This window comes from Pteropus vampyrus, unplaced genomic scaffold (genome assembly GCF_000151845.1).
Source record: "Pteropus vampyrus isolate Shadow unplaced genomic scaffold, Pvam_2.0 Scaffold167, whole genome shotgun sequence".
NCBI classification, from domain to species: Eukaryota; Metazoa; Chordata; class Mammalia; order Chiroptera; family Pteropodidae; genus Pteropus; species Pteropus vampyrus.
The window spans coordinates 4,594,398-4,666,486 of record NW_011888948.1 but is presented as its reverse complement, the minus strand read 5'-3'; the positions used below and the strand labels follow the sequence as shown (position 1 = coordinate 4,666,486).

General features: G+C 39.2%; 1 protein-coding gene and 1 pseudogene across 2 annotated transcripts; both read right to left on the bottom strand.

Annotated features, from left to right (window-relative positions):
• Positions 1 to 13,958: 13,958 nt before the first annotated feature.
• RUBCNL (RUN and cysteine rich domain containing beclin 1 interacting protein like) lies at positions 13,959 to 50,779 on the bottom strand. 2 transcript variants are annotated; one of them, XM_011370365.2, is made up of 14 exons: positions 50,640 to 50,779; positions 39,204 to 39,817; positions 36,352 to 36,428; positions 35,668 to 35,872; positions 31,701 to 31,799; positions 31,185 to 31,245; positions 30,490 to 30,622; positions 27,846 to 27,991; positions 26,787 to 26,851; positions 20,928 to 21,166; positions 19,948 to 20,009; positions 16,663 to 16,816; positions 15,916 to 16,006; positions 13,978 to 14,141 (listed from the first exon to the last, which is right to left on the bottom strand). In XM_011370365.2, the coding sequence occupies exons 2-14, from the start codon at positions 39,721 to 39,723 to the stop codon at positions 14,029 to 14,031; spliced, it is 1,965 nt and encodes a 654-aa protein (XP_011368667.1). In that variant the 5' UTR covers positions 39,724 to 39,817; positions 50,640 to 50,779; the 3' UTR covers positions 13,978 to 14,028. The 2 variants fall into 2 exon arrangements, with proteins under 2 accessions (XP_011368668.1, XP_011368667.1); XM_011370366.2 differs by lacking the exon at positions 16,663 to 16,816 and having other exon boundaries at positions 13,959 to 14,141.
• Positions 50,780 to 65,483: 14,704 nt separating this feature from the next.
• Positions 65,484 to 65,601, bottom strand: LOC111745874 (annotated as a pseudogene).
• Positions 65,602 to 72,089: the final 6,488 nt, after the last annotated feature.

Genomic DNA, 72,089 nt, shown 5'->3' with positions numbered 1-72,089 from the left:
AGGGCTACCATAAGGAAAACAGGAAGTTAAAAAGCTATTTAATGATAGAAAACTTCCCTCAGCTGGTGAAGGAAATAGACATACAACCCCAGGAAGCTCAGAGAGTCTCAAGAAAGGAATTCAAAGAGACCCACACAAAGACACATCATAATTAAAATGTCAAAAATTAAATATAAAGAGAGAATCTTAAAAGTAGCAAGAGAAAAGCAGTTAGACTGGCATAAGACTGGCAGCTGATTTCTCAAAAGAAACTTTGGAGAACAGAAGGGCTTGGCAAAAAGTATTCGACGCGATGAAAACCCAGGATCTACAATCAAGAATACTTTATCCAGCAAAGCTATCATTTAGAGTCAAAGGACAGATAAAGAGCTTCCCAGACAAATATAAGCTAAGGGAATTTATCATCACCAAGCCAGTATTACAGGAAATGTTGGAGGGACTTCTTTAAGAAGAAAAAATATGTGTCATAAACAGGAATAAAGACTGGTAATAACTACATATCTATCAACAAGTATCTTAAATGGAAAAGAATTAAATGCTCCAACCAAAAGATAGTGTGGCCGAATGGATAAGAAAACAAGATTCCTACATATGCTGCCTACAAGAGACTCATTTCAGATTAAAAGACACACACAGACTAAAAGGAAGGGGGTGGAAAAAGTTCCTTGATGGACCTAGAGGGTATTGCGCTGAAGTAAGTCAGTTAGAGAAAGAGAAATACCACATGATTTCACGTGCATGTGGAATATAAAGAACAAAATAAACAATAACAACAACAAAAACAAACTCATAGTTATAGAGAATATTTTGAGGCTACTAGACAGGAGGAGGTTGTGAGGGATGGTAAAGGGATTAAGAAATATATATGGATAGATACAAAATAGTCATGGAGATATAAAGTGTAGCATAAGGAAAATAGTAAATAATGTTGTAAAAATATGTAAGGGGCAAGAGAGGTACTAGATTTACAGGGGTGACCACTTTGTGAGTTATATAGATCTCTAATCACTATGCTGTACAACTGAAACTAATACATTATTGAATGCCAACTAAAATTGAAAAAAAAAAAAAACCTCATTGAATTGTACAACGTAAATACAAGCAACTGATTGTCTATTATATTTCAATAAACTTGGGGGGGGGAAACAGAAAAAAATTCATTCATTCAATATGTATTGAGTAGCTTGTATGTGCCAGCTTATGCTAAAACAAGATGAAACACACATGATCTCAGCTCTCAGTTTATTGGGAGGAAGCAGTTGTTACAAGTAAACAAATAAACTAATTATAACTTGTGTTAAATTCTACAGTGAAAAAAAAATTGGTGCTGAGTTGGAGATAATTAGGAAGAAGTCCCACTGAGATAGAGGAGCTCAGGGGAACTGCTCTGAGGAGTTGACCTGAGTTCTGGGGTAGGGAAGCAGCCCAGCATTTGAAGGTGGGAGGCATGGGAAAAGAACAGAGGACAGTATACTGAAATGCAGAGTTTTCATATCTTCTGGAAATGAAGAGAATACCGATGTTGATAGATCACAGTCATCCAATGGAAGAGAGAGGCTGGGGTAGGGCATTCAAGATCTTGGCAGCTGGAGTGAGGAGTTAGGGTTCTGAAGGCATTTTGCAAGTACCCTTAAATGCTTTTCTGAGCACTAATGGAAATATATGGGGAAAAAAAATTAATTTTCTTTTTTCCATAGCAGCAGTTCTTGAGTATGATGATCACAGGACCCCCTTACACTCTTGAAAATTATTGAAGACCTGAACATGCTTCTTATTAGGTAGACTATATCTACATTTACCATTTTAGAAATTAAAACTGAGAAATTTTTAAAACACAGTATACAAACTATACTATATTCTATTAGCTGATAGAGAAATGATGTCATTATATGTCATGTGGCCTCTGGAATAATCAGCACTTTATGAGAGCAAAAGAATAAAAAGGAAAACAATGTCTTAGTGTTATTGTGAAAATAGGTTTGACATCACAGACTCTAGAAAGGGTCTCAGAGATGCCCTGGACCACACTTTAAGAATTATTATTCTATAGCAAAACTATTCCCCTAGCTTTCTATACCTCCCCCTACACTCTATTTGTCTTACTCTATTTGGGCTGCTATAACAAAAATATATACCATAAACTAGGTGGCTTGTAAACAACATAAATTTATTTCTCACAGTTCTGGAGGTTGGAAGTTCAATATTAAGGCACCAGCAGACACAATGTCTGGTGAGAACCTACTTCCTGTGCTGTGGTGACGGGCAGACAAGAACTTGTGGCCCCCATCATGTCTGCAGTACCATGTTGAATGTGAATATAAGGTCTAAAGATGAATATTTCTTATTCAACAAATGCAAGTCAACTACTTCTGGTGTTCAAGGGCTAAAACAACAATCTGATCCAAAGCTGAGGAAACACAGTGCTTTTTTGACTCTGATGTGACTGTTTCCTAAGGGGCTTTTAAGAGTAACTTTTTACTAGCAAGTTTTAATCTCTTGAACAGCTCTCAGAGCACCAAATGATGCTCCCAATGAGGTGAGACTCCACAACATTCCTTTTTGTAAGAGTCTGTGGCTCTTAGCCTCAGCATGGCTTCACTACCACAATTTGATCTCTGTCTCCTACACCATTGCCGAAGTTAACTTTCTAAAGATGCAAACATAGTAGTCTCCTGTTGAAAATCTTTCATAGATAGTGAAACATAGAGGTGAGGTATAGAACGATAGTCAAGAGTGTAAGTAAGCTTAACTGTGTGGACCCTGAGAAAGAAGATACCTACTAAGAAGAGCTCCTGGTGGCTAATTGAGCTCAAATTTAAAAAACAGAGCCTGGCAGCCATTTCTACATAGTGGCATCTCACACAAATAGCAGGAAAAAGTCTGCACTGAACTGACTGCCTGTACTCTATTACTGCCATCTGAGCCAGCCCTTATAAAGAAGCTCCTGGAATTGTATTTCAATCAATAGCACTAAGGCTTTCCCTGTCTATTTAGAGCTGTGCAGCTATATCCTCATCAGCATTTTTACTGACCAATCAGAGCAGCTCCATTTTAACCAATCGGACAGTGACTTTTGGATCAAACTGTGAGGGCTCAAAGTCCTCATTTGTATGAGGATGGACCAATCAGGGACCAAGTGTGGTGACTTCTGCCTATATAAGTCAATAACCCTCTGGCTCAGGGAGTATACTTTGTCTTTCTACTGAAGACTATATTTCCTTGGCTGGAGCTAAACCACCAAAGATGAAACGACAAGGGTCACACCAGAACAGAATGAGCAAGGCAGAGCAGAGCCATCTAGCTGGAGAGGGGCCTCACCCCAGGGCCTCCTCACAGCCATGCTGCTCCATAATTGAGCTGTAACACTATTAAGCTGTTCCATAGCTGGCCTGTATCACTACTGAGCTGTTTGCTTGCACTGAATAGTTTCCTTCTTTACCGTAAATTAGTACCTGAATTAGCACCAATGACCCATCAGTTGACAACCATAACAAAAAAAGTGTAAGCTTGAGCTTTTCATAGAGATGGCAGCCTGAATACACAGGTTTACGTTTGTATGTCCCTGAGCACTTCTAATGCAACAGTAAAACAACTGCTCAAAAACAAGTTAAGGGATTATTTTAAAGATAAAAACTCACAAAGACAGAAGGATAAGGGCAGTGATGTTAGTAACAAAACTTCGAGAGCTGCAAAAAGTTGGTGTATGTGCTGTAACTGCCATGATTTTGGCCCAACCTCCCTTTTCTGCTTTATTTTCTCCTTGGCAAGGAGCTGGAGTGGGGCGGGAGGGCAGGGAGGGGGTGCTGCAGGTTTCCAAGGAGCCCACTTGGATGAGCTGGCCTGAGGGGCTAAGAGGCAGGGGTAGGGACATCCAGGATAAGCCCTATTATGTTTGACCACCTGGCACTAAAGCAGAAACACCATGTCACATGGTCAGCAGCTTCAGAATGAGGAGGAAATGTAGTGGTTAACAAAGAAAGTTAACCTAATTAGAATCAAGTTTGGTCAGGAAAAGGCAATAAATTCTACATGTGTTTGTGCTTGTGTTTATGTGTATATGGAGTGTTCCCTAGGATAAACATTGGGGGAAATTCTCCAGGATCCTAGGACTATTCCACCAAGAAAGAAGAGCATCTGGTAGTTTGCGGTATGAAGTCTTGCCCACTCCCTATCCAGTGGCCTGAGGAAGAGCTACTTACTGGAGCAATGTTATAGAGTCATGCTTCAGAACTAAGGAGAGACTGAGAAGCTGAAATCGGAAGCTAATTCTGATGTGGAAACTGTCAACTTTTGAGGTTTCAAGCTCCTCTAGAGCAAGAACTAGGTCTGATTCACACCTGTGCCCAAAGCCTTGCACAAGGCAGATGCTCGGTAATTGACTTTTAAATTGACTTCAACTCAGGAGTCACCACTGAGTTTCTGGGTGTTTATTGGTTACCAAAGAAGCAAAGACTCAGAACGCAGGCGACAGAGACCTTAAAATTAAGGTCAGTCTTCTTGTACCATGAGAGCTCCATGCATAGCCACACTTAATTAGCTCCCCGAGTTGATCATGGCCACCAAGAACAGCCTCCTGTGTGTAATGACTGGCCAAAGGGTGGCCTGTGTCCTGAAAACTTGCCAGAGCATAATCAAGATGTCATGTTAGATTTCAGGCCACAGTGAATGACCGCAGCATAGGACTGGTGTCCACCAAGTTTTCTACAGGGTTCAAGGTTGCCAGAAAAATATGAATTGTACAGGTCATACTTATATTTAAAACTTATTTTCTGTTTATCTGAAATTCAAATTTAACTGGGCGGGGGGGGGTGGTATCCTGTATTTTTATTTGCTAAATTTGGCAACTCTTAATAGATCTGTGTCCCTACCCACAGTAATTCTCTCACCCTAAGATAGGGCTCAGGAAGCCCAAATGAAACATAGCCAATCCAGGCTCTGACAATGAAAAAAGACTGGTTGGGAAGTGACTCTAAAGAAAGCAAATGGCAATTTACATGTGCCTTGAGAGTGGAAATCACAGGTGTTAGGTTTTTATGGGTATTAATATCAAAAGAGAGTAATTATTCTGAGTTAATCTACGTTGTACTTTACATTATAGCACTTTCACTCATATGATCTTATGTATCACAGCAACCCTGCAAGATGGGTGCTATACCTCATTTTCCAGATTTAAAAAAAAAAAAAAAGACTCAGAAAAGTTAAAGGTCTTGTTCAATGTCACATAACTTGAAAGTGTCTGAGCCTTCAAATGTAGATTTCCTGACTGTTAATTCTCTGCTCAGTGTTCTTATCATTCCCACAGGCAAAAACAATCATGCTTACATCCCAAAGACAAGTTTTCTGAAGTAAAGGAACCCCTTAAAAAGCTGATATTATACAATAAAGGACTGTTAGAGTCAGATGACCAGGAGGGAAGGAGAATGAGTCAGATGTTTGAATTAAACCAGGCTTGAGTCAAGAATAGAGAAGTGATTATTTAGAAAGGAAAAGGGGGATGGACTGGGATAGACAGAGTGGCTCGAAGGCCACATGATAAATGCCAACTTTATATACAAAGTAATAGACAGGGTACTAAGCACTTTTAATAATTTACATCACTTAATCTGTACAATAGCCCTCTGAGATAGATCATCACCATTTCACAAATAAAGAACTTGAGTTTCAAGAAATTCGAGAAATCTACCACACATCACAGAATCAGAAGTAAAAGGATCCAAGTACTTTTCTGACTCTAAACTCTGGGTCATTATAATTCTGTATCCCAAGAAAAAGGGGGCGGTGATTTGAGGGTGCAGTGAGGGAATTATGGAAAGGTCAAGAGGAATTTCTCAGAGGTGCTTGATAGGGGAAAGAGTGGAATTATTCAGGAGGTCGTAGAGGTCACATCCAACGGGGAACTGACTTGGGGTCATGATTTCAAACTTAATGTTAAATGCAGCAGAGAACCTTAGGAGGTTTTAAACCAGGGAGATACAGGATCCACTTTATGTCTTTTATGAAGATGACTCTGGCTACCATGTGGAGAATAAACTGTTGAGTGGCAAATATGGGAGCAGGCAATGGCTAGGAGGCAATTAATTAGGTTGAACCATATGAAATTGTCATATCGTCAGCTCAAGATGATATAAAGCAGTCCTAGAGAGAAATGGTGGCTTGGACCTTTGCAATAGCAGTGGTAGTGGTGAGAAGTCGTCCAAAACATTTTGGAAGTAAAGCTGACAGAATTTATTGATAAATCTGGGGAGTGACAGAAAAGGGAAAACAAGAATGACTCCTTGTTTGGCTTATGTGGAGAAATATGATGTGGTTACCAAGCAGGTTACTTGGTTGCATCACGATGGAGCTGAGGAAAAGGTCATAAATTTGGGAGCCATTTAAAACTATTTCATTGGGAGAAAGTAAGTTTGGAAATGAAGAAAAAAAGACTGTTCTTCAAAAATGTTCCTGTGAAAATGACCATAGAAGTGGAAATGGAGATGAATGGGAAGTCAAAGAATTTTTTCCTTCTGTTCATGCATTTATTTTTTAATGCAAAGGATAATAGGTAATACTGTACTACTTAGAAATAGAAGAATAGCTTTTGCCAACTGTGTGACAAACCTTTCCCCTGCTTGCTCATCCACTTGACAACAGGCATCAGGACCTCTTGTATGAGTCAGGGAAGGATAGGTTAGGTTATGTTGCTAAAACAGACAAAACGAAATCTCAGTAACTTAATGAAATAAAGATTTACTTTTAGTTGTGCAAAGTCCAACGCAAGTGCTACACTTCTGAGTAGTTCTTCAAACAATCACTCAAGAATCTGGGATTTTTCCATCATGTGGCTCTTCTATCACATAATCCTTCACTTCTGGACAAGCAGATTGAAATGAGAGTGTAGAAGGTCAGGCAGAATGCTTTAAGGTCAAACTGGAAGTTATATGCATCATTTCCACATTTATTTCATTGGCCACACTTCACCCAGATGCAAGACTAGGACATGGAGTTTAAATGTGTGCCCATGAAGGAGAGCCAGATATTACTGGACCTGCTACAAGCTGTAAACACACAATTCTTGGTTTTCTTACAGGCCCATGATTAATGGAAGCCACTGTCCACCAGCTCGGTGCAATAAAGTTTGTCCACTAGTTACTAATAAGCCATTTTCTACTGGCTATTGATAGAAAAGCTGTCCCCAGAGCCTTTCGCTTGCAGTGATAAGGCAATGTGCTCTTGTTTGACTCTTGTGGAGTCCCTAATGAGCAGAGTACAGGAGAAAGAGTTCAGATCTGGTTAACTGGAGTCAAGCCCTTGCCCAAAGACATCCTTATATGTCTAGCAACAGTACTTGCCTAAATAGCCTATTGAATGGCTTTATTAATTTCTACTTAATGTTGGAATTTATTTAAAGTGAATGGGATTGAGGATGAGAACAATATGATGGAGGTTGGGAGGTGACAGAAGGGATACTTCTCAAATGAGCAATTAGCTTTTCTACCTCTGCCTGGCTGGTGGCAGAAGAGCTCTATGCGCGAAGGGCTGGTTTGCAGGCCTCTGTCTCTGGAAGCCAGGACTGGTGATCTAATGCATCCAGGCAGCTTCTTCATCTTGCTGCAATAACATAAACCTGTCAAGGAGTTTGGGACTTCAGTCCCTGCCACCAGTTGTCAGCTGGTTTAACATTAGCCAGACAGAAGCCTCTAAGTCATGAGCATTCTGAGTTCATCTCCAGAGAAGGATGAAGTAGAGAACTGCATCGTCTCATTTGTCATGCTTCCTTAAAACAATCATTTAAGTGTCTCTACCTTTAAATAAATAATTCCCCAACTGGCTTGAAAAGAGGAATCATAGCTCCTTTTCTCACACTAAAAACTGAAATAGGGCTCCTACAAGTGATATCACGGTAGGCAGAAAGCAAATACAACTGGAAAACCCTGGTATAAAACTGAGAAAACAAGTTCTTTTGCTTCCTCACACATGTAAGGGTAGCCCTCCTAGCCCAGAGGACTGAACTGAGAATCTAGGAGATTGATCATAGAGTTAAGGCAAATTCTGTACTTTTTTCGGTACTTTTTCAGGCCTCTGCCTGGGCCTCCAGGCATTTCCTGTCCTAGGGTGGCCCCCTCATCCTCTTCCCTCCGTGTCCCTTCTCTTAGGCTCCTGCTTTTCCCACATCTCTTGCCTGGGGTCAGTGTGCCTTTAGATCCTATAACTCGTACTCTCCTGTGGCCTTCCTGTCTATGTCCCTCCCCACAGGCGATGGGACTAAAGCCAAGGAGACATACCCATCCTAAGCCCCCATCCTTCCTTTTACTTTCTTTTTTTTCCCCACCTCTACTTTTAGACAGTGCTCTGGATATTCCAGAATTTCCTGCTTGATGGCTCCAGACCACTTATAGGGGCTGCTCAGTACCTTTCCTTGGTTCAATCTTTTTCTTCTTTTTCTTTTTCTATGATAACATTGTATTTAAATTTAAATTTATTTTAATTTAGTTTAGTTTCAGGTATACAGTACTATGCTTAGACATTTATATAACTTATGAAGCTATCTCAATCTTTTAAAGGTGAACTGTGCTGCCCCACTAAGACCAAGGGAAAGCCAAGGGCAGCTGCTTGTGGGATGGAGCCAGAAATGACAAGAGAAAGAAGGCAGGCCTTAGCCCTTCACCAACTATCCCTGAGCCATCACATTACAGAGCAGAGTACCAAGGGCTCCGAGAATTTGAAATTCAAACCTGCCTAGCTGGGTCCTGATGAGGGTATATTCATCACAATAAAAGGATAAAATATATTTTGTTTAAGTTTTAAATACTGAGTTATATAATATGTGGGCCTGCATTTGTTTTCTTGTCTAGGCTCCATAAATGTTAGTAGTAGGCTTTTCCCCCTCCTGCCTCCCTTTCAACCTTGCTCATTTTTCAACATATTGTACATGTTCAAGTGCACCTCCCCTCCTTAAACTCTAATATTTGCTTCTACCCCATTATTCCAAATGGAAGGAGCTCTCAGAACTCCTTGCAGCCATTGATTCTTTTTCTGTTCTCAAAATTCTCCCAAAGCCCATGACACTGGACCCTCCATGTCTCTTTCCCTTGCTTCTCCAGCTTCTGAAGATGAACCAAAGCCTTCTTCTCCCCCATGATCCCACCCATGCCTATCACAACTCAGGAGCTCTGGCATCCATTTTTCCCAGACCCTATTCTTAGCTGACTGCCAAGCTTTCCCACAGAGTGCCCACTGCTGGCTCAAACCTCTCTCAGGTGTGTCCCCTCTTGGTTAACAATGCTACCCTCTTCCTTCACTACAGCCCTTGTCTTCTGGGATACTCCCTGCCAGCCCCCCATCCCCAGGCTTGATGTCCAGCCACTGTGTCTCCTCAGTGTCCTTCCCACAGGCTGGCATTTGGGTGAAATGAATGAGGCTGGACTGGGCTTGTGGAGGGTAGGATTTTTTCACATTAATTTTTAAAAATGGTTTGAAAATGTAATTTCTCTTGGATACCAAGTTTTGGGAGTTCTCTTGGATTTTATGCCTGAGATGAGTGCCTCCATCACTTCACCCTAGTTACTCCCTGCTTTTTCAAGCATCCCTTCCTTTCTGTTTCCCCTGCGACAACCCGCAGGCACCAGCCTCCATTCCCTGCTCTGATCTATTCTGCAGCTGGACCCAGCATTTTCTTCCTTGAGTTTAGGCTGAGTTGTGCCCATTTCTTCCTTAAAATTCTTCAAAGCCTTCCTGCCTCCCATAGAGTACAAACCCCACTGTGCTCACTGGGCTCTATGTTCTGGGCTTTGCTAACCTTTCTGGCTTCATTCCCAGACAAATCCCTCAGTTATATGTTGGTCTACTCGGTATTCCCTAGAGAGGCCTATTTCCTACCTCATTGCCCCTATGCTGCTCTTCCTCTCCTGGAGCCTTTTCTCTCCCTTCCTTTTAATATGAAGTCTGGTTGAGGCTTCAAGGATCAGTTTCCACAACCCATCTTAGAGTATCAAAGGAGAATCTGTCACTCCTCAGTGTTTTGACTGCTTCAACCTCGAACTAATGCATTCTGACTTCCATTTTTCATATCTGTCACCTTGCTCCTACCAGCCTCCCTGGAGGTGGCTGTGAACACCTTGATTGCAGAGTTTATGTCTCGTTCCCCACCCCCAGTGCGAGACAACAGCACTGCCAAGTTACTCCTTGGTGCCAGGTAAAGTCTATACTTTGATAAATATTTTGGTTCTCTCTTTTATGGCCTCTATAATGGCTCTTTCTCCACAGCAGTGTGGATCTTTACCTCTGCCTGATGGTTGCCCCAGTGATGCCTCAGTCATGACCTGAAAATGGAATCCTGCTCTTGACTGGCTTCCAATCTCCTAGGACTGTATACTCTAAACACCTACAGCTAAGGGCTACAAAAGTCACTTGCCCATGGTCATTCACGGCAAAGTTATTCCACAGGACATCACAACACCCTCTATTTAACATCCTCTCTCACCCTCTGAGATCCTCTGCATGAAGCTGGGATGGGGAGGGGCCATTAGAACCCGATCCCTGGTACACGCAGATGCCATGAGTTGGGCCAGCAGAGGTCAGCTTGGGGCAGCACCGATCCTGATCCAACCCTGTGCAGACAAGGGAAGGGAAGGGCCTTCATAATGCTCACAATCAAGATTTCACTAGAGATTTGTTTGAAGATATATCTCAATTTCTACTACGTCTGAAAATCAAGATGGATTCATTTGCTTTTTAATGAGGTAACAGCCAACATCCCTCACCCTCTCCGTGATTCAAATCACCACCTTCCAAACCTGTTGCCATCTCCTACCACCTCAGGGTAAGCAGCTCTCTCCAACCCTGAAGAGCTGAGTAGAAGAGGTAGTAGTATTCAATTGCTAATTTCCTTATTGATACAGACACCCATAAATCTATAGGTGGTATAGGTTTTTATATCGTTATTTTTCAAAGTCTATTTTCTATGTCTTGACACCTGAAGGTAAGAAGTCCAATACTTAATAATGCCTCTCATGTGCCAGAAACTGTACCAGTTCTTTTACACATGCTACTTACTTATCATTTAACCTTCCTAAAAACCCCAAATGGTAGGTGTATTTTCTTAGGGCTTCCATAACTAGTCACCAAACTGAGTGCGTTAAAACAACAGGAATTTATTCTCTCACAGTTCTAGATGCTAGAGTTCTGAAATCAAGATGTCAGCTAGGTTGGTTTCTTCTGGAGGCTCTGAGAGAGAATCTGCTGCAGGCTTCTCACTTCTACTGGTTACCAGCAATCCTTGATGTTCCTTGGACTGTAGATGCATCAGCCCAATCTCTGCCTCTTTTACATGGCATTCTCTCTGATTTCTGTGTTTATGTCTCTGTACAAATTTCCCTCTTCTTATAAGAACAGGATCCACCCTAATCCAGTATGATCTCATCTTAAATCTATTTCCAAATAAGGTCACACAAATATGATAACCTGGAGTTAGAACTTCAACATATCTTTTTGGAGGACACAATTCAACCCATAATGGCAGGTATTGTTCTCATCCTCACAGTAAATTGAGATTCAGAGAATAGCTTATAGAAAGATAATAAGTGGCATAACTCAGTTTTTAATTTGTCTAGACCTAATTACCATCACTTACTGGGCCCCTACTAGTACCAAGCCCTCTGATGGGTGCTTCATTTTTATCTTTAATCCTCGTATAAAATGCATATAGTTGCTGTCCCCCATTTTACAAGCAGAGGCTCAGATAATTTAAGTAGCTTGCCCAGAGTCACTCAGGTAGGAAGTGGCAGATCTGAGAATTCAATAACTCTCACCTAAGTCAACACACCAGAAAGTCCTCTGGTTTTACTCCCTACCTGCAGCTGAGGATCACAACTGTAAAGGACATGTTACTAGAATTTTCCAAGTGAACTGTGCAAAGGCAGAAAATTGATCACTGGGATCATAGCACTGCAGCTTGATGTCTTATGGTGGGCGATGATGAGGACCATCAAGGAAGATGTACAGAAAAACTACGCAAGGAGTAAAGCCCGTTAAAGAGCAATATATGTCACAACTACTTCCCTACAGGGTACTCCATATGGGTTGAGGTCACTTCTCTGTTCTGACATGCACCTTACTGAGAAGGAACCTTTACTACCACAAGGGGGGCAGGAAGAACCAAGTCTCAGTCAAACCTGTATAGTGGTTATTTATTGCTCCATTCTTCCTCAAAATAAAAAATCAAAAGCATCATTTCCTGGCAGCTGCTATGCACTCTTTCTCAACATCAAAGATGTCTCACACACATACTGGCCAGTGCTTACAAACACAGAATCTGAACACAGAGACCTTTAAGCAATGCATAAGTCACAGTAAGTTCAAGTCAACGCAAGACAATATGAGAGAGCACTTAGCCCAATGCCGCTAACTTATTTTGGAGCAGCACTTACAAATTAAAGTTGTTTTTGCTCATATTATCTCAAAAAAAAATACCACAAAAGTAGAGGGTAGGAACATGGACTTTGGGGGCAGACAGACTCAAATGTCAATCCCAGCTCTACCAGGCACTTCTTGTGGGAACCTAGGTGAGTTATTTCTTGTCTCTAAGTCTAGATTTCCCATCCTGTAAAATAGAGATATTGACATGAATCTTGTAGAGCTGAATAATGAATATCAACATACCACTCTGATCCTTGATTCCTAACAGGGAATATAAACTATGGTTAAGAATAAAACATTATTTTAATTTGATCTTATTTCTCTTATCCCAGGTGACTAAATTCTGTTTAAAAGAGACATGGCTTAAATAATAAATGGGAGCACAGCTCTGGAAGAGGCATCAGGTTGGAAAAAACATGTGACAGGATGAAAAAACACCAGACTGATAGGAGACACTCTTTTTTTTCATGTGCTCAATATTATCTAACTGAGTAACACACACTCTCACACACACACACACACACACACACACACACACACACGAGACTATATGGGATTAGGAGACTACTTGTACCACTTTATTACCTGCCTGTGCTGTTTAAGAAGTTCATTCAGCACAGGTTTTGTTAGGGCATGTGAATCCTGGGGGATATGACACCCATACTCCAGACTGAATACATGCTAGGAAGGGGCCCTTTCTCAAGCAGGAGAAAGTATGTGACAGGTAGAAGAAAAAAATAGTCTCTTATGTTTGAAGAGAGCATCTAGGGAATATTAGGAAAAAGGAATTCGTAAAGGTTTAATGATTCACTTAATCTTGCTAATTGACGTCTATAATTTTAATGTTATTACTAAAGTCACATTGTTATTAACAATATTTTTCCCACAACTTATTTAAGTCTTCAGATACTTTATGTTCAATTTTATATTTATGAGACAAAATCCTAAAGGGCAGGATTTTTCTACTCACCCAAGCATCTGCTGACTTAGTGTGTGGAAGAGATGACAAATACAGGTTTGATTTGTGCCATCTGAAGGAGTGCCATCTAGAGGCAATTGCTTCAAACGGCATCTCCACACTGCTATGCAACTCAAACTCTCGTTGAAATATATGTAACTGCAGAAGTAATGTGTACTCTCTATACAAACCCTAGAATAACTAAAATCTATAAGACTGATATAATTACAAAATGGCATTTAAGTGGAAAATGAAGCCTGAGCAAAGAGATTTGGGGTTATACTTTTGTTCAATGAAAATATCAATCTGTTTCACAAAACAAGCTTTTTAGGAAGATGAACTGAGCAATTCATTTTGTCAGTTAAAATTCATAAAAAAAATAGACTCCAACATTAGTTAAATACAACTATTCAAATACAAGTATCAAAAAAAAAAACTTAAAAAAACAGTAGCAGCAAAAATATTGAACATTTATAAACAAAATCACCAGTAAAACCACTATGCTTAATAACAAAGAATCTGCATACTTTAAAAATATTAAATATATCAGAGAATATTGTCCATTTTTCTTAACATACAATACTTGATAACTAAAACAATGTTGTCAATAATAGACACGAATAGGTGTTATCATAAGGCCCGTCGAATAGCCTTTTTCACAGCACTCAGGGGCATCATGTTGCTGCAGAGGGCAAACCTTCCAAAAGTCTCCTCCTAGCTGTGATCCTTGCACACCGGGGGCATTCGGAGGCCCGGAAACACTGCTTGTGAAAGCAAGCTCTGCAAGCTGCAAGCAAGGGTGAGAGATATCAGCAAAGGGCTATCTTATTTCCTCACATACAGACACTCATCCCCATCCTGGCGAGAGAGGAGGTCTGAGTCCAGAAACCAAAATTGTCCAAAAAGAAATCAGACAGTTTGAAACTCAGAGGGATTATGTAGTTTTCAGGAGGTCATGAACATGAGGTTCAGAGAGTCTGATGAATGGATGCTTCCGTGCCCCCCAGACTTGCCCAGGCCATTCTCCCAGCTGCTGAGAGTACTGGTAGCCCATGGCTCAGGAAGCTGTGTCCCTTCTCTGGAATTGGCCCTAATTGGAGAGAGCTGCTCCTCAAGGTCATATCCCCTTGCTAGCACCAGTCTGTGTCAGGTGACTGGTCAATGTGGAGTTTAAAGACTCGACTGGCTCCTTGTCCCCAATTTGGGACAATGCTGAAGGCCATTCCTGCTTCAGAACTCCCCATGAGATGTGCTGGGCCTTCACTGAAACTGAGGCAGGATAGTTAGCCTAGGGAAGTTCTCTCTTCCCTCTAGAATGTGGCTCTGGAGTTTTTCCTCAATCCCTTACTAAGCCCTCTCCCTATTTTGATTCCAAGAGTGAGACCCCTGCATGAGAAACAAGTCAAGGCCAGGAGACAAGATAGATAGCCTTGGGCTGCCTCCTCCCCTCCAGGTGGCATGGAAACAGGCCAAGACCTGGAGGCAAGTTGGATATCCTTGGGACAATCCTCCATCTATAATAAAACAAAAGCTCATGATTTAGACAGCTCCGGGCAGACTCTCTGAGCTGCCCTGACTTTTCTAAGTGTGTACTGGCGCTTTAATAAAACTCGCACTTTCGTGCTTGCTGTTTGTCATGACCTTGAATTCCTTCTCGCGGCATAAGACAAGAACTTAGTCACTGGAGCTCCGGGGTCAGGGTCCCTCTTTGGACTCCCACCATGTCGAGCTCTCTGGCATCACAGACTCACCACAGTTCAACTTCTTCCTTTGCCAGATCCTGCTGCCTTCACACCCTCATGGGTGTTGAGCCTGATATCATGGCTCAGAGAACTTTCTGCATGGAAACTCCTGTCTCACAGCTTCTCTGCTGGGGAACCTATCCTATAACACTGCCTAATGAGTTAGGGGAAACAACCCTTGAGTAATCTAAGAAGAGGGCCTGCTCACATCAAGGGCGAAGGCAGAATTCATTACCAGACCTCTCCCATGAAACAATATAGAGAGTCCCCCTGCCTCTGCTTTTTGAAGAGTAGTCTTAGGTCCTCTAGAGAGCACAGGTTTTCCTCAGGTACTAATACAGAAGAACCAGGGTCTGCAAACCTCTGTAAACAGCTAGATAGTAAATGTTTTAGGCCTTGAGGACCATATGGTCTCCATAACAATTACTCAACTCTGCCATTGTAGTGTAAAAGAAGCCAGAGACAATTTCAGCCTTGGAGTGACCACAGTGGATTACAAAACTGGGCTGGCTGTAGCTTGCCCTGGTGTAGAAGAATTGGGGAACAGGAAAGACAGTGACCACCACCTCTCTCCAAATCCTGTACCAGGAGACATCATCCCTTATCCTTGCCCACCCAAATACTCCTCCCTGTGCACCTAAAACTTTATTAGTTCCAATCTCACATGTAAGCACACATCACTGTCATTATAATTTAAAGAAATGTTATTAAGTTGTTATTAAGCTTAAGTTAATGTTGTGCTTTGGTTATTGAACTTATGTTAACTTTACACTTAGGTTATTAAGCAATTAAGTTTACATTATTAATTTATTAAGATACCTGGACATCTTCTACATATTGTGGTTTGAAATGGGAAGATGACGGCTGTACTCCGGCAAAATTCACAAATGAAGCCCTTTCCTTGACACAGCTATTAAGAGAAAGAGTCAAAAAGTTAAAATCCTCATTGGTACTGTTTATTTTGATGGGAAATCTGAGTCACCACTTTTAAAGAATTTTATAAGCATCAATATTTAAATATCTATGATCCCAGGCTCTAGAAGGAACAGAATGTTATATTCTGTTCCAATGAATCAGAACAATAAATGTGCATTTGTTTTGCATGGAGAAATTTCACACCGAGGCAGATTGAGGCACCAGAGGAAAATCATGAGTTTAAACATGTATTCTTAAACGATCTAATTTTGTTTCTGATAGCTGCACTACAATTCTTCAGTCCCTAGAGACAGAGCACCTGTTCCACTGGATCCTGAGTCCACATGGCAGTATTTGGCACATGGCAGCAGATGGGAGTCGAGGAAAGCCCCAAGCAGAGCTGGGCATCCAGACTAAGAAAGAAGTCGCTTGGCTCACGCTTGCATCCCAGCCCTGTTACTTACTAGCAGAAGGACCTTGGCCTGTTACTTAATAGCTATGAACCTCATTTATACTCATCTGGAAATAGTGTTGTCAACACTTCCCTCAGGGTTTGTGAGGATTAAATGATGTAAAACGCAGAACACCCAACACAGGCCCCGATGCATAAGGGACAGCTCAGGGACACATCTGCCCCCTGCGAAACCTCACCTCACAGTGGGCCACGTGAGTGAGAGTAGCTTTCAGAACATCCTTGAGTGAGGGCACCAGCAGCCCTTTCTTCACCCTGAGCAGGTCCTCCAGGGAGAACAGGTGGAGTTCATCAGTCAAGTGTCTGGGCACCTGCTCAAATTCTTTTAATGCACTGCCAGAGAGGAAACAAAGAGGATTAAAGAACCCACCCACACAGAGGCCTAGATAGAATGAAGGAAGGCGGTGGGTAGGCAATTGTTTTCTCCTGGAGCTCACACTTATTTTTTTTAATTCAATTTTTTTCACTAGCTGCAAGAACAAGTTAACCTTACTCATCACTTTATATCTTGCAAGTTCGCTTGGAAACCATGAAATTAAAATTCCATAAATGCTGACTTTAAAAAACTGAATGAGCAATGTGTCTCTTGCAGCTTGCTCATGTACACACAGAGCAAAAGAAAACAATATTATTTCAAATCTTAAAGATGTGTACTGAGATAAAACTCACTACCTTATTGATTCCAGCTAAATTTCATCACTCACAGTTGTCTCAGACTGTTCATGAGCAGGCCTGCAGCTCCCAGATCCATGAGTACAGCACTGAGCTTAAGACTCAGGCATCCAACTGTAGGCTGGTCGTAGGCACTTGGACATCCCAGGGGCATTCAAAACTGAACATAACTCTCTCCAAACCCTCCTGATCTCCTCTTGAGTTCCCTAAATCAGAGAGCAGCATCACTAAGCACTACATTCCCAAGCTAGCCACTGGCTATACTAGATTGACATTCTAGAGATGCCAAACCACATTTAATTCTCTATTCAGCCTGGGGTGCTAGCTCACACTGATTCCTCTTTGCGCGCAGGCTTTTTCTCTAGAAGTCTTGCCTGCTCCCTTCTCCGTCCCATCCCTTATGAACTAAATTCTGCCTCCTCTGCACCTTTGGGGCTCCCTGCACACATATCTAACACACAGTCCACCACTGAGTTGTTGTGTTTTCTTCCTGGACTTAACATGAGTCCTGTTGATTTTTAAACATCTGAAACACTGAATGGATATTCAAGAACTTTTTGTAGATGGTAAGAATTGTAGGCATTGTTACATGTTATAGACAAGAAAATTGGAGGTCTGAGAAGTAATCAACCCATCACACCAATGCCATGAGGGAGAGCTCAAAACCAAATGACTGTAGAAGACATGCTCCTCCCCAAAAATTTCATTCAAAAGTAATATATCATCATTAAATAAAAATCAGACACTGAAAGAGTTTTAAAACAAAAAAAATTTAAACCTATGATCCAATTACAATAAATAATCTTAACTCCTTGAATAATCTCTATGTCCATTAAAAATCTCTATCTTTGTCAAAGAATTGAAGCCTATACCTCCATGGCCATGGCTTCCAGAAATTCCACTTCTTGAAGTTTAGCCTAAAGATATATCTATGGATATGGGCAGAGATTCAGCTAAAACCTAGAATTTAAATTTTTAAAAAAATTTTTCAATTATAGTTGACACTCAATATTATGTTAGCTTCAAGTATGCAGCATAGTAGTTAGACATTTATTTAACTTATGAAGTGATCCTCCCAATAACTCTGATACTCCCCTAACACCATACATAGTTATTATAATATTATTGACTATATTATTCCCTATGCTGTACTTTGCATCTCTGTGACTACTTTGTAACTGCGAATTTGTACTCCTTAATCCCTTCAGCTTTTTCATCCATCCTCCCAACGCCCCTCCCACCTGGCAACCATCAGTTTGTTCTTTGCATCTATGAGTTTGTTTTTGCATTACTTGCTTATTTTTATTTTTTTTTGATTCCACACATAAAGCAAAATCATATGGTATTTGTCTTTCTCTATTTGACTTCTTTTGCAGTATGAAGGTTCCTCGAAATACTGTCATATGACCAGCAATCACACTTATCCAAAGAAATCCAAAGGACTAATTTGAAAAGACATATGCATACATATGTTCACTGCTACACTATTTACAATAGCCAAGATATGGAAGCAACCTATGTCCATCGATAGACAACTGGATAAGATGTAGCACATATATACAATAGAATATTATTTGGCCATAAAAAATGAAATCTTACCATCTGTGACAACATAGATGAACCTAGAGAGTATTACACTAAGTAAAACCTAGTTTTTTAAATAATAAAACACATTAAAAATATATCTAAATATCTATTAAAATCTATTAGGTTTAATATCTATGAAGATATTAAAACATTTTAATATTAAGGTATTTAAAAATCTATCAGTAATAGGACAATTATGGTCTAGAATACTATACAGCCAATAAAAGTTCAACATACTTTTCTATTAAGGGTTTTTAAAAAGCCGTTGGTATACCCATGCTCACAGCAACACTATTCACAACAGCCAAGAGGTGAAAGCAACCCAAGAGGGATGAATGAACAAACAAAATGTGGTATATACATTCAGCCTTAAGAAAGAAGGACGTTAGGGCACATGTTATAACTTGGGCAAAGCTCGAGGACATTATGCTAAGTGAAACAAGCAAATCACAAATGTACTTTAAAGTAGTCAAATTCATAAATGCAGAAAGTAGAATGGTGGTCACCCAGGGCTTGGGGGGAAAGGGACTGGGGAGTTATTGTTTAATGGACATAGTTTCAGTTTTGCAAGATAGAGAGTTCTGTGGATTGGATGGTGAGTGTCGGTTATAAAACAGTGTGAACATACTTAACCGCACTGAACTGTTTATGTAAAAATGGTTAAGATGGAAAATTTTGTTATGTTTATTTTACTACAATTTAAAATAATAATAATAATAAAAAGATAACTTTAAAGAGAGGGTCTGTGTTCTCAAGGAGACCTGAGGCAATTAAAGTTGGCCCTCTGGATCTGTGGGCTGGGTTTTGCATCCAAGGATTCAACCAAACACAGATCAAAAATTTTGAGGAAAAAAAGCCCAGAAAGTTCCAAAAGGCAAAACTTGAATTTGCCATGTGCCATGCACTATGCTGAATCCATGCAAATGAAATGATTGATATGTAAACATACCCTGTTGTAGCCTATATGCAAATATACATTATATGCAAAGCCCCTGTTATTTTATATAAGGGATTTGAGCATTTGGGTATCCACAGGTGTCCTGGAACCAATGTCCCACGTACACCAATGGGCAACTGTACTGTGTTAAGATGCCCTGTGTATTGGAGGAGCCAGACCAGGAGGCACACAGAGGATTAGCAAGTGTGTGGAGGTTATTGGTTTCTCCCAACTCACATGCCCAGACTGTCTCAGCCAATGGTAGTACCTTTTGGCAAACCTGCAGGTCTTCAACAGCTTCTTGATATGAAATAGCTGCTCCTGGATTTCCTAATGTGAGAAACCAAACAGGGCAAAATTTAACTATGATAAAGGACACTGGAAATGTATATGTCAAATTTAAATGATATTTCTAAACTTGAAACGCTACAACTCTATCAAACGAGCCTTTGAAGTCTATATAGCAGGGGTTCATGACTGAGTCCAAAGATCCACAGAAGGTCCAGGATGGATCCAGGTTTTGTGGATCCTGAAGCTTATACGACATTGAGGCTTTAAGAAAAACACACAATTGTGTATAAAAGGAGATCTTGTCATTTGCGATGATATGGATGAAACCGGAGGACATTGTGCTAAATGAAATAAGCCAGACATAGAAAGAAAAAAACTGCATGGTCACACTTATATGTGGTACCAAATACATAGAAGCAGAGTTGAATGCTGGTCCCCAGGGGCAGGGAAGTGAGGAAAATGGGGAGATGTTGGTCAAAGGCGCATAGCTGCAGTTATGTAGGATGAATAAGTCTAAAGATTTAATGTGCAGTGTGATGACTACAATTAGCAGCACTGACTTGAATACTGGAAATTTGTTAGCAGTAGATGCCAGGTGCTCCCACCACACAAACACACTCAAAAGGGTGACCGTGTGAGGAGATGGCTATATCAGTCGACTAGTAACCATTTCACTACGTATATCAAATCATGTTGCACACTTAAACATATACAATTTTTATTTTAAAAACTATAAATAAAACTTAAAAGATATGTATAAATGCAAAACCATGCATAAATATAAAATTTGGCATGGGGCCTTCACAAGCGCCAGAGCAGACCTGGGGCCTTGAAGCATAAACTCCATCCGCCCCTCAGGGGTGTGTCTGGATCCCCTCTGATGGTGTGATGTGCATTTGCGGCAGCAGGACCCTTTCAGCCACTGGACTGGCTTCCCCCTAAAAGGCAGCAGCTCACCCTCACTTTGTCCAGTTCCTTGGCCTTCGCATACAGGCTGTGGCTGGTGTTCAGCAAATTGAAAATGGGCTGGTGCCATATACTGTTCAGCAACCATTTGGAGAAATTGCTGACGTGGTACTTCCTGAAGTCCCACATAGTTAAGATCCGCGCAGGGAGGCAGGACTCTGCGTATGAGTGGCAGCAGTCACAGAAATACTTGCCTAGGTATTCGCAGTACCGGAGCCGCTTCACAAACTCTGCAGAGCACATAGGGGATGAACACAAATCAGCTGATGTAGAAAACCTAACCTCGGTGGCCCCACCTCCAATTCCACCCAAGGGTCAAGGCTTGCATTGCTGCTTATTCAACTTCATAGCAGCTGGGAAAGCACCTGGCAGGGACTGGAAGCCTTAAATCATGGCCATTCATGAGCTTTGTTTTTGTGGAACAATGTCAGAAAAATAGAACCTGTCCAAAATATGGCTAGATTTGGGAAACGGGCATTGTAAACTGCGGTGTAGCCAAAAGAGCATGAGATTTGGGGTCTGGACATCTGGTGGGAGTCCAGACTCTGCCTCTCACTGGCAGGAAGGCAAAGGGCAAGTTAGAGTCTCTTCACGCTGACTGTCCTGAAGCCACAGAGGCAACTACAAACTGGATTACAGGATATCATACATATGAAAAGTGCTTTTTAAATTGTAAAGCACCGTATATACACTGTTAGAAGTAGCACCTAAAAGAATTCCTGGATAAATCAGTGAGGAAAAAAAATACAAAAATGCACAAAGGATAAGAATAGGCAATACATAGAATGAAGAAATGCAGATAAGCAGTAAAGATGTGAAAAACACTCCATCTCGGTAACAAAGACATGCATATTAAAACAGTGAAATAGTTGGTTTTGCCTCAGATTGTCACAGATTTAGAGGATCCAGAGCTGGTGAGGTGTAGAGGGGTGGGCACTCACTCACAGTGCTAACAGGAGAGTTACCTCTGAGGGGGACACTTGTATGATATGCTTCAATTCTTAACCAAGCAGCATGAATCTTAATGCTCCGACATCAGACAGAAATGCTAACACGCGCACATGGAGATACAGAAAGGTGTTCATCATAGCACATTTATGATGAAGGGGTTGGGGGAGCAACCTAAATATTTATTAAGAAGCAACTTGTTAAATAAGTGTGATGCAATCCACAGTGAAATGCCAGAGCCTATGAAATACATGGAGAGCATAGGCAGTGGACATACAGTAACAAGTATGTATCATGTGACCTTGATTTTGTTTTTTAAAAAATACATATACAGTCTAAAAGGACCCCTACAAAAAAATCAACAGCAAATAATTCTGGAGCGTAGAGGAAAGGAATTTTGCTCTTTGCATTTTTTAATTTGCTAAAATGAACATATGTTGCTTTTGGAAACATCTCCAACAAAATATATTGACAAGCAAAAGATATAGAGACTAATGCAACAAACACCTGGTTACCTATTATTATCCAGGTGAAGAAAGAAAAAAGCAATTCAGTTAAATCTCCTAGGGTAAATCTAGCATGAGTTGAAGTTCATATTTATCATTCACCATTTGGCTCAAATTAGCTGACACATGTTATGAGGATTAAATGAAATAATGATGGAAAAGCAGCTTCCACAGTACCCAGCATACTGTAGATTCTAAATATAATTTCCCTATAACCATTTTACAAATAAACGAGGTCTGAGTGACCACTGGAGCAAGACTTTATTGAACATTTGATCTGTGTTACTCACTGATTACATATCTTACATATGCTATATCATTCTGTGCTCAAACCCTTTGAGGTCAGGACTATTACTTACACCATTTCACTGATAAAAGCACAAGACAGTAGGTTAAATCACATGCCAGAGGCACACAAAAAATAAGCAGGCAAGCAGAATTCCAACTCAAGTCTGGACTGGGGAAGCTCCAACTTTTAGCCATCATATCCCACACCCCCTCTGCCGCATTCAATGGAAGAGAAAGGCAAGGAGCTAATGCACTTGCAACAAATTATCCTGAAACCTAGGTCACACTCAGAGTTGATTTTTAAATACGAACAAATAAATACAGCTGATTCTTACTATCTGTAGTAGTTAATGTTCTGTAAAGTTGCCATGAACACTGAATTAGTGAATACTGAAGCATTGCTTCTGGGGAAATACAGAATTGGGTTCCTGCGAGTCTCTCAAAACATTTTCATCAATTGATCAACACATAATCTTGTTTTATGTATGTTTTCTGTTTAAAGACATGGCACTCAATACATTTTGTTGATTCTTATCATTGAATTTAGGGCCAACAACACTATCACTCATGTCTGAAGGAAGCTGATCCAGTACACATATTTTCTCCGTAAGGTGCATCACACAGCCTTCTTGTGTTCAGGAACCCTAGATAGCACTTCAGCGGTATGCTTGGTGCCCCTTTAAACAGAGAAATCGCCAACAGAAGGCACAAAAATGTTTTTTGTGTTTTTTTTTTTTTTAAAAAGGCACTAAATAGACTATCAAAAGGATTTGTTTACTGTATGAGCTCAAAGAAGGCAAAGCATGTCTTTGTTCAACTTCAGATGGAAACGCAGGTATCGAGCAACTCAAATTTCAGGTGACTAATTTTTCAGTGTTTTGTGCATATCTGCGAAAGACTGTGAAAACACTGTGAGTGTAGATTTTGTAGTTACAAATAAATTTTAGGGAGCAAGTGGATTCACAAATACGGAATTTGTGAATAATGAGAATTAAGTGCAAGTGCATACATACATACGGTATTATGAAACTGAATTAATTATGTGACCTGTTTCTAGGGCTGACAAATTATTTGTTAAGAATTTATTAAGTACCTAGTAATTATGTCTGAGTTCTCAAATTTGAAATTTTGAAAAGTCTATTGTATTGCATCTATTTCCCACTCTGGATTAAGATCTCTGATGTGGTAGATAAGGAGTATTAATTTGCTAATGATAGAGCCTTGATATATTTTATATTAAATGAGCAAAAAGGGAGGTATACCCTGGTTCCTGTACTCTACATTTCTGATCAAACTTAGCAAGATAGGAAGAGAAAAGAGAACAGAAAAGGCCTATAAATTTTCTGATATAATTCATCTTTCCCTAACATCTAAAATCCTAACATTTTAACATCCAGTTACTCATTTATCAAATTTCATTGAATATATACTAAGCATTGTATTATTAATACAGAATAAATTATGTCTATCTCTTTTGATTTCTTCATTCCTTTAATTAAAACAAAACAAAACAAAGCACCCTAGATCAGTGGTTCTCAACCAGGAGTGATTTTTCACCCCAAGGGACATTTAGAAATGTCTAGAGACATTTTTGGTTGTCACAATGGGGAGCTGCTAGTGATATCTAGCGATGCTGTTAAATATCCTACAATGCACAGGACAGTACCCCACAACAAAGTTAATCATACTGAGGCTAAGAAATTCTGCTCTAAAACACAATTCTTCTCCTTTTAGGAAAAGTTAATGTCATAGAAAAGAAAATAGGAGGCAAAAATTCTAGAACAGAGCTGTCCAATAGAACTTTTTGTGAGGATGGAAATGCTCTATATCTGTGCTGTCAAATACAGTAGCTACTAGCCGCATATGGCTATTGAACACTTGAAATGTAGCTAGCATCATTGAAAAACTGGATTTTTAATTTCAATTAATTTAAATTTAATTTGAAGTCACCACAGAAGATAGTGGCTACTATACTGGATAGTGCAGTTCTAGAATAAAGCTGATTAAAGAGAAATAACTAAATGCAATGGATGAAATTTGGTTGGAACCTAGATGGAAAATTTAGCTATAAAAGACATCTTAAGACAACAAATATGGACTACTATTAGACAATATTAAAGAATTGTTATTTTGTTTGGTGTGATAACTGTTTATAAACCTTATTGCTAGAACATGCTGAAGTATTAAAGGGTAAAATGTCATGTTGTCTGCTGCTCACTTTTCATGTGTCTCGGTGTGTGAGAGACTGGAGGAGACTAAGGAGACCAAGGAGACATGAAAATTAAATTCAGTGTGGAATTCTGGATTGGACTCTGGAACAGATCAAGGTCATTAGTGAAATCTGAATAAAGTCTATAGTTAGTTAACAGGATTTTACCAACGCTAATTTCTCAGTTTTAATAATTATACTACGCTTATTATGTTAACATTAGGGGAAGCTGGGTGAAGGGTATACAGGATGTCTATACTATTTTGGCAACTCTTCTATAAGTCTAAAATGATCTCAAAATAAATAATTTTTAATAATTATCCTAAGGACTACAGAAATTTCACAAGAAAAGTCCAAAAATTATTTACATGATTGATAATACTTCCATAATATATGCTCTGTCTACCTCTGCAGCAGATTTTCTCCTCTCATTCTTCCTCTCCAGTCACACAGGATTTCTTTGCAATAGCCTCAGGCCCTTTGCACATAGTGACTCCCCTCCATCTCTCACCTCTCCCCACTCCCACACACATACACACTCTTCTATGGATAATCACTTCCTTACAAAACTTCTTATTCCCAGTCCTCCAAGCCCAGAGTAAGTTCCCTTGCAGTAAATCACATAGCACAAGTTGACTTTTCTCTTTTGTTGCATGCATCATTCTTGTTATTTACTTGGCTGATGACTACATCTTCCTGTAAGCAAGCTCCATGAGGGAAGGATCATGATTCTATCAACAGTGTAGGCATACATCTCCATATCTGAAAAACTTAGGGAAGTACTTAAAAAGTTAGTGGAATGTGTTCATGGTTTCTGATTGTACATTCAATATTTAGTGAGACACCAGAATATAATGGTTAATCAAATAGACATGATCCCTACTAAACTCGCTGGAAAGATGAATTATTTAAATAAAATTAGTTACAGCTGTGATACATGGCAGGCATTATCATCCAACTGCTTGAAGGAAGCCCAGATAGATTTCTGCTTTCTATGTTTTCTTGAGGTGTAGGTCCTCAGAATCTCTTTCCTCCAAGACTGCCTACAAAGGCCTACATGGGAACCCTTTTCAGCAAATCTCCTCCTCCTGGTCTTCCCCATGTCAGACCTATGGACACTCTCACAGCAAAACAAGTGATTTCCAGTCCCAAGTGGGCAAGTTGCATTTCCGACTGGGGCAAGCCTGATAGCTTATGCCTCAGCAGGCACAGAAATGATCCCCTCAGGTCACTATCCCAAATCCTGTCAGAAGAGTTTGGCCAGTTCTGTGGTAAGCCATTTAGTCATTCAACAAATTTATCTTTTGAGGATCAACTGTGTGCCAGGTACCCTTGTAGGAGTAGGAGATAAAGCAGTGAATAAAACTTAGAATCTAGTGAGGAAGACAGACAATAAAAGCAGTAAAACCTAAAAGGGTATTTTAGGAAGATAAGTGTTAGGATGAAAAATAGGAAGGAAGGTAATATGATGCATACATGTGTATGTTTGTGGCAAGGTGGACATTTTCAAAAGGGCAGCCAGGAAAAATTTCATAACTTTTTAGTGAAATGTGAAGACATAAGGGAATTAGCCTTGGTGGGAGGGAATTCCAGGAAGAGAAAACCACAAATGCAAATCTGAGTTGGGAGTGAGCTTGCCACCTTCAAGGACCAGCAGGAAGGCCATGTGACAAGAGCTGAGTGCCCAATGGGGAGGCAACTAGGAGATGAGACTGAGAGGCTAGTCACATAGCGCTAAAGGTCATGATGGCCTCTTCATGAAAAAGAGGGCAATGTTATGAAGCTCTTCTATTAACTTCTCATCAAAGATACCTCCCACACAATCAAAGCGCTGCCCAGCTTTGTTACTCCTCTGCCCTGTCATTGCATAATAAGCAGGCAGTCCTTTTCCATACTTACTAGGTTCTATTGGAGTTCCACAGCCAGCACAGAAAAAATTCTGGGTTGCTACCACAAGATCTCTCCTGAGTACGAAAAACAATAACAGTTAAATTTCAGAAAAGGCCAGTGGAGCATTTATTTATTTATTTTTTCCACTGATTAAATCAACATCATGATTCTTTTCTTGACTTGGGGCCAAATTAATGTCATTTTTCATTTGGTAAAGAAATAGAATTATTCAATAGAGTTTTCTAGTTGGAGTCTCTGGATCCTATAATAGTCCCTGCTACCACCAAAGCAGAAGTCAGTATCAGAAATAACACTTCCACCAGGGATCTTGAAAGACTTCTCACTGCCCATGAACAGGATCCTCTCTCCAGAGAGAACTAGAAATGGGTAATGCAGAGAGAAAAAGTTTGGGTAGACGAGATAACAAAAGGTGATGCACTGGGAAGTTCACAAACGGATCCAAAGAAATTTGGATGAATAAGAGATAATGTAAGACAAAACTATACAACGCTTCCAGTAAGAGACAGTCTACTGAAGTGTTTTCTATTGAACTGTTAGTGCCACAATTTCACATTGATTTAGAAATACAAAGAAAGTTGCAAAATTCTATTATAGTTTAGGGTCAGCAAAAATGGTCACGATAAAAATATCACATGCCTTTTAACTACAGGAGCTCTCCTCAAGATTATATTCCTTTTCAAAAAATTTATCCATTGATTTTTATTTCACATTTCAATAAAAAATAAAGTAGTCTTGTCTGTTAAAATTATCGTAGATGATTTTTTTCAGATTCAATATAAGCCACTTAAAAAAATCTCCTTTAAGCCTATTTTAATTTTCAGTTGCTATATAATATTTGTACTTAAGGGTAAATACTCAACTTATCAAAACAAGGTGCCAAGAAAGCTAACTCAGAAAAATATGCCCAACTTTCCTTTTCCTAAAACAAATTTTCCTTTGTTCCTCAGTGTACTTTTTTTCTTTCACATACTTCTACAAAGAGTCAGGTGGGAACCCTAACAACTTGTTTTAATTGGATCGGAGCCCCAAGCAGCTACCCAGACTTACTTCAGTGGTGGATGAACATTAAATATGACTTGAAATCTAGGGGGTGCCCAGTCTTCTGTCCCTCTGATCCTTGGCTTAAATTCAATTTCTTCTACTTTATCCACACTGCATTCAAAGTCTTTTTGGTCACTCTCTTCCCTTACAACCTGCATAACACAAAAGGGGATTTAGGAACAACTTAAACAAGCATATTTCAGGTACTGAAATTTAAAAAGCATTCAAATGTGTTTCCAACATTAAAATTTATCATGAAAAATTGAAACTGCTTTCAACTGAACTAAAGGACATGGCAAGAACCCTTCACGGATCTAAAGCTGTACGCAGAAAAATTGCTTAAAATACCACCCAGCTGAGATAACTTTTCTTAGTTCCTTAGTTTTTTTTGTTATGTCATTTGTTTCTAGACTTCAAAATTACTGTAAGTAGGTCACTTACTTGGAATGCTTTTATGCATAGCAGAAACCTTACCCTTCTTAGTCAATAGGCTGGCAGATGCTGCCAATCAGAAGCCCTGTGGTTGTCAGACTTCCCCAGAAACAGCTCTTTAAACCATTTCCCGTTTAAAAAAGTGCAGCTTGCTGCAGGAGTTCACTTAAAATTACACATAAGGAATGCTTCGTTTTCTAGGATTTGACATGTTCAGCGATTGAGAATTACTATATTTTGTAAATAGAAATACTACTACTAAAAACAGAATGCTATAAATAGAATGTCATCGGTTTCCAAAGACTATTGATCTACTAGAGCAATGCAAAAATAATAATAAAAGCGAAATATTTCATGGCAAACTTGGGGGTAAAGTTAGGACTGTAATCCACAAGTTATCTTGGGGTAAACGCTGCAGCTGTAAGCACCACAGAATTCTCGGGCAACCCGGAAATGGGCTAAAAACCATTACTCGGCTTAGCTCTCCTCTGAACTATCAAACTTGCCTATTAGCATTTAAAAATACAAACTCCTCAGATTAGCATTTTACATGCTACATAACTGGGCCACTATCATTCAGGCCTTATTTCCTAGGAAGATCATGCCCCTCTCCTCTGCCCACCACACTTGTTAGGTAGCTAGTCAGACCAGAGTGACAAGGGAACAAAGGAATGGAGGCCCAGCCTAGAGACCGCCCAAAAAACACCTTATAGGAAATTAGAGAATCCCTCTTGCATTCCCAGAAACAAAAGAAAGGAGGGCCATAAACTATAGCTGGTTTAATCCAGCCACAGACGCTTGAGAAGAAGGTACTACCCTAACCGGCCCACAATCTCAACCTCATTATATCGATATTATAATACCACGACTATGCCTGGAAATTCATGAATCTAATTATAATAGACTGAATTCTGGGTAAGCGCATGCGCACTAGGCAAAGTGTTATATAGCAGCCAAGTGTCAATCGAAATGAGCTCACTTGCCAAACACCTAAGAACGCCTTTGTAACCACCCATTTCACCCTAATATAACACAGACATTCCGCCCCACTCCCAACCCCGCCCTCCCTCTGGGGTTACAGCTCTCTATCTTCCCTGGCTGTAACTTGTTCCCCCACAGGTATGTATCCTCATTTCCTGTGATCAGCCAGTTTTAGGCTCCACTCTACCTCAAAATGTGCCTTTAATAAACAATACTTTCTATAACTGTCGCTGAGTGGAAATTCATTTCTTCATTAGTGATAAGAGTTGAGACCTGCGTATTACCAGAACTCTGATCACCACAATGGTAAGATTTTTGGTACTGTGGACTCAGATCCTTTTTTCTTTTTTCTCAGTAAGCAAGCCAAACTTCATCAATCTTGGCTGGAGACTCTCTTATCTCTCCTGAAGTTAGGGAACACGGACATCACCTTTCCCGGTGCTCATTCTAAACATGACTGTAAACGGGCCCTCTACAGTTGCTGTCCAAGTCACGGCACCAAAAAACTTATCGATGAGGTGACTGGAGTTCCGTTAACACACAGGTCTCAGCTCTTACGACTGATGAAGAAATGAATTTCCACTCAGTGACAATTAAGGCATGTTTTGAGGTAGAAGATGGGTCAAGTCTCAAGCTGGCTAACTATTTGGGAATAAGGATATGTACCCCAGGTTGGGGATGGGAGGTACAGGTCACATACACAGATACACAAAACACATGTTATCCAACTACACCAAATCACTCAGCTCAATGTACACCCCATGTACCTCCATGTCACTTTTGCTCCAACTGCCCTTGGTTTCCCCTGCATTTCCAGAGTGTTTTTTGCCTGCCCCTATGTTAGCCTTTGCCACAAAATTCTCTTCCTACCAGAGGATGTATGCTGTCAGAGGGCAGAGTGTTCTACAGGGAAGCAGCCTGGACTTTCAAATTAGGTGGCCTGAGGCACAACGCCTGCTCTACCACTGACCAGCCCTGCTGAGGGTCTGGAACTAACACTTTAAGATAAAAATAGCATCTACCTAATAGGATATTTATGAGGATTAAAATGCGAATTGCTGAGCATAGTCCCTGGTGCATAATAAACATCAATAAATGTCAGATTCATCCTTCCCTTTGAGTCCTCCCTCAACACCCAGTGACCACACAAGGAAACACATACATGTCTGAAGTGAACAGCATGCAAAATGAGAATTTAGGAACTTATAATTCAAGGTCAACTTATTTTGATACTTACTATTGAGCCAGATGCATTCAGGGAACCAGCCAGCTGATAATTAACTCGTGACAACATCCAGCACTTCTGGAATACTCTGTACAATTCTTTGGCTATTAGCTCAGCAGAATTGAAGTTTGGCTCATAAATGACACTGAAATGTAAAAGATGTAAAAAAAAATAAAACTATTCATAAGAAGTAAGTTAAGTGTCTTCTTTACGTTTTCAATTATTCTTCCCTCTCCCTAGAAGTCAGAGGAGGCATCATATAAGAGGCCATGCATCAACCATGTTATCTTACTCATTTTAATTCCTCCATGCTCAACACAGCAGCTTTTATTTCTTGAGGGTATGAAGACTGGGAGGTATGGTGAAAAGAGCACTGGATTTAGAGACTTGAGTTCTAGTCCTACACGTTATTTAACAGCACTGTGTCCTGGGGCACATTCCATCAGAATCTCATTTTCTACATCTATAAAATGGGGTTTTAAAATACTCCATCTGGCCTATTCATGAGGATTAAATAAGAATGTATACAAAAGTCTTAAACACTTTAAAAACACTGTAGAAACTTGAGTGATAATTGTTTCATTTCTATGTAGTAATCCTTCTTATTGGAACTGGCTGAACTTGATCTGTCAGAGGCCCGGAGTTCACAGTGCTTCAGAGGCGATGGCAAAGGGACCTGTGTGCAAGTGGACATTGAAAAGAAATACCTCTTAGAGGAGCTGCAGGTACATCCACAGGTTTCTGTGGTATTGCTAAACTCTCCAAGTTCTGTGAGAAAATAAAAGAAGGAGTAGAGAAGTCTTTAAGTCTGTTTTACTTAATCACAGTCAATTTTATAAGAACATAAAAATTGCTCCCTACACTTCAGAAAGAACCAACTTTCAGTATCTCCATACTTCAAGTTCTTTTGGGTTTCTATTATTAGACTACAACTAATGACCAAAGATGAGATTTTAAAATATACGCATCTGAAATTTCTCCAAACAGGTATCAGACCATAATAAATATCTGCTTTTGCATTAAATTCTGCAAGTGAAATGAGAGATTCACTATCAAGATATTTGAAAGAAGGACTTTTTTTTTTATGTTAAGGACATAATCTGACTTTGGAAGAAGTTTCTCTGAACGCTACTGTAATGTGGTATTACTTGTGACGCACATTAATATGTGGAGGGGACAGGAAGGAGGTACCTGGTCATATCCAATGAGTTTCCAAATCTTACCTATAATAACGAAGTCATCAAAATCACATTTGCAGGCCTCTTTCACTACATCACAGCAAGTAGGTGTTTTAACTGGGCTAACTTGTAACACAGCACAACCTAGAGAAAGGAAAGGGGTTTCACTAACAAGAAGAAAAGTACATGATTTTCAACACCCAAATATAGAGAAATTGGGTATAAAAAGGGCTAAAAGATTACTTCAAAAATATTTAAAAATTCAGCTTTAATAACTAAAAAATACAAGGAGTTATTTTTGTGTTGTTCTTATATTCACTAAGAGAAACAGACTGATGAGTATATGGGGATTTATAAGAGTAATCTGCCTACTTTTATATATGTTTGAGAATTTTCATAATACAAAGTTTTAAAAATGAAAGAGGGGAGAACAACAATCTCACCTTCACAGTGAGGTAAAGAATATTAGCAAGATAAACACTGTACTGGGTTCAACAGTGCTCCCCTTGACTCTCCTCCCCCCAAAATCACGTCTACCCAGAAACTGTGAATGTGACCTTATTTAGAAATAGGTCTTTGCATATGTAGTCAAGTTAAGATGAGGTCATGCTGGATTAGGGTGAGCCCTAAATACTGGTGTCATAAGAGAGACATTTGAACACACTCAGATCTATAGAGAGAGTGTCACGTGAAGGTACAGGCAGCCATTGGAATCGATGTGTCCAGAAGCCCAGGAACATCCAGGGTTGCCAACAATCCCCAGAAGCTGGGAGAGAGGCATGGAGCAGACTCTTCCTCAGAGCTTCCAGAAGGAACTAACTGTTCCCACAACTTCATTTCTCACTTCTGGCCTCCACAACTGTGAGAGGATTAATTTCTATTGTTTTAAGCCACCCACCCAGTTTGTGACATTTTATTATGGCAGTCTTAGGAAACTAATACAAATATGTTCATACTTTTCTATCCCTAACATTAGTCTGGGAGATTATCCTAAGAATGTCATTTAAAAAAAAATAATAGAAGAGAAAGGCTTTGATCACGAATGGGTTATTTGCAGTCTATTTAAAATATTAAAATATTGAAGGCTACTTAAATGCCAAATAATAGGGAGTTGATTTTGTAAATCACTCTATTAACTCAAGAAATACCATTATTGAAAAATGTGAAACCCATAACATGAAAAACTAGATATGAAATAGTGTCATTATAATCATGTTATTGGTATAATTGCATTAATATGAGTAATAATTACTATGAAACTGAATACACTTGAATAAACAGACATGAATACAGCTGTTCAGGGAAATATTTGAGCCTATAGGTTACCGAGAGGTTCTGAGAAAGGGCTTGGCACCACACTGTCCAGCCCAGCCGGGTAAGCAGAGATGATCGACACCTCAGTTTCGGTTTCCTCACAGACAAAATGGAGGCAATTTCACCTACCTCTGTGTTTCTCACACTCTTTTGACCATGACCCACAGTAACATACAGTTTACATTATAACATAAAAAATTTAAAAGTTCCAGAAGCATTGCTCACCCTAAATGAAGAGCACACTGATACTTTCTATTGTTTTTCTTTTAATTTAATGCTCTCATGACCAACCTGCAATTTGAAGAACACTAACCTACCTCATAGAGTAGCATCTATCACCATAAATGTCATAAGAGTGATACTTAATAAAGGTAAATATTTTATGTGGGTGGTAGAAATATTTTTAAACTTCTTTAACATTCATATTTTTAAAAATTTCAGCTAAACATTAATATCCACTCAACCATTCAACACATATTTACAAAATATCTATTTCAGGCAAGGTACTATGCTGAATGCAAATACAAATATGACAAATTCTTATCTATCAAAGAATTTTAGGAACTGAGACACTGACACACTTGACAACAAGAACACATGGTTGAGCGCATAGGCCTTAAGCAGTTCAGAGGCAGGACTCCACATCGCACAACTCCAAGGGGAGCCATGCAGGTAGAGCATTCTGGAGCACAACTTATATTTCATTCCACATGAATGGTACCCGTGACCTGTAAGACAAATCAGGAAGCATGTCACAGTGCCTGTGGCAGGAGGCTGCTTTTGAAGAATAGGAAGGATGAAGAAACTAATGTGTTCCAGGAGAGTCTAGCTAAAGTAAAGAGAGAGAGGCAGGAGCTTAGGAGAAATATCTGCCAGCAAGTATTCTGAAGCCTGTGGCACAACACTGAAAAATGGCAGGAGATGCCTGCTGGAAAGAGAGGAAGAAGCTGGATCTCACAAAGCTAAAAAACTCAGGATAAACTCAACAGGCCACCCAACAGGACTAAAAGTTGTGTTCTAGAAACATAGGTGTGTATGATCAATGAAGTAAAAGAGGCTGAAAGCAAAGAGAAAAAATTAAAGGCAGATATGTATGAAGGACATAAATGCAGTTCTTACAGAAGTCTGTTGCAGTGGTCCAGGTAAAGGCATGGATAGGGAACAGATGGAGAGGATGTTGCTATCTCTGAGAGGTCAAGACCAATTTGTTCGTTAACTAGAAACAGGACGGGGGACAGGGGCACAAGGAAGAAGAGTCAAAACAGAGTTCAGTGTGCTGAAATTTGAATCACTGCTTTTCCAGCCACATGACTTTTTTCCCCACTGGAGGCCTCAAAAGACATGATGGTCCATATTGCATCCCCTGGCTCCCCAGGCCACAGTAGCCTGACCAGCTGTAGACACCTAACTAAAGCAAGCCCTAACAGGTGCTCTTCCCTGGGAACCTGGACTTGGGGTCCTGCAAGACTAGGTTGAGCTGTGAGGCCCTGGCTCAGAAATCAGGGAGAGGGCAAAGCTGAAACCAGATGCTAAGAGTGGGGTAGAAGTCTGGCTGTGGGAAACAGAGAATGAAGCAATTGCACAAAGAGAAGTTGATGAGAGGCCATGAAGCCCCAGAAAACACAGATGCCAGAGCTGCCTTTATACTGGTCAGTTATGTATTTCCCACCACTGGGTTCAATGAGCATGCTCTATATCATTAAAAAAATTCCTTTTAATTTGAGCTAGGTGGTGCATTCGACAACTATTTATTGTACACCTATTTTGTGCCAGGCATTGTGCTACATATGTACCACAGAGAGTGAGTTCTTCCCTCTTAACTGAAAGGGTGCTGATTAAGATACTAGGTAAAGGAAGTCAAAAGGAAAAGCAAGCATTAGATTTTAATCTTTTTTTTTTTTTTTTTTTAAGAAAGGGGTTTATGCTGGAGTGATAGTGATGACATGTTAAGTTAGAGATCCTGGGGGCCATTCAGGTGGACATGCTCCACAGGTCCCTGCCACATGGAATAAGCACTTAGAAGAGAAGAGCAGAATTTAAAACAGATTTGAGAGATGTCAACAGAGCAAGAATAATGAAAAAATGTTGCAGTGGATAAAATCTCCAGAAAGTGAATATAGAAAAAAAAAGAATCTAGGACTGAAGCAGGACTCACATTTAGGAAATGCTAAGAAAATGACAAGCTCTAACTTCAGTGCTCGGCTTAGGTACCTCCTCTCCAGGAAGGAGTTCCTGGATCCCAGAATAGGGCGAGCTGCTCTGGGTCCCCATCTCTGCTACCCAAGTGAGCCCACACAGCTTCCTCAGCCTCGGCTCCAGCCCCTGATGCTCCCAGAGAGAATGAGCACATCTTGTTGTCTGTTGATTCCCTACACCCAACACCCCTCTCACAGGTTCCTTGTTTGTGGAATGAAGGAAAGAGGATTGCTTGGAAAAAGAAGAAGAGCTAGGAGAATACCATGTGACAGAAAACAAAGGAAGAGGGAAAACTTCAGCCACTGCCAAAAGGAAAAGTAGGATGAAGTCCAAGAACAACAAAAAAACAACACCGATTTAACCACCGAGTGGAGCATGCTAACCAATGCCAAGCCTCAATAGGAGAAACGGTGAAGATGATAATTACTCAAGAAGTCTTAGATGAAGGGTTTAAAGATGTATGTGGAGAATACAGCATAAAACTTTCTCATATTTGCCTCACCATAGCCACTGTCTGAAGAAGTAGAAGATCCAGATTCTTGCTTTATGTTATAAAAGGTCACTTTGGAGTCAGCTTGATCCTTCCCAAGTGACCCACTGGCTTCTTCTGTACTCCAGCTCTCCATGTGCTGTTGACTCAGGATGTTACACTTCATGTTCTCCATTACTGATATAATCATATCTGCAGCATAAAAGTGGGCATTTTCCTGCAGAAGATAAAATTATCGGTTAAAATATAAGCATAATCAACTTTTTTTTCCATTGAGAGGTATAAGATTAAAAAATTGAGAAGCTTTATTTAAGCGGAGTTATTGCATAAGTGTTCATTTAACTGAATTATCATATGTCATTATATAAAGCATAGCTTGTATCTTCCAGAGACACCACTATAATCAACAGACAACCCAAGCTGAACTCCCTGTGATATAAAATCCTAGGTTGGTGGTGGCTCTATGGTTGACATCACTCATCAGTCATGGCAGACTTTCCAGCTGAGCACTGACACTGCCTCAGAACCCTTCTCAGCTTGGGGCTTCTAGCAGCCTCTACCAATCAAATGCTGAAATGAAACCTATTTGTCATGCCTTATCAAGTGAAATTTCCAAATTTAAATCAGAACAGTGTTATCTAACGGATTAACACTCTCTGTGGTTTAAAAAAGAAAAGAAAAAGAAGATATAGTTACCTTTTCTATATCAACAGGGAACGTTTCTTGTGAGAAGGAATTCAAAGAAATGCTTCTTCTACTGAATTGAACAGCACCTGCCAATACAGCAAGTTATTAAAAATGGAGCAAAAGAAGTTCAAAGATTATCTAAGAAAACAAAACAATTCTAGGGAGTGGCTTTTAAGTTTCATTTAAAAAAAAAATAGCGCAATTGTAGAATAAACTAGTATGTCAAAAGAAGAATGACCTTTTGATGGTAGGACTTGCAGATATTGCCTAATGATAATCATTTCTATGAGAGGCTATTGGAGTAACAAAGAAGACATGGAAGAACTACTGGAATGAAGAAGACCAATGAGGCAAAGAGGGTAGAAAGAGAAGAGGGTCATGGAAACTACCTAAAGGAGAGAGAGAGAAGAGTGAGAAAGAACAGTTTAGAAGAAAGGCATAAGAATTATGGAATCACTTTTATAACTCACTGTAATTGACCCAAAATTTCCTGTCTGCAGAAACAAAATATCTGAAAAATGTCAGATTTGCTTCCCTAAAACTGTCTTTCTCTAATCAAAAACAGAAAGAAACTACAGAGTGTATATTCTGCTGACTCATCCACTCTATACCCTAAGCCACTCCATTACTGGCAATGAACACCAGCAAAACACGAATGATTTGTCATGGTATTTTTATTGAAGCATTTAAGGTAAAACATTTTTGTGAGAGCCATAAGAACTGGATTGTCCCAAACTGCTAAATTAGAACAAAATGCTACAGATGTCTTGATAATTATATACAACTCTCAGGTGACAGAGAGACAAGCAGATTACTCAAATACCTTGCCTCATCTTCAAGAAAATGACTGTTCCATGGAAAACTTTGGACCTCTTAGCTTCAGAAGCCATCTGGGGTAGGCAAACTTCTTCTGAAAAAGACTACTAGGTAGTAAATACTGTAGGATCTGAGGTCCATACAGCATCTGTCCCAACTACTCAGTTCTGTCACTGTAGCTATAAACAAAACAAAGCTTTATTTGTAAAAATCAGGAAGCTGGCTGGATTTAACCCTAAGCTCAGTTTTTGGACCGAGTATAGAGGAAAAAGCAGAGAATGGGACAGTGTGGATTCCAGTTCCAGTTCTCCATGCACCAGCTGTGCCATCACATTAAAATTTCCTCATCCCTTAAATTGGCATAATTATCTATTAGGAGATTAAAGGAGCTAAGAATGCGAAAGTGCTCTGTAAATATGTAGATCCTATGCAAAAGAAGGAAGAGCAGAATTGTTTCTGACAGCCTCAGGATGTGCTTACCAGCTTAAAGTAGTCTTTACCTACCACATTATCCAGAAAAGAAAACCCTGCTGCTGTTACTTGAGATGCAACAATCATAGGAAAATTCCATGACCTAGTGACAAATGCCTTTCTCACCACTGTTGCCCCATACTAAAGAAAGAAGGAACTCAATCACCCAGGACTTTATTTTTTAATCCCATGGAATGAATTCCCTTACCAAGTTTAAGAGATACTCACAAAAGACTGAGTTGTTTTTAAAGGTACTTAGCGAGATCGCTGGGAATCATTGTCTTTGGACAAAAGGGGCTGGGGTACCTGTTTTTTACCCAGGAAAAGGACAAAGGTGGTACATATATAAAATAGAATATTATTCAGCTGTAAGAAGAGATGAAATACTGTCATTTGTGACAGGAATGGACCTCGAGATAATCATGCTAAGCAAAATAAGTCAGATAGAAAAAGTTGAAAACCACATGATACCACTTATATGTGAGATATAAATCTAAAAGCAATAAATCAACATGACAAACAAATAGAGACTCATGGATATGGACAGTAAGTAACTAGTGGTTACCAGAGGGTGGAGGAAGGGAGAAGGTAAATGGGGTAAAAGGGGTCAAATATGTGGTGACAGAAAGAAAGAAATCTAACTATAGGTGGTGAACACACAATGCAATATATATATGACTTACTGTTGAATCGTACACTTGAAACTTATGGGATTCTGTTAATCAGTGTCACCATAATAAAAAAAGAAAAAAAGGAAAGATAAAATTTCATTGACTTTGACCTAGAACTATTCTGTTATATTATAGAACTATTCTATTCTATTTTAACAGAAATAGAAATTAACTCAAAGCATGAATATAACAATGAATATTTAAAAATAAAATAAGCATGCTACAAATTTTAAGAACAATAGCTAATTTATTGACTCTTTAGTGGCATTTTGAATGGATTATCTCCTTTCAGGTATTCCAGTATTTTAGGAATATATTCATTACCTCATAGACGTAGGAGCCCTTGTTTTAATTTAAAAAAAAAAAAAAGAAAGAAAAAGAAAAAGGTTTTGTATAGCCTTTGGGGAATTGTGGTTACTGTTTTTTAAATCTTAGTTATTTTCTAGTCACACTTTGTTCAGGTACATAGGTGAAACAAGTTCATTTCCTCGTAAGTACTGGTGTGCAACAGAGCCCACTCTGTCTGGAAACACCTTCCACCAGTATAGCAAAGTGAGAGCACTTACAATGCTCTCCCTTGCAGACAATGAGTGGAAGTTCCTGATGGCCCACACCAGCTCAAAGATGGCAGATGGCACTGATTATCAACTAAGCTGAGTTAAGATGACATTTCCCTGCAGTCTAAGGAGAAAGGAAATACTTGATTTCACCATCTATGATGGTGCAGGTGGCTGGGCCTAAAACAATATTAAATGAGCTACTGCACTGGCTTCTGGTCAAAGTGGAAACCCACGATCTTTTTTTCTTAAGAGGAAGACAGTAAGACAGGCTTTAGACCTTTAAACACAGACAAAGCAAATGTGTGAACGGACAGGAATGAAGGAAGTCCCCGACTAAAGTTACCTTCACCAGTGGAAACTGGCAGGTGGGAAGGTGTGAAACAAGCACTGTCAGCCTCAGAATGTGGGGAAGTTGCCAAAATCTTGGAGCGTGTGAACACAGACATCCAAGGAGAGCATCCTGGGAGCACTGTCCGCTCTTGTGTTGCAGTAAAAGAAAAGCTGTTGCTCTTTCCACCTGAGCTTCCCACGGAACCCACAGTGTCCTTCGACAATACTGTCTCCACCAGAGAGTATTCAAGAGACAATGGTGAAGGGCCCAAGGGAGAGGCTCCATCCCCCACAAAGTAGCTGCCACTGTTGCCCACTGTTGGCATTTGGAGGGGCAAATCCTGCAGCGGTTGCTGCACACACTGGGGGTTAATCCAGGTAGCTTTGTGCCTCGTGAACCTGAGGTCTGATTGGCAAGCGGGGTGGCCAGTGTCCAGGAGTCTGGGTGAACCATCAATGCTGCCAGGGTATTCACTGCCCCCTTCCCAGGGGTCCACAAGAGAATCCTCCCGGCCCGAAGACTGTGACACCATCTTTCCAGGCTCAGGGCTGATGTAAATTCCGTTGTTCTACTAGATTAAGGCCTTGAACTCACTATGTGGTCGGCTGGAGTGCTGGAGAGCTTATCTGCAGTGAGCAAGAATCATTCAAGATAAATAAGGGCTCAATCATATTTTTAACTCCAAATCCCTTTAAGGAGGCAAAAAAACAAAAACAAAAAATAAAGTTTGCACTTCACCCTAAACAACAAAATATATTCTCTTGAATTTATAAGACAAACAAACATACAAACAAACGAACCAGGCATAAACTAGCAGCCAACATAGGGGGTATTGGGGTAGGAAAGGGTTTTCAAAGCATAAAAATAATTGAAAGTTATTGTTATTATAAGGGTAAAGTCATATGAAGATACTGCTAATAAAACATATAAAATATAAAACATCCACGCATTATTCCAATAAAATTAAATGTCAAACCCAAAATAGGAATACAATCTGGAAATAAAGACACATTTTCATAGTTTATTTTTATTTAGTTTGTGTTTCAACAAAGTAGACAATGGCCTGTGAGACTGCAGACAATAGCACTAAAAACTTTGTTTCATGTAACTTACATTAGCTTATAATACTTACATTATAATAACAATATAAATTTATGATTAGCTTACAATATCTAAAGAACACAGTATGAATATAGAATGTATCTTAAAAATGGTCCGCTCACTTTAAGCTTAGTTTTTAGCTTTAGTAAATAAGATAATGATTAAAATGTCAAGAGCTACACAATGAGAAGCACTCTCATCACTGTAATTACAGGCCCAGCACATGTAATCTTCTCCCACTGTCCTTCACATTGTAAAGCTCAAAGCAACCATCAACAGCAAAAGCAAGGTTAGCAAGGTGAAGGGGTAGAGACAGTCTGCTTAGGCGAGTTTAGCCTAAATGAAGGGTAGAGTACAAAGGTATGGAGTGAAGGTGAGTGTCTAGTCCGTTCCAGGGCTTTCTATACCATTGTTATGTATGTAGATGGCTCCCACATGGATCTCTGCCTATTTGACATCTGTCCAGCAGGCATGGCTACCTGATACCCAAAAGGAGACACTGATTTACCCCAAACCTGTTCCTTCCAGGTTTTCTTCATCTCAGGAAACAGGCCTATAGTAGCTGACACTACAAATCTAGGAGTCATTTCTGATCCTATCTTTCCATATCTGTAACCCATTAGCAAGTTTTTAACTATAGCTACCACCCAAGTCTAAGTCACCATCTTCTCTCACCTGGATCTCCTGCTATCTTCTCAATGGGTTTCCCTGCTTCTACTTGTCTAGTTATAATCAGGAGGTATTCAGAGAGATCTTTTATAAACCTAAGTCAGATTCCCCTAATCAACACTCCGCCACTCCACACCGACTCCGATAGTCCCATCAAATCTAAAATAAAATCCAAAATTCTTACCTTGTCCTTACAGCATGACATGTTCCTATCTTGCAGATTTCTCTTACTTTTCTTTGTCCTAACCACGCAGCAAGGTTTTGAGTCCTACAAGCTTTTGCATACCCTAATGATGCTGTTCTAGTCCCTCTGCCTAGAATGCTGTTTCCCCGAATGATCACTCATCTGGCTCCTTTCTAGCTTATTGCTTGCCTTGGTTTATGAATTACTTCCTCATTCTCTTGCCTAACTACCTCTCTTAAAGTAGTTCCCTGGTTACTCCATATCACATCACTTCCTGATATTTTTTTGGCTCCTTACTGTCATTCCTCTCCATCTCCCTGACTATAAGCTCCATGAGAGCAGGGGCCTTGTCCTTGGCAAGGTCACAGAGTTGCACACAGGGGTTCAATAAAAGTTATAGACTAAATGAACAAATCCAACAAAGTAGAAATAAAATCATGAGCTAGAGAAACAACTTCTATGGTAGATATAACTGCTCTATTACTGTGGCAGCATTATTCATATAAGGATAGAACTAAATCCATTTTTCCTAAAGATATGAAAATTTTCTCATCCAATGCTTACAAATAGACCAAAAAAAGATACATGTGAAAATTCTATGAAAAATCCTTGGGTTTTCTTGATTCTAGGTCATACCTTTTGGATACAGATATGTATATACGCCATCCTGAAAACACTGGACAATCTTCAAATCACCATTCACAAAATGTCACAGGATACGATGGCAACTGGCAGAACTTGCTACCCTGAAGTGCTCATCTTCCTTTTCCTGACCGCAAATCTCACCTTACACCCCAATTTCTCTTCGCCACAAGTCTTTTTCTTCTCCAATAATTTGGGGTGTTATAACTACAAAGGAAACCATGACTATGTTTTTATAAAATGCCAAAAACACAGAAGCCTAGAGTAAAAAGTGAAGCACTCTTATTGCATCATCCACCAACCCTACTTCATTCCTAGGAATAACATTGCTAACCATTTTATTCCTTCCAGGTCTTTTTCTATGAATTAATGTACATATGTCAGATTGAAGATATGCTTTGTTTTCTATACACACACATGGGATTATATTGGACATACTCTATAACCTACCTTCTTTTACTCTCAATAATATGTTCTGAGGGTATATATCATGTCATTCTTCTTAACTGTCTTACCACTTTCTATAGTATAAGTGTATCGTAATTTACTTACCCAGATTCCTATTGATGGAAATTTATTTTTAGTTTTTCACTATTAAAAAATATACAGCAATGAACATCTTTGTTCATATTGCTTTTTATTGGCTTTCATTTGCCAGATCTTTTCTCTTATTAGGTCTAATTTTAGTTCTGCGTCCATAGCTCATGCTAACCTATTTTTATGTCATATCTGTTTTTGTGGTGGAAGATGACAGATGTGAAATCATATGAAAAACAAACCTTCAAACAAGTGATAAGTAATAGTGATCCATGTGTTTTTTTTAATAAACAGATTAAAGTCAATAGTTCAAAGAGAATGATGTCATTTATGAGCCTCCTAGATATGAAATTGACTTAATTGCATTGAGCAAAACCAGACTTCCTTATAAAAAGTAATTTTCCGAAGCAAGTGCTTGCTCCACTTCCTTCTAGAAAGGTGTTCTTGCTTTACACAAATAACTAGCATCTGCTGGCTTTGCCAGATTATAAAATGAGAACATTCTAGAGCTGGAATAGGCCCACAGAGATTAAAAGCCATGTCCAAGGTCACAGCTGGGTACTGGCAGAGAGAGGATGACAAGCCAAGTTGGAGCATAAGTTTCTCTAAGAGGCAGATTGACACACAGAGGAGACAGCAATGATTGAGAACAAAGTCCAGGCCTTAGTGATAGAAGGTCAACATCTCCATTTCTTGATCTTCAGATCAGATCATCTGTAAGATACCGTGGTATAGTTTCTTGTTGGTTGCTTGTTGCCACATTGCTTGTAGTCTGTTAGCTATTCAATTGAACAAATAGCATTGTTTTTGTTTTGGTAGCACTGGGGTAACAGTAGTGACTAAAATAAGCTTCCTGCCATCCAGTTTACATTCTGGTAGAGGGAAGATAGTGACTAAACAAACATTCACATATTTCAGGTACCGACAGGCAATAAATAGGTAATGTGGGTCTAAGCAATACTTGGCATCTTCTCAAAGTGCATCTCACCGTCACGAATGGGGTCCTTTGAATCAAAGATGCAAAGATATGTACAAAGATAAAATCAATTTTCAAAAACATTTTAAAGGTAGAGAAATCAAGTTGTAAAGTTTACTGTCATTTCTATTGAGAGTTTCCTATTGAGGGGAAGGTAAGCACAGGTCAGATTACCAGTTAACAGATACACAGCAGCAAAAGTCCTAGGGACAAGAAGAGACCACAGAACTCCCCTGCCAAGTCATTCATTCTTGGCACATCCCTGCCCATCCGTCAGTGGTCCCATTGAGAATGACTGCTTCACTAGAACCACTACAGCCATGGTATCAGCTAGAAAGATGCAACCTTTTTAAGAGGGGCAGGTGACTCAGCAAGGCATGAACCAACATGACCTGTATAGAGAGCCCAAAAAGTCTTTCAGACCATAAGCAGCCAGCGCTTTGATGGCAGATGAGCAGCTTTAGCTTCTTAACAATGTTAAAGTTACTCCATGACGAGGCACAAATAAGATTTAGGATTTCATCTGCCCCCAAACTAAACCACTAACTGAAGACACGAATGGGACCATCAGAGTGAAAACTCATCTTAAATTTTACTTTCTCAGTGAAGCCTTCCTGGTCACCCTATAAGTAATGGCAACTGTCCCTCCCCAAAAGTTCCCGTCTCCTTCCAAATCCTTATTTTTCTCTTTACTCCTTAGCACTAATCCTCGTTTTATTTAACCTCAATGACTAACACCCACTAGAATGTAAAATCTCTGAGGGCAAGTTTTTAAAAAAAAATTATTTTGTACACTACTCTGTCCCCAGAACCTAGAAACAGGGCCACAAATAGGTACTCAATAAATATATTCTAAGTATATGAATGAGTGAACAAACGAATGAACAATACATAAGTATGATTATGTTGATTATTCCTATTGTCCAAGAAAGGAAGAAAAGATGTCACCCTTTAGAAAAAATCAGAGGTCACAGCCTAAAATGTCTGCCAACCATTTCCTTAGAATAAAAGATGTTAGAGAATAGAAGTCACAAACGAGAGTTGAGGGTGAAAGGTAAAATTCACTTCTATCAATTTTATGGTGTCTTACTAATCACCCCCACTCTCAAGCAATAAACAAATGCAAGCAAACAAAGAGTAAATGGATCTTTAACCATAGCATGTGAGCTATTTGGTTAACACAGTTCCCCAGAATCTCTTCCCCTCTTTTTGTATCTACTTCCCTTCACGCTTTGACTTTAAACAAAGACTAACATCCTCAAAGACTCAACAGACTAACACTATCATAACATATCAAACAGAAACCATTTCAATGCTCAATAATGTGATGCCACAAAGAGTGAACTATAACTTTCACACAGCTGCACCTTCACTGCAGCAAGTGAACACTGTGTTCTAATGCTAAAACCCTAGGAAGGAAACATGTTGCAATGGTGGGTTCACAAGGACTCTTCTAAGACCAATTTAGCCTTTGGCAATGACCCTTAATTCTGAAGATTCGTTGTCAGAAGAATACAGACGAACGACAGAAAATAGTTCAGAGAAATACATGAGTTGGGGTGAGAAAGTGACTCAATGAAGGCAAAGATCAAAGAACTCCAGATATTTTATCTAATAATACCATACAGTTGTCCAATACACATACATGATTAACTTCCTATGGTCAATGCATATGTCATACTTTCCACTCTCACTCTTCACAATGATAACTCGTGATATTTCAGATTTCATTATGCCTATTTGAGGAATGAAATGGAGACTGTTAGGGGACTTGCCCAAAATCTCACCATTAGTAATTAGCAGAAGTAGAACAAAAAAATCTGACACCTGATCCAAAGCTCTTTCCGCTGGTATCATTCTGTTGGACTAAAATTAGCAGAATATTTCCTATTTCATTAGCAAAGTAATTTTTTAAAAATTTCTCATCAGATTTGTCACAAAACATAGGATTAAGAGCCACACAGCTATTTTTGATTTCATGTTGTCATAAAATTTCCCCAGAATTTTATAATTATAGCCTTCCTATTTATAAAAATAATTATTTGCACATACATCTCCAATATAAAACTATTTATTTATAAACCTTACACATCCACAGCTATTATATGAAATGTCCAGAACAGGAAAACCCACAGAGACAGAAAGCGAATCAGTGCTTAGGGCAAGGGAAAGGGGATGGAAAGACAGGGAGTGACTACTAAAGGGTACAGAGTATCTTTGTGAAGTTCTAAATGTGGCATAAATCTGTTAATGCATTAAAAACACTGAATTGTTTATTTAAATGGGCGAATTGTATGTTATGTGAATTCTATCTGAATCTCAATAGTGCTGTCAAAAAAATAAAACAGGAAGAAGTACCTATCCCCCTTCAAAAAAGTCAGAAGACTAAAGAGCACGGGTATTTCATGGGATACAGGAATCAAAGGAGAGCAAGCTGTAAGTCAGGCTGTAAACAAAGGCACTGAAAGTTAAAAGGGGAAATAGAGAGTAAATAAAGGGTGTAGACCCCAGAAGAAAAATTCCTTTGATATAAAGAGCAAGACGGAATTTATCTGCTTAGATGAACTTCCCATCATCAATTGAGGGCCCACATTTTATGAAAAATAAGAGTCTAGGGACATTTGCTGTAAGGGGCTCTTCAAGTGTTCTGTACACCAGGAAGAACCTCGGACTTAACTCTGGGCTTCCTGCACTGTGCCTTGGGTGCTTACACAGTCTGAGTCAACTATTATAAGGAAGTTCCTTGTCTCCTCTTTTTGACAAATGAATAGACCTGCCCCGTCCAATCAGAACTGCATAATTTGGATGCCTCATTTACATAAAAAAGACCTAATTGAGAACCTGGGTAGGAACTTTCGCTATAAAAGGCAGTCTCCCCTTTGTTTCAGTGGAACACAATTTAGGTTTCTACTCTTGTGTCTCCTGGACTGCAGCAACTTTTGCTCGAATAAATGCATTTTATTTATTAGTCTAAAATTAATTTTGGTTTACAAGGAAATACTTAATAAGTGTGCCTAAAGTAGGTATGAAGAGGAGAAAGGAAGTACAAGTGAAAACAACTGAATCATCTAGAAAAAGAAAAAAAAAAAAAAAGGACTGATAAAGACAGATCATCAGCATGATGGCTAGCAGTAATTGGGCACCGATTGCCAGACTCTGTGAGGGCTTCAGGCATCCATCTTCACCTTTAAACCAGCACTGTAAGGGAGGTTCTGCTGGTCCCAATTTATAGATGGGAAACAAAGTCAAAGAGGTTAAGTACTGTGGTTATGTTTGGTTAAGTGCCTATCTTTTTAGAAATATTTAGAAATAATCGATAGAATTTCTTGAATTTGCTTTAATACAGTAGAAAGTGTTGGTGGGAGATATAGGTAAAACACAATTGACCATATTGATAACTCTTGAAGGTGGGAGATGAGTACATCTCTACTTTTAAGATTGAAATTTTTCATAAGAAAAGTCCCTAAGTTAAAAAAAAAAAATTGCTGTATCTGTCCAAATGTCCCTAAGTTATCTCTCTGACCTCCTTATCTACTACCTTTATACTGGCACATCTCTCTATCCCTCCCATCTTTATTTAAATTACCTTTAGATTGAAACCTACCATCGCCCTTTTTAAAACTGCATCCCTACATGTATACACTATCCTTATTTACTGTATCTACTATTTTATTAAGCCCTATTTTTTTCCCCATAGCTCTCATCTTCTGATATCTTACCTATCATCAACAGTTCATAACTCACACTTATATGGAATTCGTTATGTGCCTGGAACTGTTTTAAATTTTCTACACACACACACACACACACACACACACACACACATGATCCTCCTAACAATCTCTGTATGAGGTTGATATAACATCACTATCTTCATTTTACAGATAAGAAACTGAGGCACAGCTAGTAAATAGAGCCAGTTTACATCCAGACAGTCTTGCTCCCAAGTCCACAGTTTTACCCACAACAGCACAGGAGTGAAGAAAAGACCTTTACGTTCTCATGGATCCAAACAACTCTCCAGAATTCAAAATGTCTGCTGTAAATCCAGCAACATCTGTGACATTGACATGCTTACCTCCCTCAGCCCAAGTATCCAAACTAAGAGTGAGCAACAACAAAAAACCGGTTTTTATATAGGTCCTGGGACAGTTTAAATGATTTGACAATTGAGCCATATTATTTAAAATATCCTTAAAATATGCATATACAAAAGTTCAAGTCTCCTCTCACGTACCAGATTTAAAGTGGCTGTTATGTACCAAAAGCTGTAGTCTAAGAACAATTTTCAAATAAAGAATAGGGGAAGTACTTTACATATATTGAGTCGTTTTCTGATCCATTATAGTTTATTGGAAAAGAAGGTAGAAAGAAAAGTGTTAGGATAAAAATAAAAAATCCACCATCCAATTTTCATCACATGAAACCAACTAATGAAAAGCACCTGCTGGCTGTGGGTGCTTTTTTTCAATGTTACCTAAGAAGGGGAGCAGAGTTTGCCACCCAAAATATGCCTCTTTAGGATACTATTTTAGGCTGGTTAATTTCAAGAAACAACAGACATGGGAGAAGCTCGGAAAATCAAATAGAAGTTACCCTTTATAAAAAGACATTTACCCAAGGACATTTGAAAGGGAAATCTCCATTTTAAGGCTGCTTCTCTCGCAGCATCTGGAAGTGAGGACATTTAAATCTCTAGAAACTATTATCAATGGAGAAAGCACCGACTTAAATCTGCATAACAATCTTACTCTTGTTTGCTGTACTCTTTCTGGTAACCTTCCTTAACTGACTCCTCACTCTCAACAGCTTCTTTTGTCTTTAGCTAAAAGTGGTACTTAAGATGATGACTTCTGCCATTTCTGCAAGTTACTCAGTTATCCTGGGTCTCTCTCATCTATACAGGAAGTATACATATTGTTAAATTTTTTTTTCTCCTGCTAATCTCATGTCAATTTGATTATTAGACCAGCCAGAAGAACCAGAGGAAAGCTTTTTCTCCCTTACGCCTGCAAAAACAAACAAACAAACAAGCGTTCAGGTCTAAGTTATATTTATCTCTTTTGATAAATGTTAAGTTAAAGATCTAAGAACAGAACTAAAGTTATTTTAGGGAAAAAATCATTTTCAAACAACTCTTGGGCAGATGATATGAAGTGCGCAGTTAATTTCAGCTTCTATTCATTTGCCATTTTCCAGTCTAATGTTACAGATGACAAAAACACTTGACTCTGAAACTTCCTTTTATTTACTGAAAAGTACTTCTCGTCCACAGTTCACACTTCACATTCTAGTGAGAAATAATGTATTCATTCATTATCACCATTTTGTGGATGAGAAAACAGAGCCAGAAAACGGAAAACAAGACCACATAACAACCCAGTGGCATTCTCAGGGTCCATACTGTGGAAACTTATTCCAGATCCCTGTTTCACCCCTAATGCCACCTCTATATGTGGAATAAAACACAGTGCAGAAGTTAAAAAAAAAAATTACGAGTCCCAATCAAATATAATTTCTATACCAACTTGAGAGAATTTACTTAATAGCTGTAACCTTTGGCCAAGGCTCTCTGTGCTTCCTTTGCAGGACTGTGAAAACTAAATGAACTGTAACATGCATATCTTAGTTGGAAATGCAATATTCCATCTAAGTTAGCTTTATTATCACCATCATTGGTATAATTTTATAAAGACTTACAGTTCACTTTAAGTCGACACAATTAAGGAGACTCTGGTTTTATTTCTCAGTCTCCTAACAGAGTCATCCTTAACTCTTGTCAATTAAAATAGAAAAAACAATCAGAGGACTGATTTGGTATCCTGGAATGATACAATATGACACAAAGGCACTAGTATTTCTCATGTTTATAATATCTGACAGGATAGGCATGCTTATTTGTATCCCTTCAAATTAGTGGGGGTGGGGGGGATGTACTCTTTCTGGAGTTCTTTATCTATCTTCCTCAAATGCTTATTCTTGGAATGTTTATCCTTGGCTCTGACAGAATTTTCGTGTCAGAAATCAAGAACTCCAACTTGAAAGCAAACGATGTGTTCAGAGTTAAGTGATCTCATGAAGAACATGTCTGATCAAATCTAACTCGCCTGGGACCACGACTTTCAATTTTCATCAATGTGCCTAGCAGCTCCCCCACTTTGTACAGGCCCCAAAGAAGTTGATTAAAAAAAAAAAAAAAAAGGCAAAGTTCCTCTCCCCTGACGTCACACCGTGACGGGCAGTTTCAGGAGGCAGTGAAGAGGAACTGCAAGAAGAGATTGAGAAAGACACATCCGGCCACTTTGGACAGGTAATTTGGAAAACTCCAGCACTGCCCTGAAGTTGCTGTCTTAACTCCCTGCTCCAAACAAGTCACTGTTCGTGGCCAGGAGGAAGGTGTGGCAGCAATGTGGTGATACCTTAATTTATCTTATTTTGTAGAAACCACACTTTATACTTTCAAAACACTACCCTCCCTGCAATTATCTTCCAAACCACCTCTTGAGGTAAAGCAAGTTGTCCTCCCACTTCTCACACCAGCAACTGAAATTAAAATGCAAACCGAAGTTCACTGCTATTTGGCCTTTAGGAAAGGGTCTAAGAAACACAAGTTTCCCCAACTCTCGGTTCTTTGCACTTTCCCACCATATCGTCAAACTCAGAGATCCTTCTAAATTCCATTGTAATAACACAATAAGGGCAGCTCTTGAATATACCCTTTCCTTCGACCCTTAATTCGCATTAGGGCTAAATAACCCCTTCTCCGAAGGTTTTCTACATTCTTTAAGCATCAATTTCGCAGACGGACGGTAGCAACCCCCACCGCGCAGTCCCGGTCAGGTGGGCGGGCGAGTTAAGTATAAAATGCAGCTATTCCGCTTTTTCCGTTGCAATCTCAGTAAGATGGACTTCGCATGCGACGTTGGAACCAAACAAAATGCCGCGCTTTCATGTTCCAACCTATCTCGGTTAAGTTCAAGAGAGGGTGCTCCGCGGGCGTGCACAATCTGTGAGCTTACTTTTGGGGAACTGAGAAAAACCACTAAGGCCGGAACACAGCGCCTGGAACCACGCAGGGCTCAGACTTTGTGCTCACTGAGAGTCGTCCTGCGCAAAAGTGCCTTGAGACGCTCCCGTCCTTCCGGACCCAAACTCAGCAAAGTAGCCCTCTCCTGAAAGTAAACTCCATAAAAACTTGCCCGCTGCCCCTACAGAGAAGCCCCTACCGGCATTCTCCAAAGGCCCTCATGACTGCCCTGACCTACCCTGCAATCCTCGCAGTGTCTGGCGCCCCTCCTACCATCCCGCTTCTCAATCACATCCCCAGTCTACTTCTTACCGGGAGGTGAAGAGCTGCGCCGGGGGAGCGCAGCGCGTCGGGTCCTCGCTCATGCGCGTCCCGGCGGCGTTGCGAGGTCACCGCGCTCCACAGCGGCGAAGAGAGAGAGCCAAGGGCGGGAAGCTGCACCCGGACGCCGCCACGCCCCTCCACCCACCCACCAAACCCCGGGGCTACCAGGGCAATCCAAGGAGCTCTTCAAGGCCGCAAAGCACCGCCCCCTGGCCGGTTGCTCCCAGGGGGACATCGAAGGCAGAAGCTAGAAGGTACTTGGGCCCCCGGGCTCCCCTTTCGACTGTGGCCTCTGCCCCGCCCCCAGTGCCCTGGGCTATGCGGGCTGGGGACCGCCGAGAGCATCGGCGCTCCCTTCTCACCGTCCTCGCTCTGGAAATCTCGCCCTGCCCTCGCTGGGGGCCCAGACGGAGCCGCGCCTTGAGGGGTAGAAAAAAAAAAGAGATAAACGCAGACCCGGCGGACATAGATGCCTAGCCCCAAACGCCCTAAACAGAGGTATTTAGCATTCGGCACAACTTCCTGAAATGAAGGATGCTCCTCATAAGTAATTTGGATGCAAAGTCTGCAAAGAAATCAGCGGGCCCAGAGGGGAACTGCAACTTACCCCGCGCGGAGCCGCTGCTCCCCGCGGAGTCCCACTCCGATGGCTTAACTGTCAGCATTCGTTTAACCTATTCGTCACCTTGTGCTCTAGCAGCGAGGGTCTGGAATCCCATCACAGCTGTGCCGCAGAGAGCATCCAGAGCCGGGTGGTTGCTGGGGAGAAGCCGCCAACCAATACAGAAAGAGACACAAATAGAAACCTAAGCTGGGTTAGTTAAAGCTGAGGGTACTACGTCCCTCCTCCCCTAGGGGGCTTCAGCGCTCTCGAGTAGCGCCCTCACCTCTCTTGGGGAAAGAATCTTTGAGTTACCTGCCCCACAATAACGCACAGGTGAACCGGTCCTGGCCTGCTTAGAAGGGTCCCTTCCACTTGGTATAAACAAACTCCGTCGCACTCCCCTTGACTCCTTGGCTTTGTCCTTTGTCACTTTTAGGTTGCGCAATCACGTCACAGGTATTCGGGGCTTAATTTGCCAGGTGTCTCTCTGGAACACTACCCTCCCTGGCATAGCCTGGCATATAGAGGTTAAGGGGCAGTACTGTTTAGTCGCTCCTGCTTCAGATGAAGACAGCAGGAACCAATCCCAGAAAGCCAGATGAATACTACCTGTCAATCACCTCTCTTCCGTTGAGGGAAGCCTGTTCAGAGTTTAGGACGGCTTAGACCTAAAGAAGCTTTGGACATTTGGGTTCTGTCTCAGGAATTCAGGTTGGCTGAAGGCGGATTGGGGAGGGCTTACATTAAACTACCAGAAAAAAAGGGGTATGAGGTGTATGCTTATATTTGTTGACTACCTGCTATGTGCCAAATTCTTTACCTAATTATCTTAAGTGATACTATCAACACCCCTGAGAATAACAAATCATTTGTTCCCATTTCGCAGAGGAGGAATCTGGTTTAGAGGAATTAAGTTACTTGCCCTAGGCCACACAGCTAGTAAGTAGCAGAGTCAGGCTTTGAAGGTAGATGTATCTAACACCAAATCCTATCTCCACTGTCCACCACACCGTAGCAAGACAGAAAAATAATGAAATGAAAGAGCCAACCAAGAACCTATTTGAGGTATATTTAAAAGGGAAGAGGAATCAGGAGGAAGCCAAGAGAAAGAATCTTAAAACAAGAGCAAATGTCATGCAGAGTAAATCAGCGAGTCTACTAGCCAAATAACAAGCTGTACCAGGTAGCAGACTAGACATCATCCAAGGCAAGAAAAGCAATCTTATAGGGAAACTAGGAGATTTTAGAGCAAGACAGTAAGATCTAATCAGTTCCCTTTGTAGTCATTTTGAAATCATCTTGACCGAAGTGTCATAGTCTGGCCTGTGCACTATCGTGTGAGACATCCTATGCATTTGAACATACACATACAACATCTAACAGATAAAGGAGGCCCACATTCTTGAAAAGTAGCTATAGAACTAACAGTTCAAGGACAGATTTCTCAAATTAAGAATACCCACTGGAAAGCTGCTCTGTCTCCCCTGGGACCTGGCAGTAGAATTTCCCAAGCTCTAAATACTGAGGGATGGGCTTTTCAAGAATGCCTAATTGATTGGTCAGTTCTGAGAGAGTCACTGATAATTACCATGCAGGAAAAGCAGAGGCTGGTTTTGGTTTTGTTTGAGGAAGGTCATCTTCCAGATCACAGTGCCCTCCAAGACTCAAGGCTTAAGAGTAGTGTGAGTATCAGGAACAACTCACATGGCTCATGCCCAACACCCACTGGTCACACACAAAGCTCCATTGTGGCCAGGACAGCCTCTAGGAGTCTAGAAGCCTGGCAGCTGCCCCCCCAAGTGGGAGGGGGGCTTCACAAGAATTGATTTGTGCCATGAGCAGAGATGTGACCCTGTTTTTGAGCTCAGCTGATGGAGTCGGCAAAGGGGAAATCGGTCTCTGTACAAAACAGGAAGAAGATTAGATGAACTGCATAATAAGCTATCAGAAGGAGCCTATTGGCATCATTACCACTCTGCATGGGAGGGAAGCTAAGACATGCCTCAGAGAGTGAAAGAACTGAGGGAAGGTACATTTGGCTTGTCTCAGTTTCTTTTCCTCCTGTCAGTCTGAAACATCCATTATCCACAAAAGGACAAATTTGTATGATTTCACTTACATGAGGAATCAAGAATAGGCAAATTCATAGAGTCAGAAAATAGAATAGAGGTTGTTACCAATTGATGGGGGAAAGAAAATGGGGAGTTATTTTTTTATGAGTACAGAGTTTCTGTTGAGATGATGAGAAAGTACTGGAGATGAAAAGTCATGATGATTGTACATTGTTGCAAATGTAGTTAATGCCACTGAATTGTATACTTAAGATGGTTAAAATAGTAAATTTTATATTGTGTATATATTACAATTATATATGTATACATAATTAAAATCTATTATCATGATGTAATACTTCTTTAGAGCAAAAGCCCAAGTGAAAGCAGTATGTTAAGAAAGGATCCCTACCCCTGGACATTCTTTTCTTGAATTTTAATAAGTCTTGCCCTATTTTGCTTTCCTTTAAAGGTGTGCGAACCTAGTTTTGGATTTTTGTATTCTCCCATTCAGAAGCAATAGTCCTGCCATTTTACTATTTACTATTTTACTATTAAGTATTGGAGAACCTTGCCCTCTCCCTAGAGTTTCTTAAGAGCCCAGGCGCTTATGTAACATCTAGGGAAAGATTTCTGGTCTTTGTTCCATCATGGTCACCACTGAGATTCCCATTTTTGAAGTCTATTAATGTGGGCGGTTCCATTACTCTATGCCATGTGGATACAGGGGTACTTCATCAGGCTCCTAGGGATTCAGTCTCTCAGCATCCAAATACTGCTCCTTCAGAGAGTCTGTCTCTTCCTCACAGAACCTCTCTGCCCTTCCCTTTCTACTTTCCACTCAAGTAACTGCTGTCTTTCTGCCTACCATCCCACAGAACCACAATTTAGCTAAATACAAAAATCTCTTAACTCTGCCCTAGGGGATTCAAAGCCCTGCTGACTCTCTTCAGGGAGATGAGAAAATAGTAGTCTTATGTATTCAGATTTTTCGACAAAGCTGTATTAAGAAAATAAATGAATTTCTCAATAAATGATTAGCAACAACACAATACAAATAAATATGTCAATAAATTATTTTGCCACATTAAGTTTAAAAAATTTAATGTACCAGTGCAATGAATACCAAGAGATACTAGTCTCCAGTCTCAATAGAAATTATACATCAATTCAACCAACAGCTTTTCTCTCACCAATTCATTTCACCAGCAATTAGAGTCATTCAGCTTGATCCGATGCTCTGATTTCATGTTCTCCAAGATATCTTCTATTTAAAAATAGATTTTCTGTGTTAATTCGCCAAAGGGAAAAGAAGGTGCTAACCAGCCAACATGGGCATTACCACCTATCTCACTTCCCCAAAGTTATATTTTTCATGGTAAATAGTATTAAATTATCATTCACATATATTGGTTTCCAGTGAGTTTGGTCAGAGTAAATCAGATCCTGTGATAGGGAGAAAAATGGTCCCCCAAAGATGTCCACATTCTAATCCCCCAAACCTATAGTTATGTCATTATCAGCAAGGAGGAATTTAGGTTGCAAATAGAATTAAGGTTGCTAATCACTTGATCTTGAGATGAGGAGATTTTCCTGAATGATCCACATGGGCCAATGTAACCACAATGGTCTTTATAAGCGAAAGAGGGAGGCAGGAGAGTCAGAATAATGCAATGTAAGTGATTTGACCAGCCATCTATTGCTGGCTTTGAAGATAAAAAAAAAAAAAAAGGCCATGAGCCAAAGAATGCAGGCAACTTCTAGAAGCTGGAACAGATAAGGAGTTGGATTCTTTCCTAGAGCCTTCAGAAAAAAATGCAGCCCCACTGACACCTTGATTTTAGTCCAGTGAGAGCCATTGCAGACTTCTGACTTCCAGAAGTCTGCAGTTTGTATTGTTTTAAGCTACTAAATTTGTAGTACTATAAAGCAGCAATAGGAAACTATTATAGCCATATAATAGGGAAATATTACTATTATAGCAGTGGGAAACTAGTATAGAACTCTGATGAAATGCAGTTCTTGGAGCTGCAATGTACTATCCCTGCCAGTTGGTTTCCTGGACTCCTTTGGAAATATCTCATTGTTTTTCTCTCTTTAATCATTAAAGTTCCTTTAATATAATATAGAATCTTAAAAATATCTTTTGAATAAATGAGATTTGGCAAAATATAGAGTCTGTGAGACACGATTAGTGTATTTTTATAGTCTGAAAACATTGAAAATTAACCATCTCTCTCTCTCTCATTGTTCATTAATGCCTTTACTATCATGAAATTGGTAGTTAAATTATATGGACTTGAAGTAACAGAGAATTTGTGACAATAATACCTGGCTCTCTTTTTTACTTACAGGGAAAATGTGGATTCAATTTAAAAGTCAGTGTTTAGTCTTAGTATATAGTATTCGCTTCTGTCATAAAAGAGGGAGCTTCATTTATATTCTGAGGTGATTAGAAGCTCTTTAGGCTGGCTGTTGAAAGAGCTTATGATATTCTTGTAAACATAGCTGACACCCATATCATGTACAACACTGATCACTAGGCCTATTTGAAGAAGGAAAGACAAGTAGAGCATTTCAATGAATCAGTATAACATTTGGTCAGCTTGGAAGGGCTCCTAAGAATCCTGTTATCATTCTCTGGTGTTGAAGCTGCTGTCAGCTTCAAGGTACTTTTTTATTTACACTTTATTAACCAAGTGTAAATAAAAAAGTACCTTGAAAAATGACATCAGTTGAAAGTTGCTGACTTAAGAACCCTCCTGGGAAGAGATATGCTTCTCAAATCAAGCTATGTGCAGAGCTGATACACTGACCCAGGCACATTCACTGGGCCCCTGTGGGCCAGGGGACCTTTTCTTTAATGTTCATTGTTCCTAACTAATGCTATATTTCTTTGGCTTTATTTCAGTCCATAGAAATATGTACAACACAAAGGGCAAAAAGAAAGCCTGGCTGGTTTGTGTTGCTGTTGCTGCTCTAAGTTGAATTTGGCTGCAATATAAGAGGGAAGAGTGAGGAGAGGAGCCTGGAACTGAGTCTAAAGCTGCATTAAGGAGTTGGAGCCTGATCCCAAGGGCAGAGGAAGCCACTGACAGTTCTGAACTGTGGGCATGATCAGGTTTGAAGCCTACCGATGTTTACATTTTTTTTGATGATCTAATATTTCTTAAGTTCTCAAACTTTAGTGGATAGGAATCTTATCTTAAACTGATAAGATGCAGATTCTGATCTAATAGTTCTCGGGTGGGGCCCTGGGTGCAGCAGTAAGCTCCCAGGTAAATGCCAAGGCTGCTAAGCCATGGACTGAACTTTGAAAGGCAAAGGGCTAAACAGAATCACTTGTGAGCATCCACCACTGATTTCTTTCAGAGCCTGCAAGTAGGTGAGGGAGCATCTGGAAGGCATGAACAGAGCTCTTTTTACCCTCAAATAGCTGCGTTTTCCTGGGGTGACCTAATTGCCTCAGCACAGAACATTGTGTCAGTGTCCTTATTCATTCTGAGTGCTTTCTTCATTTTGGACCATAACTCAGACTCTGCACTTTCAGCTCAGAACTCTGTCCTGTCATCTTTCTATGTGCTTAGTTACCAAATAGGCTTTGAAATTCTCTTTTCCAGCTGTCTTTCATGGGATTGACTTCCTCAACTTTCTTGAGGTTGACATCAAGCCAAGAACATCAGAGTCTTCAAAAATGATCACTATGCCTTGGTTTAGATAACTTGGGGATATGAAGGAAGGTTGTAGATAAACCAATTAGGTTTCTTTAAATCTATATTGCTGACAGAAACACAGGATTCTTTTGGTTTCTGTTTTATCATTTTAGCATATATATATACACACCATTGTATAGTGTAAATGAAATGATAAATGTAAAGTACTTAGCACATCATGCTAAGCTAAAAAAGCCAGACAGAAAAGGGTGAAAATCACATGATCTCTCTTATATGTGGGATATAAACCTAAAAGCGACAAATGAATAGGACAAACAGAGAATCATGGACATGGACAATAGACTAGTGGTTACCAGAGTGGAGAGGGGAGCGGGGAGAGAGGAGGTAGACAGGGTAAAAGGGGTCAAATATGTGGTGACAGAAAGAAATCTAACTATGGGAGGTTAACACACAATGTAAATATATATATGCCTTACTGTTAAAATGTACAACTGAAACTTACTGGATTTCATTAACCAATGTCACCATTAAAAAATGAATTAATTAATTAATTAAAAATAAATAAAATACTTAGCACAGTCTCTAGCTGACAGGAAGCATCCAGCATGAGAGCTATTATTATCAAAATACGTGCTTTATAGAGAGGTTGCGAGTTAAGTAACATGTGTAAAAGACTTAGAATAGTGCCTTATATATGGTAGATACTGAATACTCCATAGCTATCATGTGGTGGTTGCGATGATGATGATGAGAAGGAAGAGGATATGATGATGAGCTTTTGTTGCCTCTTCTGTCAATAGAAGTCTTTGGTTAGACTTTGGAAGAGACTAAGGAGATAAAGCAATTCACTTAAACTCATTTCAATAACTGGCAATAATTAAAATGTAATAAAAAACTTTTGTATGTCTTGAGGATCATCAAAGGTAGACATTCCGCTTCACTGCATTCCTTTTCCCCTCACCTCCAATTCGTTCACACCCAGAATTTACCCAAATATTTCCTTCTCTTCAAATGCCATTTCTTGCATTGAGTTACTCAACTCACAGTAGCTTCCACAGCACCGAATACCAAACCTATCACACAATGAGGGCTAAGCAAACATTTGCAAAATTGAATGGAGTTTTATCAGAAAACAGAGTTCTTACTATGAAAATTCTAAAACAAATGGCTTTTTCTTCTAAAAACATTAACCTCAGTCACTTCTCTAAGGAGCACCTTGAACGGGACATGGGTGTCATCTCGATAAAATGCCACACCATTCCTTTCTCTATACCCTATTAGATTAATTCAGTGAAACAGTGACCAGGGAGTAACCTCAATCAAAGTTAGGGTACAGTGTGCCTTCTCTCCAGCTCCAGGATGCTTCTAACTCTCCTTAGGATATAATTCTTCCTGAAAAGTCTATGGCCTAATTTATCAGGGGTATACAGGTAACCACAATTAATTTTTTAGTTTATTACCAAGAGGAATTGAATCACATTGTGCAAATTTAATGCTCTTCTTCATCTCTATCAACTGGATATGCATGTTCATTCACTAAAGCTATTCCAATGAAAGAAGTCTCCTGTCATTGCTTCCTTGGATCACATTACAGCAGCAGAATCCTCAGAGGCATCTGTCTTGAGCCTCACTCTCTAAGACAACTATCATAGGCTGTTGGATAATACGAGAGAGAGAGAGAGAGAGAGAGAGAGAGAGACAGACAGACAGACAGACAGAGAGAGAGAGAGAAGAGAGGGAAAAAAAGAAGCAAAAAAGTTATTCTGGAGTCTAGAAGAGGTTTGTAATCCCTTTATAAATGGTGGCAGTATTTTCTGAAATGAAAATCAGGATATAGTTTGATAAATGATGTTTTCTGATTTGTAATTATAAAATTAAAAAAACTTATAAAAATTGTGCTGAATTTGCTTAAATATTTATTAATTTGCTTTTATTGGAAATAAAGCAATCAAATGAAATCACATTTCTCTGGAAAATCCATGAAATAAGGCCACCTTGCCTATGTGGACTGGGTGAAGTGTCAATGGGCATAATTCTAAAAGCAGCATAATTTCCCTAAATCAACTGATATGCTTATGACTCTATCTTTTTTCTTTCTTATCACATTTAGTAAACTTAGCTTCAAGTTTACTAAGACACATTTCAACAACCAACAATAATTTCAATGCAACTGGAACCATTTCTTTGCATTTCTTGAAGATTATTGAAAGTTATCCTTCTCATAACTCTCCACTCCACCTCATGGTATTCCTTTCCCCATCTCCTCCAATTCTTACACCCAGAATCTATGCCCAAGTATCCCTCTCTCATTCTCCTAATGCTGCCTACACAGTCTCTCAACACATAGCCCAAACAATTTTTGGCTTCCCTTTTTTATTATGTAGATTAACAAGCAAGATTCCTTATATGTTAGAACTAACAAAGTGGGAGAAACTAAACAGACAAATACACATTTTGTTTCATTTGGGTACACACAGTGGGGAAAAGACTAGAATACTTACATGTTGGTAATTTTGGGGTTCATAAAATATTCTTTTATGCAATACAACTTTTCTTAAAATTTTATGCATGGCTTTATAGTTTAGTTACTATATTAAACTTTATTAAACTTAGGTCTCTTTTCCTTCCAATCTCAGAAGGACAGTATAACTCACTAGTTAATGTTAAAGGCTTTCATTGAGTAATAGGTCAATGGAACAAAAGAGAAAGTCCAAGCACAGACTCATAGATATACAGCCACTTGATTAGCAACAAAAGTGCCACCGGAGTTCAGTAGGAGAAAGTATAGTCCTTTCTGATAAATAGTGCTTGCACAATTTGATACCATGTGGAATAAAATTTAACCTTGACCTTTACCTCACATAATACACAAAAATTAATTTGAGATGGATCATAGACCTTAATGTGAAAGGTAGAACAATAAGGTTTCTTTAAAAACATATAGGAGAATACCTTCATATATTTAGAGATCAACAAATATTACTAAATATATATGTGTATATATATATATATATATATATATATATATATATATATATATATAAAGAAGCACTACTATAAAAGATAGAATTGATATTTGAAATAACATATTCAATAACAGCTGCAATTTATCTGAGTCTTTTTATTAGCTACATTTTGTATTTATTAGAGATTTACAGTGTATTGTGAATGACTACTCATATGGATCCAATGCTCACACACAGAAAGCCTTAAATTTCACATTGATTTCGTGGTTGTATTACACTTGTAAAATAACAGACGCTTTCCTAACTAACAATTTATGAGAAAAAAAAGAAAAGTCAGTCATGCTTTTAGATATTTTCAGTATTTTCCCTTAACGGCTTTGCTGTAGACATCATTGCCACAAACATTTTGCCTCAAACCTTTCCATCATGTAACTAATCCACCATAAGGCAATTTTATTGTAAAAAAAAAGATAAAATCATGAAAAATAAAATATATTAAAAAGGACATAACAAAATTAAAAAGTCATCATTGTTAAAAGCAAAATTTGAATACATTTAAAATGTTTCAGTTGTAGATTCATGGCAATACTACACAAATAACCAATTTTATTTTGTGGATTGTACCTAAGCAGTTGTCTTCATTCCATGGAATTTGTGGGTTCAATTCTGTGCCCTCAAAGAGGACCCTTGGCCTCTCTTTCCTCTCAATGTAGTGTGTTGCAAAATAAAGAACCAACTCTTGGGGCAAATCATTGTCATCTGCAAGAAACGCTAACTGTTTTAAGACCACCACTACCACCACATCTATGCATCACTGTATAGACTGTTATGAGAGCTAGCGAATATTTATATATAATATAAAAATGGGTGCAACTGTGAGAACTTTGTCAATGGAGAAATGAAACCAAACTGACAACTAGCTTAAATGTATTAAGTCAGCCAAAGGATGTTGATTCGTCAATGGGGAAATAAAACCAAACCAAAAAATAAAATAAAATAACCTAAAAATACTGTCAACCAAATATTTGATCTTTTTACAGCACTTGATTAATTTATCAATGAAGAGATGAAACTAAACAAACAAAAAACAAATTGTCAACCAGTTATTTGATCCTTTTTATGACAAGATTGCCTTACGGTCAATTAGGTATGCAGTGAAAATATTTGCAGCAAAGATGCCGTGGGGAAAGAAATATATACCAATACCAGATAGACAAATTTTGGCAAGTCACTTTTTCATTTATGGCAATTAGTGAAAGTCTGGAATAAAGAAGATTCCGCGTCTTCAGCTTGTATCTCAGTCTGTTAAGAAGACCTATTTTTCCTTAGTTTGTGTAAACATGTGATGTACACTGGTGTTTGGGATCCTGGGAAGCTTAGATGCTGGGAGCCAAGAAGAAGAGCCTATCGAACATGAAGCATCTGAGAGTTGATCCTTAAGAAGTATAAATGTAGGGCAAAAAATAGAATGCAGTTTTGCTGCACAACAGAGCTATGATCATCACGTGGACAGTTGACATCCCCATGCCAGACCCTGTGCTAAGATCTGGATGTCTAGTCCTATGTGTTAGATGTTATTAGTATTATGGCCCTCTTACAAAGAAGGGAACAAAGTCTCAGAGAGAAGTATCTTGCCCAAGGCATATAGCTGGTAAGTGGCAAAGAAAGGATGAGAAGAACCTCCAGATGTCTGGCGCTGAGCCCCAGCATTAAACCTCAGCTCTACCGCATTTCAGAAAACTAAACCGAGGGAAGGCTGCTGGCTGAGGAAGAGAGACTGGATTTATAAACCGGTCCTGTTTTAGTTGTACTCACTGTTAACTTCGAAATGGAGGGCATGAAAAACAAAAGAAGATGATGAGAATCTGTGGAAGAAGTCAAAATGGATAAGACAGTATAAAGAAGAGAGGTCGGTAAATCAAATGTGTTACACAAACTTTAGCTTGGAAGAAAGCTTTTAAATTAATACATAAAATAAGAATCATGGTGTCACAAGGATTCTGGAAATTGTCTACCTTATCCTCTTTTCTGATAGTATAATTCAATGTATAATTGCACAAATGCAGGATCTGCATTTTACTTAAAAACTTCCCTGTTTTAAGACAATGGGGAAGTGAAACCAAACCAAAAATAAAGAACCTAAAAAAACTGTCGATCAACTATTTGATCTTTTTTTTTAATTAGAAAAATTTTTTCAGCTTTATCTAAATATAATAGACAATTAGTTGCTCATATTTACATTATACAATTCAATGAGTTTTCTTTCAATTATAGTTGGCATACAATAATATGTCAGTTTCAGATGTACAGCATAGTGATGAGATCCACATAATTCACAAATCACCCCAATAAATCTAGTATCTTTCCCTTTATACATTTATTACATTATTAACCATCTTTCCCATGCTACACTTTACATCCCCCTGTCTATTCTGTAACTATCCATTTGTACCTCTGATAATCCTCTTACTTTTTTTCGCCATCCTCCCAACCCCTCTCCCATCTACCAGCCTTCAAAATATTCTCTGTATCTGAGTTTATTTCTGCTTTTGTTGTTGTTGTTGTTGATTTTGTTCTTTACATTCCACATGTATGTGAAATCATGTGATATTTGTCTTTCTCTATCCAACTCATTTCATTCAGCACAATAACTTCTAGGTCCATCAAAGCAATATCTTTTTCCATCCCCTTCCTTTAAGTCTGTGTGTCTTTTAATCTGAAATGAGTCTCTTGTAGGAAGCATGTAGGGGACCTGTTTTCTTATCCTTTCATCCTCTCTATCTTTTACGTGGAGCACTAAATTCTTTTCCATTTGAGGGAGATACGTATTGATAGGAATGTAGTTGTTACCATTCTTTATTCCTGTTTTTGATATATGTTTTTTCTTCTTAAATAAATCCCTCCAACATTTTCTGTAATACTAGCTTGGTGGTGATAAATTCTTTTAGCTTATTTTTGTCTGAGAAGCTCTTTATCTGTCCTTTGACTCTAAATAATAGCTTGGCTGGATAAATTATTCTTGGTTGTAGATCCTGAGTCTTCATTATGTCGAGTATTTTGTGTCAAGCCCTTCTATTCTGCAGTTTCTTTTGAGAAATCACCTGCCAGTCTTATGTGTGCTTCCTTGTAGGTAAGTAACTGCTTTTCTGTTGCTGTTTTTAAGATTCTCTCTTTGCATTTAACCCTTGGCATTTTAATTATGATGTATCTTGGTGCGGGCCTCTTCGGGTTCCTCTTTCTTGGGACTCTCTGAGCTTCCTGGGGTTGTATGTCTATTTCCTTCACCAGGTAAGGGAAGTTTTCAATCATTATTTCTTCAAATAGCTCTTCAACACCTTTTTTTCCCTTATGGTACATACCCCTATGACACGGATATTTTTGCATTTAATTGTGTCCCTTAGGCTAGTTAAATTATTATGATATTATTGGCTTCTTTTTCTTGTTATTCTGATTGAGTGTCCTTGGCTTCCCCATTCTCTATATAGGTGGTTCAATACTCTTTTTTATCGACTCTATTGATTCCTTCTAATATATTCTTTTTTTTTTTATTCTTCATCTTAGATAATGTGTTCTTCATTTCTTACTGGTTCCTTTATTTTACGTATTAATTTAACAGCTTTCTTCCAAGCTAAAGTTTATGTAACACATTTGATTTACTGACCTCTCTTCTTTATACTGTCTGTGTGAGATACAATATAATATTGTATCTCAGCTACAGTAGTTGAGATACAATATTATATTAGTTTCAGGGGTACAACACAGTGATTAGAATTTGTATAACTTATAAAATGATCACACTGATAAATCAAGTACCCATCTGACACCATACATAGTTATTACAATATTATTGACTGTAGTCCCTATGCTATATTCTAAATCTCCATGACAATCTTATAACTATCATTTTTTACTTCTTAATCCCCTCCCCCATCACGCATTCCCCAATCCCCAATCCAGCAATAATCAAAATGCTCTCTATATCTATGAATTTCTTTCTTTTTTTCTTTTGTTTATTCTGTTCTTTAGATTTCACATACAAGTGAAATCAAATGTCATTTGTCTTTCTCTATCTGACTTACTCCACTCAATGCAATACCCTCTAGGTCCATCTATTTTGTTGCAGATGGCAAGATTTCATTCTTTTTTTATGGCTGTATAGATGTACCATCGTATAGATATACCACCTCTTCTTTATCCATTCATTCTATGATGGACACTCAGGTTGTCTCCATATCTTGGCTATTGTAAATAATGCTGCAATGGACATATAAATTCGGATATCCCTTCAAAGTAGTGTTTTGGGTTTCTTTGGATAAATATCCAGGAGTTGGATTACTGTGTCCTTCTTCGTCTCTTGTTACAGTCTTCATTTTAAAGTCTATTTTGTCTAAGTATTGCTACTCTAGCTTTTTTGTTTGTTTGTTTCTGTTTTCATGAAATATTTTTTTCTATCTCCTTACTTTCAGTTTGTGTGTGTTTTTTGATCTGAAGTGAGTCTCTTGTAGGCAGCATATGTAATGGTCTTGTTTTCTTATCTATTCATCAACCTTATGTCTTTTGATTGGAGCATTTAATCCATTTACATTTAAAGTAATTGTTGATAGATACACTTATTGCCATTTTATTTTTTCTATTTTCTCCTTCTTCTCCTTCCTCTTTTCTCCTTCTTCTCCTTCCTCTTTTATTCCTCCTCCTCCTCCTCCTCTCCTCCTCCTCCTCCTCCTCCTTCTCTTCTTCTTCTTCTTCTTCTTCTTCTTCTTCTTCTTCTTCTTCTTCTTCTTCTTCTTCTTCTTCTTCTTCTTCTTCTTCTTTCTTCTTTCTTCTTTCTTCTTCTTTCTTCATGTCCCTTTAACATTTCTTATAATGCTGGTTTAGTAGTGAACTCTTTTAACTTTTTCTTGTCTGGGAAGCTCTTCATCTATCCTATTGTAAATGATAGTATTACTGGGTAGAGTAATCTTGGTTATAGGGCCTTACTTTTCATCACTTTGAATATTTCCTGCCAGTCCCTTCTGGCCTGTGAAGTTTCTGTTAAGAAGACAGCTGACAGTCTTATGGGATCTCCCTTGTAGGTAACTAGATGCTTCTCTCTTGCTGATTTTAAGATTCTCTCATTGTATTTATCCATAGGCATTTTAATTATAATGTGTCTTGGTGTGGGCCTGTTTGGATTCATCTTGTTTGGAACTTTCTGTGCTTCCTGGGCTTGTATGTCTATTTCACTCACCAGATTAGGAAAGTTTTCTGTCATTATTTCTTCAAATAAGTTTTCAATTACTTGCTTTTTCTCTTCTCCTACTGGTATCCCTATAATGTGAATATTAGTATGCTTGATTTTATCCCAGAGGCCCCTTAAACTCTCATTTTTGTGTGTTTCTTTTTTCCTTTTGCTGTTTTGATTTGGTGTTTCTGCTATTTTATCTTCAAAATTGCTGATTGGACCCTCTGGTTCATCTGATCTATTATTGATTTTCTCTGATGTAGTCTTCATTTCAATTATTACATTCTTCATTTCTTTTCCTTTTTTCTCTTTTTTACTCCTACAGCACCTGGTCTTCCTAGGTGGTCTCCCATCCAATGACTAACCAGCCCAACCCTACTTAGCTTCCAAGATCAGACGAGATCAGGCATGTTCAGGGTGGTATGGCCGTAGCATTCTTCATTTCTGACTGGTTATTTTTTATGTTTTCTATCACTATTTTATGTTGGTTATCTATTTGTTGAAGTTCTCACTGAGATTATTGAGCATCCTTATAACCAGCGTGTTGAACTCTGTGTCTGGTAGATTGTTGTCTCAATTTTGTTTAGCTCTTTTTCTGGAGCTTTGTTCTTTTTTTTTTTTTTTTTTTTTTTGAGCCATGTTTCCTTGTCTCCCCACTTTGGCTGCCTCCTTCTGTTTATTTCTATGTATTAGGTAGATCTGCTATGTCTTCTGGTCTTAGTAGAGTGGCCTTATGTAGTGGGTTCCTGTGGAGCACAGTGGTGCAGTCTCCCTGGTCACTCGAGCCAGGTGCTCCAGTAGTGTCCCTTGTGTGAGTTGTGTGTGCCCTCCTGTGTTAGTTGAGCCTTGATTGCTGTTTGCATGTCAATGGGAGGGATTCACCCTCAGGCTGATTGGTTGTGAGGACTGGCTGTGACAACAGTGGAGGAGATATTGTGCAGAGGCCAATGCTATTGAGCAGTTTACTTTTGCAAGGGCTCTGGAGCTTGTGAAATCTTCCCTTTGGGTGTATTGTTTGTGGAGGTGTTTGGATGGTGTTCTGTTGTGGTCTAAAGCTGGCCACCAAATGTACTGGTTTCTGGAGTCTCTTGGGAGGATGTCTGTTGCAGGCCAAAGTCAACCGCTACCTGCGCCCTGCCTGAGGCCACTAGGTAGGAGCTACAAAGTGATTGTAGTTGCAGATTGTTGACACTTGTGTTGGACTTGTAGGTGCCTGGGAGAGGCTAATTTGTGAACCAAGGCTGGCTTTTACTAATGCCAGCCTTGGGGCTTCTCAGTAAGTGATACAGGGCACGTTGAGGCCAAATGCTATTTGTTGGGGATTTGTAAACCTTTGAGAGATTCTAGGAAAATCTTTAGTATGAGCCAATATAAGCCATTTGTATGGAAAAGCCAGTAGAAGTTGCTTTAACGGGCCTACAAGTTGGGTAGTTTAAGGTCTCAAGGAATCACCATGGTGGGCAAATTGTGTTAGCTAGGTTGATGGGGACTCAGATATGGCTCCTGGATGTATCTGCACAGTGGGTGAGGGAAATGTCCAAAAAAGAACAATGACTTCTGCCAACACGTCTATCTGGGAGAAAGCTTCCCATTTAAGCCAGACCATTCACTTCCTCTCCATATCTCTTTGGTGCCTTTCAATGTTCTGCCCCAGCACTGGAGCTCAGAGTAAGTGAGTCCATCAGCAAGTCATAGACCCTTTAAGAGGAGCACCTAGGATTCCAGTAGCCCTCCATCTCACTCAGCCAGAATCCCTGCTGGTTTTCAATGACAGAAGTTGTAGGGACTTTTCTTCCTGGCACTGGAACCCTGGGCTAGGAAGCCTGGTATGGGGCTGGAATCCCTTGCTCCTCAGGGGAATCCCCTATAGATGAGATATCCCTCCCAATTTTTAACTGCCACACACATGGGTTTGGGACTAGCCTCTTCCACATCTCCGCCCCTCCTACCAGTCTCAATGTGGTTTCTTCTGTATATCCTTAGTTAGAAGACTTTTGTTCATCTAGAGTCCAGGTGGTTCTCATTGATGGTTGTTCTATAGGTTAGTTGTAATTTTGATGTTGTCATGAGAGGAGGCAAGCACAGCATTTACTTACTCTGCTATCTTGACTAGAACTCTGAAAACTTTAGCATTTTTTTTTTGAAAGCATTAAAAAGCTTTTAGTAAAGGAAATATGTACTGTGTCAATGACCCAAGGCAATAGACCTTGGACAAGATATTTAAGGTCTCTATGAAGCCTTGGCTTTCTTTTCTGAGTATCTACTTTAATTGGGTGATTATGAAAATTAAAATAGATAATATGGATATTTAGTGCTGTCTTGTTCTTGCTTTAAACAACTAATTTTCTTTTAAAAATATCAACATCATTAGAAAGAAAGTCTTCCTATTTGCCATATAGTTACCATGATGTACCCATGAAGTCACCATTTTCAGCACTCTTCAGTTTTTTGTGTGTGGATCCAGAAAGAGCTGAAGTAGAGCTTAGGGCCATCAGGTCTGTGCAATTTCTTGTCTAAGCCCACACTGTCAGTGTAAGTCAGAGGCTTGACCAGAACTGAGATCTCTAAACTTTCTGGGAAGAATTGCCCACCCCAGCACTTGGCCTTTCACCAGTTAGAGAGAGTGTTTAATGGAATTGTAAGCAAGTGAGCATCACCAGATTATTCTTGGGCATCAGTGGCAATATGGGCATTGGTGGCAATAATGATGCCATTGACCCACTAAAGGAAAAAGACTTTAAGTTACTTCTCCTATAGTTATCAGTGGCATTTATTTTAGAGACAGCTCTACAGATTTGGGGTAGCATGTGGCCAAAACCTTGAAGTAAATAGTTTGCAAAATGAACAAATTTATTTTCCTGGTTTTATCAATGTCTATTTTGCTAGTATTCTAGAAAATAGATGAGATACCTTGGGAATTACAATTTTTAAAAATGCTTAAAATGTGGATTTTTTTTTTGTTTTGCTTTCAAATAAAATATATTATAAAATAGTTGGAATGAAAAAAATATTCTAAATTTATAAATCATCCGTATCTTATAACTTAAAGACAACCATTCAATATTTTGGCATATTTCTTTGTCTTTTTGCATATATATGTTATATTATATTTATGTATATGTTTACACACATTTTACAATATAGGAAATCATCTCGTATATACAATATTATTTGGCTTTAAAAATAATATTATAGCATTAGCATTACTACAATTTATGAAATACCATTCAAAAAACTTCACTGTGTAATAGTCCATTATATCAGAGGTCCTCAACAGTTTTGGCACCAGAGACTGGTGCTACTATGAGAATCTAATGCCTGATGATCTGAGGCGGAGCTGAGGTGGTGACACTAGCTAGTGCTGGGGAGCAGCTGCAAATACAGATAAAGCTTCACTTGCTTGCCCACCACTCACCTCCTGTTGTATGGCCTGGTTCCTAAAAGGCCACAGATCCATACTGGTCCACAGCCTAGGGATGGGGGAATCCTGCATTATATGACTGATCCATGATTTATTTAATTTATTTAACCAACACTCACTGCTTCAGATGATAAAATTATCATTTTGCCACAGGGCTCCATCTTATAGAAAGAAATGATGCCTCTCCAGTAGTGCCTAATATATATTATTTTCTGGGGATTCACTCTTTTCATGCACAGGGGGGTCAAGTTCTATTTATATAGCTAGAGATCAAAAGATAGTTCAGTGGTTTAAATACCTGCAGTGGCAGATATACAAGAAATGACAGCAAAAAAGAACTTTAACTGAGTCTCTGTTTCTCTTATGATTTCTAAACTTTGTCTTGAAGTGGGTAACATAGTGACTGATGTGTTTGCCAAAGGAGATAAATACTTGGTAAGTTTTTACCTTGATTCTTGTATTTACTTTTTCACTCACATATTCCCAGAGGATCCTAAAGAAGTAAAAGCCCAGTTGGTGAATGAATTATTTTTCATTTCGTAAACTAATCTCCTACCATGTGTTGCTATTCTCCTTGGCCACGCTGAGTTGTACACAAATAATTCTAATGTGAGAGGAGATCTGTATTTATAGTTGAATAAAAGGGATATTCAAACTAATTTAAATGTAAGCTCTTTTAATAAATCTTAAACATACCTAGCTCTGTTTTTATTTTTAAAGATGAAGTATCTATTGATTTTTTTTCCATTAAAATGTTTTTCTGGCATTGCACAGGTTTGCCTTGAGCCAGCCACAATCACTGGCCTATGCCACTTCTCGCACTTGGCCACCCCAGCTGTGAGCCCCGGCAGGCCCTCTAGGGATGGATTTATGAAGGACTTTCTGTTCACTGCTAGTCTCAGGATCCATGGAATAGTTGAGGATAAGAATAATTGACTATAACACACTAATAACTACAAGCATCTCAGTATTTACTCAAAGCACTCAAAAGAAATCATGTGCCAAACTACACTACATTCTAGTGTGGTGAGGATGTATATGGACTAGATTTTAAGGAGATCAAATGGAAATGAAGTAGAATTTTGTCTGGGGAAGGAGTGAGAAGGATACAGGAGGGGCAAAGAAGGATATCTAATCACTTAACTTTGTGTTAGTATTTTTCTTTTTTTAATAAAATGGCAGCCCAAGAGAACAAACAGCCCAACTTGGAGTATGTTCCTGGGTTGCACAGAAAAATCAGCTCCAAAACTGAACTCTGTACTGACTATTTGAAGGGTATTTTCTCACTAAATTTTGCTACGTGTGGCTTACCAGAAGCCATAGGACCCTCTCTCTCTCTGTGGTTGCCCCAGACAACTTTCAGCTCATTTTTACAGTTAAGCAATCTCCTTTAGCATGGAGCCACCCAATGGCAAGGCAATTCCAGGAAGGAGAGAGGTCTCGACAAATGTTCGGCCTCAGCACCAAGAAGCCATTATTAACCACATGCTTTATTTCCTCTTTTTTCCTATAATGGATATTTCTCAGATGGTTATGTGAAAGTTAATCTTATACTTTCCCTCTTCCTCTATCTTATTGGTAAGAGAATGTTTGGCTGTGCTAGAGCTAGACACACAGAGGCAACTGAGTGTGGGGGTGTACTTGAGGATTCTGGGCTTCAGGTACTTCTAAGAATAAGAGTATTTTGCTAAGATTCCTTATCCGAATGTAACACACACACACACACACACACACACACACACACACACACACACACACACACACACACCCTTTTCAGAACTCAGCTATAGCATGGGTAAGAAACAAGCCTGAACAACCTTTTTAAACTACTACACTGCAAGCCAAATGACCATAGTGCAGAGTATGAATGAACTCAGAACAGCTGGTGTATTTATGCAATTTCTCAGAACCACAATGGAAGCTTCTGACTTGATTGCCAAAAATGAAATTCTTTTTTATTTTATTCTTTGTCTCACAATGATCATGACCAGCATATAAATAAGTTCTGGGTGACACCAGTGATTCAGAAAGCTAACTTTGGAATGACAAGAGCAATGACTTTCATCACTCATTTCAACCCAGAGAATATACCCAGGCACTATTTACAAAATTGTCTGACATAAATGCAATTGCACAAATAGGCTTACCAAAAGATTCAGCTTGAATCAAAAGACTTGTTCATATAACTACTTTAAAAAATGGCTATATTCTAGAATTAGACAATGTCCATGCTCTTTTTTTTTTTTAAGTTTATTGGGGTAACATAGGTTAATACAATTATATAATTTTCAGGTGTACATTATAATTAGACATCTGTATATTTTATTGTATGTTTACCACTCAAAGCCCAATTTCTCCTTTACCCACTTCACCCTCCCTCCACTCCCCTATATTTGATCCCCTTTAACCGTCTACGTCCCCCTCTTCTCTCACCCCTTACCCTATGATAACCACTAGTCTATACTCCATGTCCATGAGTCTCTGTTTGTTTGTCCTGTTCATTTATTGCTTTTAGGTTTATACTCCACATATAAGTAATATTATGTAATTTTCAACTTTTTCTCTCTGGCTTATTTCGTTTAACGTGATTATCTTAAAGTCCATTCATGTTGTTGCAACTGGCAGTATTTCATCTCTTCTTATGGCTGAGTAATATTACATCGTATATATGTACCACAGCTCCTTTAGCCAATCATCTATTGTAGGACACTTTAGTTGCTTCCATGTCCTGGCCACTGTGAATAGTGCTCTATGAACATTTATGTGAAAATATGGATTTTCAGATATGGATTTTCAACTTTTGGGGGTAAATACCCAGTAGAGGGATTGCTGGATCATATGGTAGATCAATTCTTAGTTTTTTGAGGAAACTCCATGCTGTTTTCCATAGTGGCTGTACCAATTTGCAGTCCCACCAGCAGTGTATGAGGGTTTCTTTTTCTCTACATCTTCTTCAACATCTGTTATTACTTGTCCCATCGATTACAGCTATTCTAACAGGTATGAAATGGTATCTCATTGTGGTTTTGATTTGCATTTCCCTAATAGCTAGCAATGTTGAGCATCTTTTCAAATATTTGTTGGCCATTTGTATGTCTTCTAGGGAGAAGTGTCTGTTCAGGTCCTCTGCCCATTTATTGACTGGATCATTTGTTTTTCGTTGTTATTGAGTTGTATGAGTTCTTTGTATATTTTGGATATTAGGCCCTTATCAGAAGCATTGCTTGAAAATATATTTTCTCATTTGATGGTTGTCTCTTTACCTTGTGGACAATTTCTTTCACTGAGCAGGAGCTTTTTAGTTTGATGTAGTCCCATTCATTTATTTTCGCTTTTACTTCTCTTGCTTTTGAGGTCAAGTTCATAAAATCTTCTCTAAGTCCAAGGTCCTTGAGTTTAGGTCCTGTGTTTTCTTCTATGTATTTTATCGTTTCAGGTCTTATATTCAGGTCCTTGATACATTTTAAGTTAAGTTTGGCATGTGGTGATAGACAACAGTCG

Coding starts and splice junctions, on each gene's coding strand:
- RUBCNL (XM_011370365.2), bottom strand. CDS start 39,723: ATGGTGTCACAGTCTTCGGGCCGGGAGGATTCTCTTGTGGACCCCTGG. Junction 21,167..26,786: donor TGGAACTCCAATAGAACCTA/GTAAGTATGGAA, acceptor TGTGCTCTGCAG/AGTTTGTGAAGCGGCTCCGG. Junction 14,142..15,915: donor AATATGTAGAAGATGTCCAG/GTATCTTAATAA, acceptor CCTTGCTTGCAG/CTTGCAGAGCTTGCTTTCAC.